Consider the following 72,089-nt stretch of genomic DNA (forward strand, 5'->3'; position numbering starts at 1 on the left):
ATTCCTCTGTGTTTTCCTCTCAAAAACATTCCCAGGATCATTAGGATGAAACATTCTCAGAATTTATATATATATATATATATACACACATATATAAAATCAGACTTTCATGCTGCCTGCATTTTCTTTTATTGTCAGATATTCCTTGAGTAAATACAAAATGGTCTGCTCACCATTTTTCGACTTACTCAACATGACTTGCTTAAAATCTTCCCCATTATATACTTATGTAACAATCATTTGTTTGTTTTTTCTGCTCCTTCGCCAGTTGTCAGTGTCATATTAAGCTGATAGAGTGGAAATTTCTGGATAATTAGCGTTGGACACCATCACTTTCACTGCTGAGTGATGATGGATATGTAAAGAGGCATTAAAAGCAGAAGCAACAAACACAGAGATCATTAGGTGCTTGTTGTGCAAAGGAAACACTTGGGCTGCTCTCCTTGAGGGAAGAGGCTGAGCTACAGACTGTGAAATTTTCTGATTTCAAAATGACAAAAAGGAGTTGGCAGGTTTGGCCTGCTTATATCCAGGTTTTCTCTCACAGAAAGGCATGGCTGCATTGGGTGGGACTGGGTTCTTCGTTAGCTTTAGTGTCTGGTCATTTAAACCTATGTTATGCAGGAAAGTGAACAGCCTTCCAAATAGGACTTTGTCAGCAATCTTCTTGTCCTCAGTACAGCATAATAGAAATTCTCATCTGAATAGGCACAAATGCATTCTGTGGATTAAACAGGCATTAGATTGGGACACAGTAAGTTTTGTATCTAGAGCCAAATATTTCAGAGGGTTTAATATGAGCATGTGTATTCTGCTTATGTGCAAATCTTGTGCTACTCTTTCACTCTATTAAACTCTACAAAAGGCTGCACTAGAAACTTTGTTATTGATATCCTATGAAATAATTATGAATAAAATTTTTTCAGTGCAAATTTCCTTGCCAATTTTAACATTAACCATAATTAGATTGAAATATTTGACATAGCTTTGGAGTCTCCCTATCAAAAAATTGAAAATATTTCATACACTTGTAAGTAAGAAGTGGTGACATGTTAGTAATTTTGCTATTGCTTGAAAGACCTCTTCACAATAAACAGAATATGTGAAATATATGTCATTTTGGGTAACTGCCTATTTTTATTCTTCTGCTATTTCTCTTCTTCTTTATTTGTAATACTGAAGTCAGTTTATAGCAGTACTATCTTTGTTTCTCAATTTCTGCATTCCTGCTGCTTAATTTTCGTCTGTAATCATGAAATCTCCCTCTGTAGCAAGAAAACACATTGTAAAAAATGTAGGGCTGTGGCTTAAAGAAAGGACAAAAAACTACTTCAGAGAAAGATGTGGTTTCAATAGAAAAAAAAAAGTTTTTAATGACTTCGCTGAAACATAAGAATCTCTGGAGAGTATTCAGACACAGTCCAAAACCTTCAAAAAGCAAATTATTCAGTTGCGACTCGGTGACTTCTCTTGATCCAGTCTGGGTGTACCTCGCAACGATGGAGATGGATACAGGTCTCAATTGTATTAAATAAGAATTGCTCTTCAATTTCTACATAAGGATTTTGAGCTAAAAGGAAAGAATCTTTTGTCTGTGTCCTAGAAAAGGAACAGACTTTCTAAGATTTTGATCTCCATTTTCTTCACTCTGTCTTTAATGATTTGCACTGTAACATTTTCAGCTTTTATCCCTTGTTCAGCCATGAACCACCCTGTGCTGCTGGGACTGACTTCATACCTTTCCAAATTCAGTTCTTTCACAGATTTTTGAAGACCAAAAGAGAAAGAAAACTGTGGAGCAGTGCAGGGTCAGAGGTAGCGCTTCAGAGGTCAGCAGTGTCTCTGACTTGCATCCATAGTCTGGTATCCCTGAAAGCCCAAAGGAGTGTTTTACCAGTAATGTGACTGTGAATTTACAGCTAGAAAGATCAGCTCTTTGACATCCTCTTTGTAAACTCAGGTGGAAGAGAAATTGCTGTGTCAACAGAGCTTCTGTGAAACCATAACAATACCTACAAAATCGTTTCATTACCACCATGAGGTCCATTCACATTTGTGCTTTGTAATCCATCTTTGAGAAGGGGCATAGTCAGCCTGGTTTGGGTTTCTTTAACACTTCTTTGAGGAAATCCCACTGTTTATGACATGGAAGCTCTTTCATCATGTCTCTGTAAGAGTTACTAAGTGCAAGTTTGAGAATATTGGAAGGGGAGGAAAAGAACAAAAGTAAACTTTAATAGGGCTTGTTAAATCTCTTTAATGTACAGGGGTAGCAGTTCTAGATAACTCATCATCCAATAGTCAGAATGCCTAAACTGATCTGCTTAAGACCCTCTTTTGGCTGAGTACATCATTGAATTGTGAGTACTGGTTCATACTGGCTCATAACAGCTTTTATGCCTCCCCCTCAATCCTTCCTGGGTTGAACATGAATGGACTCTCTCTTTTCCTCAACTAGGACTGGTCTTGGAGTGTAAAATGTACAGATGAACCCTACCTCGCAATTTCATTGTTTATCTTTGTTTCCGATCTGACACCTCCTCTCAGTAAGGACAAGGATGGCAGTGTTCACCGAGACTTGACCTATTGAAGAGCAGCTCACAAGAGTCACCCAGCTTTTACTCTTCCATCAGAAGTACAGCCAGTCACTTCAAGCATACCCAACAATCTGGTAAGACTTTTCTGTCCATTAAAATAAACTGTGAAGTATTTTTAAAGGAAATAAAAAAGCACTATGCTTTCACCTCTGTAATTGAGCAGCCCAAATATTGAAGTACCACATGGAATCATAGAGTGAGATCTTGAACATAGACAATAGCGGTAATTTTTGGGATCTGAATCTTAAGATTCAGTCTTTCTCTTCATTAATCAGACCAGAAAATAGGATACTCCTAGGCAGGCAGAAAATCAAATTAGTTTTGGAGCTGTTATGTCTGAGGGCTGACTCTGTGGATGTTTTCATATGATAACTTCTCAGAGAATAATCCTGAGAAGGCTTTATAGCATCTCTATATAAAAGCAAACAAACTGAAAGTTTAAAAAAAAAAAAAAAAGAGGAAAAAAAAGAAGAAAAAAACCAAAGAATTCCCTAACTTAACCTAGAGTTAGAGAATCAGATAAAGTAATGTATTGATAACTCGAATGAGAAAATAATATCTTCCTTTTCAATTCCAGGACCACTAATCTCCCTCTCTGTACAAAGCATATATTTGATTGTCAGAACCAAAATATTTTATGCAAAGGTTAAAAATGAATCTATTAAAAAATACCTAATAAACTTCACAGGTTTGCCTAACCTTTTCCCCCTCCTGTTTTTCATTATCAATCTTTCTCTTGGTTAACAGCTTGAATCACTTGCTTTCCACTGGCTTTCCAGGCTTTTCACTGTTCAAGTGCTTTTAAAAATTTTTCTCTAGAGTTGTCTTCTTCAACTACATTTTTAATATTGTCAGGATAATATGATTTTGTCCTTGTTTACCCTACCAAAAACATCTGTCTCTGTAAGTCCAGATACCTTATAGCTTTGAAGATTATGGTCTTGTCAGACAAAAGATAGTCTGAACTGCAGTACGGAATAAGTACTTGAGTGCTATCTATTAAAGGCTGTTCTATATGTGAGAAATGGATATACATAATTCTTCAGAGGACAAAATAGATTTTATTAAGTATTCTTGCAGAAGTAATTCATGTTCTTGCATCCCCAAAATAATATTGGTGTTACTTAGGTCTTTTAGATCTTTGGCTATAGTAAACTACTGTCTGCCCTTATGAACTTGTGGACCTTGATACTTTATCTGTGATAACTTTGGCTCACTATGCTACAGAACATAAGGCACATAGTTTTAATATTCTTACTGATCAAACAGAGACTGAGGAAATTCAGAATGACTAGTAACCTCTGACTTTTTAACTCTATAGCTTTTCTTTTTTGTACATCTGACAAGGGAAAATCTGAACACTGCTTCAAACAGTAAGCCACTTTTCAAAAGTGTTTACTGCAAGGAAAGTACAATATTACCCCGAAAAATTCAAATTAATCTCTTATAATCAGTTTCATAACAGTTACAAAAAAATTCATTTAATTGAATTTTTATTTTGCATTTGATACAGAGATTAAAAAAAACATTCACTCTTAGTATGTGGCTAATAATTTTCTTCTATTTCCTTTCCTTGATAGCATTCACCTTTTATTTTCAAGGTTCAAGGTTCTCTTGTTTGCCACATGGCTATTAAAAACACATGTCTAAGAAACTTTCCCATGAGAAAAATTGCTGCATAAAAAGCAAATAAACTTTAAACAAAAAAAAAAAAAAGAAAAAGAAAAATAAAAACCAATCCGAAATTTATAGGTACTTTTTCTTCCCAAGAAAAACTTGCTCTGCTTCACAACATATCTCATACTACTTGGCAAGAGTCTTTTTATTAAAATGCGTCTAATCCCATTCAGAGTATAACAGAGCACCAAGAGAAAAGTTGTGCAAGGAATTTACTTCGAGTGCATAATCATAAACTCTCTTCTTTAAACTTCATTCAGATGAGTTTAATTACTCCTTTGCAGTTTATTTGAAAACTTCTGCTCTTCATTCAGGCTGAAAGACTGACATATATTTGCACAGTTAAACATCTGTCTTCAGTCAAAACAATTACAATTGCAATCACAGTCACAATTAGGAGTTGGAGCACCTCGCTCAAACATCCACTGTGATGGTTAAATGGGGTTCAGTTTGTAACAACAATATAATTTATTGACTGATCTAGGCAATTGGCTCAGTTGTTATAGTTCTGTAAAAATATGTTTTGGTGGGTGTCACACGACAACTGAGCTTGTATCACAAACTTCTACACTAATCAGTAATATGTACTAACTAGGGTTAGTAACAATTAGTACAATAGTAGTATAAAATAAAACTATCAATGTGTTATTCTGTACCGAGTAAAAGTGTTGGTAGGGTAAAGTAGGCACAGAATATTTTGACTTAATCCTCATTTCTAGAGATAGCACATACAGACAAAGAGATTAAAAGCCTACTTGATGGCCCATTAGGTAACTTAATACAAGCTACTCTGTAACATAGGACATCCAGTTATATGCTTTGCCCTGAGCTGAACTCAGTCCCTTCAGAGTGGCTGTAATTCACCTTTTGCAGGGATAAGAACATGTTTGAAACAAAATTACTCTAATGCAAGAATAAAGATTTCCCAAATTCCAACCCAAGGACATTGGGAAGTACCAGTATGTTTTGCTAATATGTTCATTTAGTCAGTAAAAGTAACAGTGAAAGATTTAATGAATTCATAACTGCATAGCTAATTGCCCCCATGACTGCTGCACACTACCTTTGTTTGTTGGTGGTCAGCACAGGGTTGGGAAAGTACTCTCATACTTACAAATTTTCATCTTAACTTGCCAGGCAAACATTTCTTCCCTTTTCATTCCAGATAAATCTCCAAAATTTTCAATATGTTTTGCTATTCCATGCTTGCCTCATGGCTTGAAAACTAGAATCTATGAATGGCTTTGAAAAACAGGCTTCAGGGAGCTACTTTGACTTTTTCCATGTAGTGTGACAGGCTACTTAAATCATGCAGCATGAGCTAGTCTTCCTCACTACATGATTACAATTTTTTAATATCTATAAATATAGGATCTCTATAAAGAAGGAATCATAGACAGAGAGAGATGAATATCCAGGGAGTTTGTGAAAAGATAAGCCTGTTTCCACAGTTGGAAACAAAGGCCTATTTATTTGCATGGTTGCTCACAGTCAGGGTAAGGGTTGTTCTTTTGCTCTGTGAATGATTTAAAATAATGACCTCTTCTACTGCCACCTCATAGAGGTGGGTATTTCAACTTCCCTATGCTGCTAGCTTTGAGCCAATTGTCTGCACTTCCCTCTAAATTTTTATTGCTTTTTACATTAAGACAAAATATGTCCAACTCCACAACTCTTCCTATTTCAGAAGCTGCATGAATCTTGGAAATATGGACTCTAGGTCCAGTTATAGGCTTTACAGATGATTGATATCAAAAGAATATATCACTTGGTAAGATATAAACAAATTCTATTATTTTTTTAGAGTAGCAAGGTATGGTATTAAATGTATAGAAATTTCAGTTGTCTGAAAACAGGCTAAATGTCATACTTTTTTACAGTATACACCTAACAAAAATTCCAAAGAAAATTCACAGGGATCTCACAGTCTAAGGTCATACAAACCCATGCTTGAAAGAATTACTTTAACACACATGACTATTAGGTCATGTGTAATGTTTAATATTTATATAAATACTAAATTTCTATTATTTAATATCTTCTATTCCAACTATAATAATTGAGCATTAGTTGCAATTACTTATACCTGAACCATGCAGAAGGATTTTTTGCCAAGAAACCATTTCTATGAAGGAAAAAATTCTCTGTGGCAAATGGGATCATTTAGCCTGAGGAATGTTCATCAGAGTAGTCTTCTTACATCTGATTGCTGTTATTTCTTTTTGACCCATTTCTGAGTGGTAAACCATTTTACTCAATGCATCTTGCTTCTCTCACTACCAGGAATTCCTATTTCTTCCCTTCAATATGAGGTTACTGCTGCATTTGAGATGTCTGTTAACAGATGCAGCTTCAGGATAGTGTTCTGTGAATCTCAAAATCAGCAGTAAGTCCAGTTCCTTCCTTCTCAGGGGCTTGGAGAAACCTCAGAAATCCATGTTCCTTCCTTCTCAGGGGCTTGGAGAAACCTCAGAAATCCATGGTTGTACCTCCATTGAAAACCTTAGTCCTGAGACAAGCAAGTGTGACAGAGACTGAGATGGGTGCATTGAATCTTGATGCCACCATTCCCCATGAAGCCTGAACGATCCCTTGGCCAAGGCACTACTGCCCACAATCTCCCTGCCCAGCAACACCTACCCCATGGGACAAAATCTGCTGCACCACTGGAACCACCTGGCCCCTCAAATACACAGCAACACTGGAGTCCAGCTGGCAACAAATATCTCTGTGCCTTTTTGCTCACACAGTAACTTACTAATACACGTCTGGGGCAGATTATCACTGAAAGACCAACCAGTTTCCCATCTACTTGCTTGCAGCAAGGTTTTCCCCTCCTCATCAACTAAGGTGGATTTCTGTGAAAACAGTCCATTGAGCTCAATGTCACACAAGCAGCCCACCAACACAAAGAGTGGATCCCCCTGGACCCTCTGTTTGTGACTAGACCTCAGGAGAACCCCCAACCCCTGCCCTCAGTATCACCTTTCTGAAATACTTCCTCTCATCTGTGATTTCTGCTATTTCTTCCTGCCAACTGGAAGTTCTATCTAAAGGTGTACATGCTGAGATGTTATTCACAGAGCAAAATGACCTTTATAATGTGGATAAATTCATAAACTGTCAAAAATTACTCAGAAGAGTCCTACTACACTTCTTTAGGTGCCCGAGACCTAAGTACAAGCAGCTTCACTTACAGCAGGATAGGGCTTTATAGGGAACTGCAATGACTACTGGAAGAAAAAATAAATAATTTCTCTTGATGAGCTAACATTGAACACCCTGACAGTTATCAGGTGCAGTTTTAAAGAAATAATTTGATGGGCAAGAACCAAGGATGAAATCCCACCCTGCTTTCCTTTATCAGGGCCTTATTTCAGACTCCTTGCCATGCTGCAGGACATTCTGTGCCTGTTATGATCCACTCTTTTCACCTTTGAATAAGTAATTGATATTTTCTATGGAGTCATACATTTGGAAAATATACATATACATATATGTATATATATAGATAGATATATGCCAAATACACTCCTTTTGTTATATCTAAACCCAGCTTTTCATCATAATCTCTTAACACATTTTGTGTAAAAACCTAATAACAGCCAATCCATTGTTTTTTACTTAAAAAAGAGTAATCACCAACAATTCTAAACACAGAAGGGTATATGCACAGCACAAAAGACTAAGCATGCGGTTACATACTGTGCCAGTCAGTCCTTTTATGGAGCACAGACTATCACTCCAGGAATGCTGGAAAGCCTAAACAATATAACATCATGGTCTTTGTTCTTTTTTTCCTAAGTACATGAACAACTTATAGATCTTGCCTGTCTCCCACACCACAGTCTACGGTCATGTGGTGTGTTGAACAGAAGTCAGACTGCAGAGTAAGGATACCATAATGCATTATTGCCATCTAATCCAACTTGCTTTCACTGTGTTTGCTTTTACATAGCTTGATTAACGGCTGCATAAAAGAGAGAAGGGAAGGGAATCCAGCTTTTTGCACTCTAGTGTACAGATGGGTAAAGTCACTTGTTCTTCTCATTTTATTGCTCTCATCCCTTATTACATCAACCCCAGTTCTCACATCACATTGAATTGCACCTCACCCATGAGCCAGCAGTGTGCCCTTGTGGCCACAAAGGCCAGTGATATCCTGGACTGAACTAGGAAGAGCATTGCCAGCAGATTGAGGGAGGTGATCCTGCCTCTGCTCAGCCCTGGTAAGGCCACATCTGGAGTGCTGTGTCCAGTTTTGGGCTTCTCAGTACAAGAGAGACATGGAGCTCCTGGGACAGGTCCAGTGGAGAGCTGCAAAGCTGATCAAGGGACTGGAGCATTTCCCTTGTGAGGAAAGGCTGAGGGAGCTGGGCCCGTTCAACCTCAAGAAGAGACGACTAATGTCTATAAGTGTCTAAAGGTGGGGTGACAAAAAGATGGCTCTTTGTGGTGGTACCACCCAATGGGACAAGAAGCAATGGACAGAAACTGATGCACAGGAAGTTCCACCTGAATTTGAGGAACAACTTCTTTATGGTGCGAGTAACTGAGTACTGGAACAGATTGCCCAGGGAGGTTGTAGAGTCTCCCTCAATGGAGATATTCAAGAACTATCTGGACGCAATCCTGTGCAATGTGTTCAAAGATGACCCTGACTGAGCAGGGAGTTTGAACCAGATGACCTGCTGTGATCCCTTCCCATTCCATGATTCTGTGATTCTGTGATTCATTCTGCAACTATTTCCACTGTTCTCAATTAAACCATTTTAGAGAAACTTTAAAGTTAAAGGGAAAAAGAGAGAAAGAAAGAACTGCAGCTGATAGATGTTAATTTGTTATTTAATACGAGTAGAAGGAACTCCGATATTTTATTAATAAAGAGTGGGGTGCAAGAATCATATGCAAAAGAGCTGCATTTTCAATATCAGGAGACTGGTGATTTGCAAGATTTTATTTCTCTGCTAGGTGATTAACGAAATAAATAGAAGTTGTTCTCAAATAATCTTATGGGTCTATTATATGGTAGAACCAATTATGAAGACTTTTTTACTGAAAGCAATTAGCTACTAAACCTATGAATTTTTCTTCTTACGTTTCCTTAAATTATTTTTTCTATGAATGACAGATGCAATATTTGCAAAGCTATACCCTTCCACAAATAGATTTTTGGGGGCATCTTTTAGAGGGGAAAATGGATAATATTGTCAGAGAAGCTGCCAGCTATCATTGAAGCCACCCACATGCCATCGACATGCTACTAGCAATTTTTCCTTCTAGCTAATTAACACCTCAGTCAAGATGTGTTCAGTTTACTTTTGTCTTTTGACTCACCTGACTTTTTTTTTAAACTATTTAAGTTGGAAGCTTGAAGAAATACTGCACTGAAAGACTATATGTGCAGGATGATCATCACGAGGAGTGGGACCATTCTGTGTAAGAAAGGCACGAATTTTTCCTGAAGCTGATTTTAATGAGGAAACAGTGACTGTCACATGAATTCAAATGGTTTTCAGTTTCTCTGCTTCAGTGCTACCTTCTCACAATATTTTCAGATGAAACTGTTCACCCCTAAAAGATTGCAACAAGTTTCATCAGAGAGACTGTAAAGTTGAATTTTTTCTTTGTCTAAAATAGCACAGTTGCTGCAGACTATTCTTTCTACCATTGATCCTTTTCTGATGAAGATTATTCATAAACGATTTATGACTACTACTTAGTATAATATCTCTGGGGTAAAGCATTGCAAGTGTCCATGGCCTAGTGCCCCCTCACTGACTCTGGATGGATTTTCCACCTCCTCTTGGCTGCTTTTGAGGTCAAAAGACTTAAGCTTACAGAGGGAGGGTTTGGAAATTTAACTCTGATAGATAACAGAGATAACATTTTCCTGGGTCATCTCTTTTCAAATGTAGGGTATATGAGAGCTGTCAGGCCTGGATAATGTAGCAATTATGTTAAATCTTGTATTTGCAGATTTTAAAAAATACTGTCAATTACATATTGTTTGAATAATGGTACCGCAAGGAGGAAGAGAATAGTTTCCTTTTTTTTGTTGTTGTTTATTGAGCAAGCAACAGTTGCTGCATTCTGCAATGGAGAGGGAGAAGTCAGTAAAAAGCAGACAAACCTCTCAGCATGTCAGACAATTGCGTATATCAAATAGACTCAATAGTAAAATCAGACCATAACCTAGTTAGAGACAAGAGTAAGAAAACCAGAAAACTGAGTCTTCAAATGGATGTTCAGGCAGTTCCCTTTACTGCAGGTTCTCCCCAGCCTGTGCACTGTGTGAACTGGGAAAGCTGCAGCCATTCACCATCCTTGGGAAGAGAAAACAAAATGTATGTCCCCAAAAGAGCATGCTTCACAAGCTTCAGGGAGTATTGCTGAGGCTGTATTCCAAACCTGCTTGACTGCAATATGCTCTCCAAAACTCCGCCTTTCAAACATTAATGAATTGATCTCCACAAACCCTTTGCAAGGCAGGGAATCATTATCTCCCTTTTACAGATGGACAACTGAGGCACAGCAAGATGCAAGTGACTTGCCTAGAGGAAATCTGTAGCAGAGTCAGAAACTGAACCCAGACCTTTCAAATTGCACAGCATCATTCTCAGAGCATATAGTTCAAGTCTGATATGCTGGGAAATTTATCAGGCATTGCACCTATGGTAAGTTCGCAGTGTTCCTGCTCACCATCTCAAAGCCATGGCTGGATTCCGTATCACTGTAGTCATTTCATTCAGAGCAAATTCTGTTTTCATGATGTTTACATTCCTAATATAATGAATTACAATTCCTTCTCCAAAAAGATAACTTTGTAAACAGACTTCTCTTTGAACTGACTTGTTAGTCAAAGAACTATCACTTGGTACTGTGGAGGAGTACAGCTCATTTTCGGAGCTGTTTGTCACTGAGGTTGTATGAATGCGCAGTTACGTGTGTATTACAAGTTATGTGACTTCTAGATGTTACTACAAACTCTGTTTTTTAGATTTCTCAGTCTGCATAATAAATTTAATATTTTATGTAACTACACTGGTAAATTGCACTGAACTGCATTGGTTTGGTAACTAAAACTATTAATCCTATTCCCTTAATTCTCATGCGTGAGAGGCATCAGTCATACTTATGCACTTAAGCCTAGAGATTGTCTATCAAAGGAGAAAAAAAATATTTGGAGGAATGATGTGATGATGACCTAACTAATGATTCATTTTTAGTGTCAGTGAGCTTTTGTAATACCTCATATTTGAAGAAATTGTTCTTATTCAGGCAAATAAAAAATAAGCCTTTTCCCCTATGTTTTAGTAAATACTTTTATTACTAGAAAGGATAAAATGAGCATTTACCAAAGAAATCTTGATGTTTTAAAGACAGAGGAGAGGACAAAATTTCTGAAAACAATTCAGGAGTATCCACTTGGACAATGTTAAACAGTGCAAAGGGAAACGGTTGGTACTAAGGTTAATCCATCATAGAAGATTTTTAAACATTGATTGCAATAGGAATAATCAGGGCTCAAGTTTAGAGGTCAAGTACAGATGGAGTGACAACGGGCTCCAAAATAATATGAATAAGATGAAATGAAAAAGAATACAAAAAACATGTCAGCTCTTCTTGGTCCTTCCTTAAATAAATGACAATTCTCTGGTCCAGCAGTTTTGGGCTGCATATTGGCAAACTCAGGTTAAATTACTCCACGACTTTATTTAAAAATATTTTTGCTGACTTCACAAAACAGAAGAGTGACTCTTTGCAGTTTTAGAAGTGGTACTTTGTCAGAGCACCAAGACTGAGCATGGATGTTAGCTCCCACCTTGGCAAGGGGTTTGAATAACACTCCTGAGGCTCTAGCAATGCTGCACTGGGGAGAAGAATTCGATCAACCTTCCTGATCTGGCTTCACATAAGCAATCATGAAACATTATTTATCATACAATATATAAAAACTAAAAGTTTATGTGTATGCATAGGTGTATTTTTGTGTTTATACATGTAAGTTAGGGTGGGTTTTTTACATATTCCAATATGCATTTATAGGTATATTGTCTGCATATATATGTACATGCATATACATATAGACATGTATATACATATACATACATACACTTACATACAGACATCAGATAGGAATATTGAAGCCCAGACCAAAATTATGTTCATTATACTCCTACTCATTAAACTGAAATTTCCCCTTTTACATTACACATTTTGTGGTCTATTCAAAGTGGAGTAGTTTCAACAGAAAGAACCACATAGGTTATTTTAGAAGAGTCTTTAGGATATCGTTAAGATATTTAGGTCATGACACAACATTTTTGTACCTGAGTTTCCCAGAAATAATGTGATGGTTTAAATGGTTAGAACAAGGAGAATCATAACTGCCACTTCCTCTAGAAGTCTGGCAAATCAAAACCCATTTTCTTTGCTTTTATTTTTTGACACTTTTAAGAAAATATTCCTTTTCAAATTAAATAACACACTTCACATTTAATTAAGTGCCAGAATTCATGGCCTTCCTTCAAAAAGAAGAAATTAGCAAAATATCTTTTGACTGGATTGTTTTTCTGGGGGCTTTTAACAGTTGTTTTGGTATTAGAGTGGAAATGAAAAATTTGTATTTTCACAGCCCCCACTGATAATACCAGTAATGACAAGCTAAGACCACTCCATTCACTAATAAAAATAGGAAAACTCATCAGAAAGGATATAATCTATTACAGTGAACAAGGAGGACTCCTTAAGCAAAAGAGAGAGAGCAATCAATACACTAAAAGTAGAAGAAACACTGCCTGACATTTGCCTGTGATGTAAGTGAAAGAATTGACTAAATTAACTGAAAGCAGAAGACAATGAGTCAGACTGCGGCAGGACTGCAGATGGGGCATTGCTTGTGGGAGTAACATAAGCTGAAGTTCATTTGGCAAAAGTAATAACTCTGGTGTCCAGGGCTATAAGAAGTCACCTTTGCATAGGGTGCTAAGGGATAAAGCTACTACAGGTGAATCTAGGCCTTTTCCTTGAGTTTCTTTCAGTTTTCTTTGAGTTCCATCATGACCATCTGTCTGCATATTCTGAAAAACCTCTCTGTAAAAATGTCTACATTATTGGTGACCAAAAATCTTTTTTTACCACAACACTGTGACACTAAACATGACATTTAAACAGAAAAATAGCAAGTGTAGAGGCATATTTCCTTCTTCCAAATAAGAAAACCAGAGAGGGTTTGTTATTCATGAAAAGAGCTGCAGCTATGGCAAAGCTACCATAAGAAGATATCCTCAAGTTTTCTAACCTCGTTTTCATTTCAGTAGAAAGATTGCTAGAAAACTTATGAAGAAAACATCAAGACTTGGTACGGAGACTGAAAGAAAGAGAAGGTAATATGGGTGCATCAGCTTTGGACATCCCATTCCCAACAGAGGATAATCTAACTCCTAGGTTAGTATCCCACTCAGTGCAACGGCTGAGCCACCACATGATCCTCAAGGATCAGTTACTACATTCCTGCCTAGGGACCAACAGACACCAAGCAAGACAAAATCCTTCTGAGACCCCAGAACTGCTGGTGATGACTTGTGTACAGGAACTGAAAGTACTAAAATACTAAGCAAAGTTGATGAAGTTGGGGTAATGAGCTGCAAACATATTTCATTTGAGATTCTGGTTGTTGACTCTACATTGCAATAGGACTGCCTTGTTACATGTAGTGGGTATGTCCCAGTTTCTGGAACCAGGGTGCAGCAAGCATTGCTTCCCCACAGCCTGCAGGTCCCTCAGAATTCTTGGTCCTGATGGAAAAGTGAAGCCAGGGAAAAAGACTCTGCATGATCAAAAAGATAAGCAGCAACTGATTATCTTTCATACAACTCTGCCAGTTTCTTAGGAACTTATTTTTAATATCTTAAACTTCAATAAACTAAAGGCATATCTTCATTGGTATTTGTATTCAGGGCTTCACTTCTGCAACAAACCTCCTGGTCATTCCTTCAGAATATCGTATGGAAGTACTGTCATTATTGGCACAAAGACTGTTCCTAGAATGTTCTTATTTTATATAATATTCATAGAAGCATACGAACTTAAGGATTTTGTTTGAGCAGCCGTATTCAGACCTATGCTATCACTGACACCTTGTCAGGTAATGCCATTTGCAAAACTCTTTCTCAAAAATCCATTGAGGTTTTTGCTTCTCCCCTGTTAGAAAGATTTTTCCAGAATTTATTTTGATGATTAGAAATTCCACTTTTTTGTGATCATACCGATTTTTCCAATGTTATCCTTTAATTTATATGGTTCTTTAGACCAGCTTGGTCCTCCAGGGATGCAGCAGACACTTTTTCTTTCCTGAGATGTACACATATATTTATAAGCTATAGGATTGTTCCTCTTAGTTTTAATTTCACTATTATAAAGAAGCATTAAGCCTCCATGTTTCTATACCTATTTATATCTTGGTTATATCTGTATTTAATGACCTTCTTGCATGACAAGGTCTCCGCTCTGATGATCCATCTTTCTAGGCTTGTACAAGTTTGAAATAATGTTTCTGTGAGGTGAGAAGAACATAGTGTAAGAGCAACCATACTTGTTCAGACCATTTGATGTGTTATCCTGTCTTCTGTTGTGGTTTTTGGTGGCCAACAAGGGAAAAATAAGAAACATATTTTGATAGTTGATCCTTTCCGAAAGTTGTCAGGTAGGATGATTTCTTGACTAAGTCAGCTGCTTCCCACTTAACAACTCTGAATATATCTCATCCAAGGATATTGGATGAGATATACCCAGCCTGGTTGTCTCTTCCCTAAAATAGTGTTTGAGTTGTCTATATCTGTAGTACTACGTCATTATTTGAATTCTTATTTCAAAGAAAAGTATGTTTAAATGCAGTGCTTAACATCATTTCAAGCAAAGGTTATACACCACTTACATTTTTCATGAAATTTTTATATAATTTCAAAACAGTCTCATAGAACTGAGAGTGGATGATTCAAAATTTAGCCTGGGGTAACTCAAAAGAATGACAAAACTTTGTTGTCCTTTCACTATTCTCCTCCACCTTATGAGTATAAAAGGCAGCATATAAAGTGCTATTTCAAATAATTTCAAATGGGAAATAATCAGTGGAACATGAAATTTTTCAATAAATAAAAATCTTCCTAAATTTGCAAAACTTATTTCATATATTACAATTATTATTTCATATATTACTATTATTATCTCAATGACCATATCATTAACATAGAATGCCATAAAATGAAGATGTAAACAAATATAGAAAGAACAGTTTGCTTTGCACCACAGATTTCTAGCAACATTCCGACATGTCAAGATTTCCTTGTAGCAGTTTTTGGATTTGTCGCAGAAGATTTCTGTAGAATTATTTTTTCCCTTCTTTTTAACTGGAGCCTGCATGCACTAAAACACCCTTTTCCAGGGTCCCTGATGCTTCTTGATGTCTATATAAATGAAAAGGGCATAGCAGAGAAAAATATTTGGAACTTCAATTTTGCTTGCAACTTTTTAGCCCTGTCATCATTGTATGTTTGGAAACAGCTGTCATTAGCTATACCACAATATCTGAATGTGAATTAAGTTCTGTTTTGATAAAATCTCTGTATTTCTTTTTGAGTCCTGAAAACAAAAATGGTTGTAGTGTTGAGATCATATGATAACTGGAACCAGAATGCCTGATCAACTGGAGTAAACTTTGTTCTATAGGCTTTAGAGATGCAGCTAAAATAACTTCAAACCTATTTGTACTTTTGTGTGCCATATAATACTCAACCAAATAGCAAGCACAAATAACATTGCTATATTTTAGGGTCATGGTCAGTCAGACATTTAGAGGGCTCCTTGTCAGGGAGAGGAATCACAGTCCTTAAAAGCTGCCAGTGTCACCTTTCTATGAAACAGTCCTTCTGCTTCTCAATAGAGAGGACCCCAGCATCACACCCAATAAAGCAGATGCTCACATCCCCATGTCAGTAGTGGGATCTTTCTATCTTGAAGGAAGAATTCCCATCTTCATACTGTTACTATCAACTTATGTGAATAAAAATCCTGGTTGAACAAACCATGGAGACAGAGGGTCAGTGCAGCTTCTTGGAGATATTTGTGAACTGTGAAGAGGGAGGGAACACTGATTATTGCTTAGCATGGTAATTTTTTAAATCAGAAAGGAAGGTGGGTACACTGATATTATCTAAAATTTAAGGATTCCTTTCTGGAGTGGGTTTCTGTGGCTGGGTTTTGGTAGTGGGGTGGAGTTACAGGGGTGGCTTCTGTTAGAAACTGCTAGAAGCTTCCACTGTCTGGTGGAGCCAAGGCCAGCTGACTACAGGATGGACTTCCTGCTGCTGGCCAAAGCCAAACCAATTAGGAGTAATAGTAATGCCTCTGTGATAACATATTTAAGAACAGAAAGATACTGTGCAGGAAGAATTCCAGCCACGGATGAGCAGAGTGAGAACATGGGAACAACAAGGTAGACACTAAGGTCAGTGCAGAAGGAGGGGCAGGAGCTGCTCCAGGTGTAGCAACTGTGCCCCTGCAGCCCATGGAGGAGCCCATGCTGGAGCAGGCGGATGCATGAAGGAGGCTGCGATTCTGTGGGAAGCCCAAGATGGAGCAGGGTCCTGCCAGAGACCTTCAGCCTGTGGAGAGGGAAGCCCATGTTGGAGCAGGTTTTTCCTGTGTAGGACTTGTGGCCCCTGTGGGGGACCCACGTCGGTGCAGCTCATTCATGAAGGACTGCACCCCAGGACAGCAGTTTGGGAAGAACTGTTGCCTGAGGGATAGATTCACGTTGGAGAAGTGCATCAAGGACTGTCTCCTGCAGGAGGGACCCCATAGGAGCAGGGGGAGGACTCCTCTCTCTGAGCAGCGGCAGAAACAACAACTGACCACAACCCCCACTCCCCGTTGCCCTGCACTGCTGGGGGGGGAGGAGGAAGAACATGGAAGGAAGGAGGGGTGGGGGGAATGTGTTTTTAAGATTATTTCTCACTCTTTTGTGCTTATCCTGTTAGTAATAAATTTAAGTAATATCCCCACTTTGAGTCTGTTTTGCCTGTGAAGGTAATCAGTAACTGACCTCTCCCAGGTGTTATCTCTACTCGTGAATCCTTAGCTGGTTTTTATTCTGTCCTCTGTCCAGTTGCAGAGGGAGAGGGAGAGAGTGGCTTTAGTGGGTACCTGGCATTCAGCAAGGGTCAACCCAGGACACTTTCTTAAAATCAATGTTCAATGTGCTAGTTACCATCTATGGTAATAGAGAAATACCAATTTTTTATCTAAGTTTGTCACACAGGTGAAAGAAGTGTGTGGTTTATCAGCTTAGTGTTACCTTGGCATCAGTCTATGGTAAACTGGAATACTTGAAAAATAAAGCAAAATATGTAACGAAGTTCATAAAAATGTGCCTCTTGTAGTAGAAAAGGCAGTATGATTTCACATTTAACTTTGATATTTGGGATGAAACAGTAAAGACATTCCTATAATTCCAGGAGCACATACAAACCCCAAAGGGTATAATTCTGATTAATTCAAGCACTGTGTCTGTGCTTGCTGCTGCTGCTTCTGAGCTACCAATGCTAAGTTATGTGCATTTTAAATGAATATTTCATTTTCTGAACTGCTTGTTGGCACAATGTATGTAATAGCTATTAGCGATATTACTCAGTATGAGACAAATAAACAAAGTAGTTGCCTAAGCAAAACACATCTTGATAGAGGAAACAGAGAGAGAAACTTCAGAAAAGAATTGCTGTTCAATGCATGATATTTCTAGATTTAATTTTATTTGAAAGATTAAAGGAAGAATTCAATATGAAGCACTCATATGGATACCACCTGAAATTGTCTTAATATTATCTTGCAATCAATATTTCTCATGTGATTAAAGGTTGCAAAATCAGGCTAAAAATCAAAGGAAAGATAAAAAAGTAAAATCGAAATGATCTAGACATTCTGTCCTCCTACTCAGCTTCTGCTGATACCATTTTAGAAAAGAGAAAAAAATTTTCTTTACTTCCAGGAAGAAGGACAGAGAGGGAATGAGCCTATTTGCCAATTAAAAGTGTGAATAAATAGCTAGAATCAACACAGTTGTTAGTTTAGAATGGACATAGGTGGAACAATCAGTTCCCTAAAGTCTCTAGTGCTAAACATCTACTGGGCTTACAACAATTGGTAAAGTCGGTAATACAAAGGTATATTAAAATTCCTCAAATTATATATATATATACACATATATGTATATATATACATATATGAATATGTATGTATTTGATAGCTATAACTTATATACCACCTATAACCTTCAAAGATCCTGTTTTATTGATGTATATTTCATGCATTTTTGTAAGCCTTGATACTGATTGTAATATTTGATACGTATATATGTTTTTGATTCCCTTGAAGTCGCATGAAGCCACAGCTCTTGGGTTGGTATAAGACTGAGTTCAGCTCTGGGTTCACACAGGAATTTTTGTCATATCAATATTTTAATGAAAATCCAGTATACATAAGGGCAAATTTTAAACTACTCAAAATAATATATATTGTGCAACTGCTGTAGATGATAGGCTATAACATCTGCATATCCTTATCAGATTCAGCAGTCCAGGATGACTGGCAGACTAATTATAGTTATAATTTTTGAAAACTGAATGGACCCTGATCTTAACTATCCTATCAGCCACTGCTATTTTCTTTCAAGAATAATTTGAGTCTGTTGTTATTAACACCATCAACAATTATAAAGTTTCTCGCTTTAACTGATTATCAGCTTTTCAGAATTTACAGTTTTTGACTAATGAAAATCTGTCCTAACTTTTGTAAAATGTCTAGTTCAATGTTCACTTTGAAGTATATAACATGAAGACGTGTATCACATGCTAAGAAATCTCAGTCACATTTAAATGACATTGGATACAGTGAGCAATACAGGAACAAATGTTCCTTTTATTCTCAACACAGCGTTAAGAAGGACAGACAATCTGCTTTATTTACATATGGCATTTCCTTAATTTTTTATTCTCTTGATTGTCTGGCAGTGACCTGTGCTTGAGTTATGATATTTTGCATACATAAATGCTGGAAAAATAATTTGCGTAATGCTTCTCGCTGAATGTTTCTGTGTCAAAAATATGGGACTATTCAATGTGTTTTCAACAACATGCTCATTGTGGATGTCATTCAAAATTACAAAACTTCTTCTTTGTTTTTTTCTTGTGATTGTGTTTCCAGTATTTCCTCTTATAGAGCGCATTAAATTATTATATTCTGCAAGGAAACCAACTAAATGGAATTATCTGTCCTATGTGTATGCATTGCATTATCTAACAGAGGAATTAGCGTGCAAAAACAGGCAGTCAAAAGTTAAGAAAATCAGGATTAAGGATGTGTATTTAATTTCAAATTAGTTCCTTTTTTTCTTGTAGCAAAGATTAATTACAATAATAATTACAGTATCACACAATGTGCAAGCCTTGCTTTGCACTGCCACCCATGAGAGGGCAAGTGTAAAATCATTAATTTAGAAAATGAATGAAAGTTCAGGATAAATTTGGGAGTGAATTTAACCATAAATATAAACTATAACTAAAATTAGCAATCCAAAACCTCACTGAAGTATTCTAATTCTGTAAATCATGACAAAATGTGAATTTTTCTCCCAAAATTTAGTATTTGTCAAGTTTGTCAAGTCATTAGAAGTGCAGTCATAAACACAGTCAAATTGAGCATCTGGTCTGGAAACCACCAGCTCCTGCATCACACTTCTGTTTTCGCTTATGAAAGAGGTAGAATTAGAATACCCAAGGGAGAAAGGAGGTAGAACTGGACACTTTTTTATTTCATTAGTATTAGCTATCAAAATGGCCTGTCATGCCCTGATCTCTACTAAATGCAAGATTTACAATCTGGACATGCGGTAAAGTCTGAGACAAATGAGTCTGAAATGTGAAGCAATCAGGATGGTATTAGCCCTAAGTGAGCCTAAAAATTACAAAATACTAATCCATTGTTTTCCCAACTGTTGTTTAAATTGAAGCAGAAGTCTGAGGGCAGGGTTTGTGTTTGTTATTTATAGATGTGAAGACATTATTAAAGGATATTTCTGCTGTGTTGAGGTCCTGACATCCTGGGTCTTTAAAGCAAGTATTTGGCAAGCTATCCCAGTAACTAATTTAAACCAAAATATTATCTAAATTGAATCAAGCACAATAAAATGAGCCAAAAATCCTGGACTCTCTCTTTGATACCTGTTAGACATGGGATGTGTTAGCTTTTGTCTGAATGAAAATCAATGCTTTGATTTTTTTTTGCATTCACATTGGGCTTGTTCTAAGGAGAAAGTTACGCACATGAAAAAGCACGTGCAAGAAAGCAATTTGAAGTTATTGGGGCTGGTTTTGCATGTTTCCATGTTTGTTGCTCTGGCTTTGTTGATCTGCTGTCACTTTCACCAAGTCAGAAGATTTGTAAATGCAAAAGAGTCTGGGTGCAGAATTTTTATTTCTGGTACATTTCAAACAAATATTTTGACAAATTGAAGTACTTCGAAAAACAGTCTTTTCTCATGCATTCATGTTTTCTGAGCTGTCCTTGATAGGTTCATATAAGCAATTGATAGATCACTCTGGAATAATTCCAGAGTGTGGACTGAATTAATTTTAGAGATGACAATAAATAAAAAAAAAAAATTAGGCAAGTTACTGAAAGTAACAGAAAAACAGGAAAACAGTAAAGAATGAGGAATACTTTGCTTCAGAAGCTGCTCTCTTTTTTATGTAATATATTAAGCAAACAAATATTGCATTATCCATGCAATTGGAAACATTCAGGACAACAGGAAGGATGTGCCTGCAAAAGTTTCATACAGTAACCATACTTGTATCAACTAACACTTGAAACTGCCTAAACCTATATGTCCTTACTTTCCTGGACCTTGATTTATTTACATATGTATTCAGATTCAGATGTACTGCTTGTCAACATCCGTTCACCATAGGGAAGAGAAGGTTTTGAGGAGATCTCATTGCTACCTTCCAGTATCTTAAGGGGGCTTATAAAAAGGAGGTAGAGGGACTTTTTATACAGGCAGATGGTGTCAGGAAAAGGGGCAATGTTTTTAAACTGAATGAGGACAGGCTTAGATTAGACGTTAGAAAGAGGGTGGTGAAGCACTGGAAGAGGTTACTCAGAGAAGTTGTAGTTGCCTCACTCCTGGAAATGTTTCAGGCCAGGCTGGATGGAGCCCTGAGAAATGTGATCTAGTGAGTGGCATCCCTTTCCATGGCAGGGCGTTGGAACTAGATGTTCTTTAATGCCCCTTCCAACTGTAAGCCTTTTATGATTCTATGATTCTAGGGTAATGGGGATTTCAGCTGATGTTTGTGAACTATGGACTCCTGCACTTTGAAATCATAAAATCTTTGAGGTTTGAAAGAACTTTTAAGATCATCAAGTCCAAACATCAAAGTAACACCACCACCAAGTTCATCATTAAACCATGTCTTCAAGTGCCGTAATCACTTTTTTTTTTAAATACTTTCAGGGATGGTGACTCCATCACTTGCCTTGCAGTCTGTTTCAATGCTTTACAACCTTTCCTGTGAAAAAAAATTCCTAATATCTAATCAAAACTTCCCCTGATGCAACTTGAGGCCATATTTTCTCATCCTGTCACTTGTTATCTGGGAAAAGAGATTGAAACCCACCTCACTACATCCTCCTTTCAGGTGCTTGTAGAGAATGATAAGGTGCCCCCTAAGCCTTCTTTACTCTGGGCTATACAACCCCAGCTCCCTTAGCTGCTCCTCATAAGATTTGTGCTCCAGCCCCTTTGCACACATTCCAGCACCTGAATGTCTTTCTTGCAGTGAAGGGACCAAAACTGAACAGAGGACTTGAGATGTGGCCTTACCGTTTATTCCAGTTAAACACAGTGAGAAGTATTTTGTCCTAATTACATGCCTATGCTGGTTCTCTCTTGACCCTGTGGACACAGAATAAAAGGCCTGAACCTATCTCCACACATGGTTTAGTATTTTGATGATAAACTACCACATGGACAGAAGGTCAAGGAAGGGTTATTGCTAAACTTTTACTACATTTTCAATATGACCGTGTTTTACCTTTAATTTTAATTTCCTAAAGTTGGAATTGAGATTCACTGAACTTAATAATCTCTCAATGCTGTGTCTAATACTTCACAATAATAATAATGTATGCATATAAATATCTATATAAAATCTTAACACTTTAGAGTGTCAGAGGTTGAAAGCATGCACTGGAGTTTGCCTCCATCACAGACTCCATCACTCTCAATCCTGCTGACCATTGGATTGCACAACTCTCTCAGCCTGGCAGGGCAGCACGCAGCAGCTCCTGCACCTCTGCTGCCTTGGACTGACTCACCTTCTCTGACCTCACAGCTCCTTTTGTAAAGCACATCCCCAACATTAGGTAGGGTTTTTTTGTTTCCTCAGCTTGGCTTCCTTTTCTTTCCTCAACATTTTTTATATTTTTTTTCTCTTGTCACAGGCCTTGAAATGACCTCACTTTATTTTCTCACCTTCCTATTTGCCTCAGAGACCTGGTTGCCCTCCTGATCTACCCTGCATCCTCACTTATTTTCTCTCTTTCTCTTCTCAGTAACTTTTCTGTGTATGGATGCATTAACAGACATACTGGGCTCTAAATGCAAAACAGGAGAAAACTACACTGCCATAATCTCTTGCAGACAAACAGGCTACATATCAGAAAAAAGGAAGCCAACTCACACCTATATAGAAATCTGATACGTATTTCCCTCATTCATTGATGGGTAAGTTTTTCAGTCTGAAGGTCTTGCTCCAGGGACCATTTCATGATGGTCATAGATTTTATAACAATAACAGCTTGTCTTACCACAGGTTAACCCATTCCTGCATCCCTGCTCTGAATCCCTTCTGGTCTTTACCCCATCACAAGTTATTTTTCAAACTTTTTAATAACCCATATTAGCACAGCTCCAGTTTATCTATATTATAGTTGTCATCCCATCTTCTTTTCTCTCACCTGTAAATTTCTAGTTTCTTTCCCTGTAGACTTTATTTTCCAGTTCCATTTTAGGTGCTTTCCAATACAATTCATACTTATCAAAAGACTTTTTTTAAAATCTGCATGGATTCCTCTTCACTAAACTGCAGAACCTGTTCAGCTTCATCCATCTGGACCTGTCAGCTGTCTTAGTACTATCAGAAACAGTCTTTCTTAAAATAATATTCTCTGTTGGTGCCCATGACACTATCTTCTGATTTTCATTCCCTTCTTCTCTCTCCAACTGTTTCTTTGGCAGCCTTTAGAAGTCCTCCTGTCATTTTCATTTGCAGCTTCTGTTTTTTCATCTTTTCTGCTTCTATAGTTTAGTTCTTGATAATGTCCAGCCACAAAAGAAAAAAAAACACAAACAAAACCACAAACAAAAATAAAAAGACCCTACAAATCCACACTAATTCTATCTCTGATATATGAACTTGGATTTTTATCTATTACCTTAAACTCCTCATTACAAAAACAGATCTCTATGTTGGCCCCATCAAACTGTGTACAGAAGAAAGTTGTTGAATATGACAATCACCAAAATAAAACAGTGGGAAAACTAGGATGTGTGCAGAGTGGGAATATATTTTAACAGTTTAAACTGAAGAGTTTAAATTAAACAGTTTAGAAAATCAAACAATTTTTATCTTGTTGCAATACATATTGCTGACTGCCAGTAGAAGGAAGAGATGGAAAAATAATCAGCTGGACACACTGTGTAGAATATTTTGAATTTCTGAGTGACCTCGAGCCCTCTATACTATTAGTAATAACAGTCATGATGTGCTGTGAATTTAGACAGGGCAATTCAGGAAGTTGCTGTCACCCCACCTTCCTGCCAAACACCTCTGTCACAACAGTGACAGAAAAAGTGAAAATATATTAGCAGCTGACATCTTATCTTTAACCACAAGCAGGGCTGGGATCACAACTGTACAATAGGCTGAACTGTAGTGAGGAAGGCATGCAAACACATCTGCTTCTGCCTTACTTTCTAAAACATCCCTAACTGGTGGTGAAGAGGAAGGTGGATTGCTAGGGGAACAGGATTGTTTTAAGTCACAATGACTGTTTGCTTTCCTGAATTTGAGTCATAATATCACCATTTCTTACTTTCACACTCCTCTCCGCTACCCTCAAGACATCAGCATAGTTACCTGAATCAGTGCTGGGGTAAGCGCATGAAAAGGGCAGCCCACACGTGTGGTGTCACAGAATTTTTCACAGCCTGGTGTCCACCGAGGAGAGGAAAGAATTTGTGCTCAAATACCTCATATAGTGATATGCAGCACTTTCAGTCTATTCTGTGCTGTCTGACCCGAGACAACGCAGGCGAACCTGCGCCCTGGCTGGTGCAGCACGAGCAGGGTGCTCTGCTGCCAGCCCTCCCAGTGCCAATAGAGACATAATGCAGTCACCAGTAGATTATTAGTACAAAAACTAATTATTAAAGTTGTACATCTTTTACAGAGCTTAAAAATGGCAATGACTTGTAGACAGTGCTAATTAAACCTAATTTCTTTATGTGTTTGCACTCATTAGCGTTCATTGCTGAGGAATTCATTATTTATTTATTAAAGCAGTTCCCCTGTTCTTGGCACAGAGTAGCACCAGATGAAAGGTTAATTTTTGTGTGTTTAAAATTCAGTGAGGGGAATGTAAGCACAGAAACATATTTCACCAGTGAGGCAGCAAAACAATAGCAAATTCAGCTGCATAGCAGTATTCTTTACTTTTTTGACTAATAAGAATTCATCATCTTGTGGAACAAAATTAATGGTTTGAGTCATTCTTACAAGGTTATGTGATAAAAGCTCATCTGCATACTCAAAAAGAAGCACAGAGGCGTAGCTGTTAAAAAGTCCCTGGACTTCTGTTAAAGATTTTGGTACGAAGTGATCTCCTCCCTGCCCCCTCACACAGCAGTTCAGTTTGGTAGAAATACCAAACTGAGAGCTGCAGACTTCCCAGACAAGGATGCAAGAGTTTGAGATAGACCAGTGAGCCAGCAAGAGGGAAAGTAGGAGGTCCCTGCTTCAGGCCCTGCATCTTCTAGAAGAGACATGGTTAGATCCTTTAAAGGCCTTTAGGTTAGTGCTCTTCCAAGAAACTGTGAAGATTGATCACAAATGCAGAGAAAAAAAATCTGAGTGAAGGATGGCCATGTTTAGATATTTGTTAACCTAACTATTCCTTCACTCAAGGCAGTGGAATAAACCAATCACTCAGCATGTGAGAAGTGAAGTGTCGAGAGCAGCAAATGAAGGCAATTGATAAATGATGTCTTGGAAGAAGCAAGCCACTCCTGCAGAGAACTAGGCCAGAAGTGTGGTTGAAAAGGGAAGCTTAGGGCTGGTGCTGGTTTTGAACTAAATTTGCATTTGCTTTCTCCAAGCATCTGTCATTTTGAGAAATTGAAGTGCGCTGTTTATTCTCAGCACTACCCTTTGGTTCACTGTCATTGCATCACATGATATTAAGTTCATACTGCAGAGCTCCTCAAACAGATCACACAGTTCAAATTATGAATTTGAGAGCAGAAAGTTGACACTGAAGTTTGTTTGCTGCGCTTGCTGGAACTCAAAGAAATTTTAAGATTTTTTTTTGCTTTTTAATTTTTTTTTCTAGTTAGGAAAATGAAGTATTTACGTGACAATGGAAAAGAAAGTATTTTGAAGTTCAAGGGTTTTTTGATAAATGACAAAGAGAATACTTAAAGCTACTATTGCACTTTCTTTGCAGTCCAGTGCTATTTGTACTGAAGAGATTATTGTCACTGGGAATGCATAAAACTCACTGTGTCTGATTTTCAGTGAGAGAAATCTAACACGCTTGGAACACAACATTACAAAGAGCCCAACCAACTTTTGCATAACAAATACTTGGCAGCCATTTTACTTGCATATAGTCTAATGTGTGATGCCTTGAAAATGTTGAAAGGGATTTCTTATATGCTTGTTCTTGTAAAAGACAGCAATATAAAATACAAGAGCATTATAAAAGACACTGAGGAATCAAGTAATCAAATAGTCAAGCTGTCACGCTATGACTGTGTTTCTTGTTGGGAAATGCAAGACATGGCACGTGAGCTTTGACTTCTTTCAGGTATGAAATTTTCTTTTTTTAACAATCATTTTTTAAGCTTCTGTATTACCAAAGTAAAAATATTTGACACATTACAACTCTTTTTTTTTTCACAAAGCATCCTAAATGCTCCTGTCATCTTTGCCTAGAAACTGCTGAGTAACATCATATTATTTCTGTGGGACAGGGTTATTTAGGCATTTTCTTAGTACATAACAGAGACTTTGAATTGTGGATCAGAGTCTACTGATTTTAACCTAAATGAGAATTATTAAAGAAAAACTATAATCCTAGAGAAAAATAAAAAATTTTGTTTGGAGTCAGGAAGAAGTTATCTATTTTTCCCTTGGAACTGTTACTTATTCTTCATTTCTCCATGTCACGTTGTCCAAATAAAAGTAATAATGTATTTCAAAGAATGTTTTCTCCCAAACCTGTTATTCAACTATCTAGGAAGAAAAACCCCCCAAAAAACCCCACACACCAAAAAAATCCAACCAACCAAACAAAAAAATCCCAACCTGTAAAAACAAAACAAAACAAACAACCCACAAAAAAAGCCCAAAACAACACAAATCAACCAATCAAACAAAAAAAAAAATGCCATCACAGTGTGACAGATAGATGAAATTTAAAATTTTATAGTAAAATCTCAGTATTATGAGACATTGTGATAAAATATTACCAGCAATTTAGCATTAGCATAACCCATAATCACAATATGCATACCTGATATCAAAGAGCCTGTTCCTTGTTGGAAAATGACTATTTTAACATTGCCTAATGCACAATGTCAAACTTTCTAGGTTTGCTCTTGAGTTGCTGGGGATGACTAACACTTAGTTGTGTTTCTGAAACAGAGTATCATCATTACAGCTATTACTTTAAAGAAGCCACTACTGCTCAGCAGTTACAGTTTATTTCCATCATATGAATGTGTAAATTAGAAACCTACAAACCGTGACAGCAGATGACTGAATGTCTCCACAGGCAAATGTCTTCAGAAAATGTCAGGTATTAAATGGAAAGTATTATGGCTAATCCCTGTGTCTTTGGAGTTCACCAAATTATTATTTCTACATCTATGTAGAAAAGGCTGCAAGTATGGGGAACATTTGTGAAGACTTAAATCTTCACATCAGGAGTGACACTGAAAAGTTGAGCTGGAGAAAGATGCAAATAGAGTCAACCAAGGAAATAGTTCCGTTTAAGAGTGGCTTGGGATGCCTGGGCAGGTGGAGCCTCTGCTCATAAGTGAGGAAGAAAAGACAGAGCTTTAGTCTGCCACGAAAGAACAACCCACCATAATCAGCTTCCTTCTGATCTCTGAAAGGAGGACACTCTGCAGACACTGTGCTCTGTGAAGTACAAAGCAAATGGCTTTCAAACTTTTATTCAGACATGAATATGAATGAGATTCACTCCCCAACTTATTTTTTATCTTCTGTATTTGGATAGTCAACAGCCATATAAAAGGAGAAAAGGTATCATTTTATGAGGTGGCATAGGTATGCTTTAGGCATTTATGGGAAATAGAACTCCTTTAAATAAAGATTTCAAGGTTATACAGGTTATACAATGAAATTAACACTGAAACTATTAACTGTTCATAACTGCTCATAACTGGTTACAATTGTTGGTTTTCTGTGAAGTGTTGTGTGAGCATCTTTTTGCACAAGCTTATACAGAGAGGAAAGAATATAAGTAAAATGCTTTGTAAATCAAGTAGAAAAGAGCTATAGTGTTTCCCTCTCTCTGCTTCCCACCCCCACAGACCTTTTGAACAGTTCTGCAGAAAGAACACACACTTTAAGAAAGGAAGATGTCGGCAAGCTCTTCCCCAAGCCTTTCAGCAATTGTAATGATGATTAGCAAACACATCGAAGGTGAATGATTCACATGAAAGCATCAGGCACCTCTCTACTAGTAGTGCTGGAAGATTGGGCAAACACACGCATTTACTCATATGAATGGCATTTTTATGCCCATTTTTAAAGTTAGGAAGCAAGAAACAAATCAATATTTTTTTCTCCATGATAAACATTAATGTATTACTTAAAGAAATAAAATTAATATTGTTGATTGAGATATGGTTCAGACAAGAAGATTGCTTTTTAGTCAGTCTCTGCATAAAGTTACATGTATTATGGCAAGAGGAATTTTCTAGAGAATTAGCTTCTAAATTAGCTTTTAGCTCTTCCTTTTGAAAATACCTTTCTGAGCTCTTTTTAAATGAAATGAAAACTAATGAAGATATGGAGAGGAGTTTAATTCTAAATATACTAAGATAGTTTAGTAGCTAAATCCTGCTAAAATCAAGAGGAATTACACGCATCATGTTATTCTTCTTATATTCATTGACATTAACAGTCAAACTTTCTGGATAACTTAGTGCTTATAAAATCAAATAAGTTAATGCAAAAGCCTATACAGCAACTTTATGATCTCTCATACAGATAGCCTGATATAATGTGAGAAACTGACATTAAAACTGTAATAAATGTTATACTGTCGTGTATTAGGTTGGACAAAAATGAAACAAACACCCTTAGGGAATGAAGCATTGACAAGGTTTAAGGGTATATTAAAGGGTTATGAAACTTTCTTCTTTCCTGTTTTATTTGCAGCAATAATTCAGATTAAGATGCTATGCCTCAATGCAGGCTTAGCACTATATCTAAATGCTGTCTTTATTTGTAATAACTTATTTCCATATTTGGCAGAAACTCTCAGTAGTGTTTTTGTCTGCAATTAATTCAGATTTCAGCACAGTAGTGCCACGAGATTTAAGCTGAAGAATTTATACTTCCCCCTTTCTACATAGATCTCGAATAAGAATTTACTTCATCTTTAAAATGTCAGAATTAAGACTGTTGTATGTATTCAAAAAGGATTTACTAGATGGTTGTCTAAACCAGAAGAGGTTAGTATATCCTAGGAGCTGATATAGCCTGACAAGTTTCCAGAACTGTTCCCACGTCTGAGATTTACTGCAGGCACATAAGTCTGAGTAAGGGATTTATGAAGAGTTAGAGGAGTCCTCTAATTACAGAAAATGAGGAACAGTGGAAAGTGACTATAGGAGTGAAGGAGGTCTTGTACTTGAGGAATGTGTAAGAGAAGAAACAATTTGTAAGTGGAAAACAATATTTCCTGCTGCAGCTTCTAAACCTTGCCAATCTCTTTTTAAAATTTTATAGGAAACACAAAAAACAGTGTGGCCAGTAAACTATTGACTCATATCACCTACCCTTTACAACCCCTCTAGCTACCTGTTTTGTTCCCATTTAAATCTCTCATCTGTCCTGTCTCATTGTTTTATGGATAGAAAACTGAGAGGAGGCCAAGACAGGAAAATGAAATATGGTCTGCATTTCTGCAGAACTTTGAAATAGCTGTGACTGCTGACCAAACAGTTTTGTATGAGCAACAGGAAAATACAACAAGCTAGTGGGGTTTTTTTCCTATAATCCTTGTGAAATAAAGAAAATTATCTTTGAATTTCAAGGGAAAAAAAAGATGGATTGCTTTCATAGTCACTCTAGGAGGGCAAGGACATAAAAAAGTATCCACATGGATTGAAGGCATAAAGCTTTACAGAAACTTGCTCTCAAATGAAGACAAATCGCCACTTTTGGCAGAAGCTAAAAAATTTCCAACAAAAAGAAAATTCATGGCAAAAATTTAGGAGACAGAAATGCCAATAGTTCTTTGGATATTTTTGTCTGGCTTTATTTCACTTGTTTTACTTGCTTAAATCAAAGTTTGTTTAAAGCAACTGAATAATCACCTTATTTGCTTTGTATTGTTGAGGTGAGGAGTTAAAACATGTGAGTTTGTCCCTCCTCAGCTGGCATATTCCCAAGCTTTCTGAACCCTCATATGTTCATCTAATAGAAAAAAAAAAATCAGCATCTGCAAAGAATGAGCTTCTTATATGGCTGCAGACAAAAATAGACTTGAAAATTTTGCTGACAGAGCAAGAGTTAAGAATTTTTGACCTCCAAGATGCATGGAGTGATAAGTCTAACCTTTTAAGGATCAGATATGCCCCATCAGAAATGTCATTTGTTCTGTTATTGAGAGATATTCCTATTAGTCCCTTAAATTGATTCCAAATATTGCTTTGACTGAAAAGTAATTTTTTCATGCAAAATTTTAATTACTTTAAGTTTCATACTGTCCTTCATGTTCTTGACAGAGCATTGTAGTATTACGGGACTAATTCTTGTTTCCTTTTAGCTGAGTAGAACATGAATTTAAAGTACCCTCTAGCTACATAAATGAGTGTTTTACTGCTCAAGTATATATTTATAAAAATAACAGTTCATTTAATGTCAAAAAGACTGTTTTCTTCCTTGCCTATTCTGCATAAACTCTCTCCATGAGATATGCATATGCTCTAAACAGGTCCATACTAGTAGAACCGTTTATGCATTTTTATTTTTTCAAGCAGTATAAAAGAGACACTCTTAAAAACTTTAATATCAAAATTGTTTCAATACGTTCTAAATGTTTTTAGGTTTCTTTTATTCTTTGGATAAATTTTATCAATGAAGAGTCTAGCATGGTCCCTGTAAAACCATATACGTATTGGTAAAACATCTTTCCTTTCCAAAATGGAACAGCAAATTACTAACATAAAGGTACCAACATAAAACAGACATTTGACTTAAGAATTCAACTGTGTATAAAGAAAAACACAAATTATTATGAATAGAACAGCAGAGATCCCAGATCTTTGATGCCTTAAACTTATATGTATTTGCAGAAAAGCTATGGGTCTGCTTATCAAACAGAAACAGATTTCACTTCTGAAAAGCTAAATTCTAGTCTAACTTTTCTTTTAAACAGCATTCCACATCCTCTCTGAATTTATCTCGAAGAAAACAATTTTTTTATTTTGGAACCATAAATTCAGTTCATACTTATGGTCCCAGATGCTTGTCACAAGTGGAAATATATTATAAAATTATTTTGAAATAGCGTACGTGAGTGATATAATATAGCCTTATTGCATTTTAAATGTTTGAGCTTTGTCCACTTGACTACTATACCATAGTATGACTGCAAACTAAAGCATCATAATTTCATTAAATTTGATTGTTGTCTATAATTTCTTCCATTTCTTCTTGGGTTATCTATTAATAAATGCCCCAATATCTGCCTTCTTCAGGGATAATGTAGTCATTGAACTGCTACAGCTGAGGTGGAAACATAGAATCAAATTTAGGCCTTTAGCTGACAAAAGTGTGTTCCAGGTCAGGTCTGAATTAGATCTAAACCTTTTATTGCAACTCATAGTGAGAACACTTATCTTTAAAAATAGCAGACCTTTTAACTGAATGTGTTTTAAATAAACCATATTTTAGACACAAGACAGTGAGAAAGTATTCCTTTTCTTCTTTTTAAAGACTTCCCACATTTCAAGTGGAAAGTCTAACTTTTCTTTAGCAAGTATGATAAAAAATGACGGGGAAAAAAAAAAAGAAAAAAAAGGAATATATGATTAAATAAATAATAAAACTGGTTTTTCTCACTTTCCTATGTCCCTCTTGCAGTTATTTCATCAGACATATGAGATACTCAGTCATCTTTCCACTTTGGTCATACCTTCCAAGTTCATCCTTGAGAGCATTGGGGAAGACTTCAAAAGTTTTATGAAGGTTAAGAAATATGCCTACTTCTGTGATTCACAAAACCACAGGTTCAGTGGTCACAGATGGAAACTAGATCAGCTCTACAGAACTTTTTTCTTGTTTTATCCATGTTGGCTTTTTTCCCCTCTAGGAACTTCTCATATATAGGATATACATCAAACGTCTCTAACTGGAAAAGAACTTATTCAGACTCATAGACTCATTCAGCTTGCCACATAAAAGCTGGAGAGTGAGCCTATTAGAGGCATGTTTGCAAAGACACAGCTTGCTGCTGGATAACAAATTCCAAATGTTTCATGGACCATGTTCTAAAGCAAGCATAACTGTCCACAAATTCAGTGAAGTCATTGTTTAGTCAAACAAAACCACAATCAATCTGTTTTAACTATATGCAAGAATATGACATGCTTTTTGTTTGTAATTTCATGCTGAGAAATCCAGTAAACAACATGCTGTCTTCCAACCAGCAAAGCATTTCTACTTAGCTTAAAATTCCGACTTGAAAGAAGGATATTAGATAAGCTCACATAATGAGATGGTGTTTCTTTGAATAAATGAATTTCTAAAAGTGTCAGTAGTATCTATCAGTCAGACAGGTTGGTTGGTTAAATATTAATAGGAACTTTGTAGTAATCCTTAAACTCTCTAATCCTTTTGAATTTTCAATAGGTCAGCTACTGCATTCAGATTTGCTTGTAGCGCTCACTGACTTCTGGCTAGAAGGGAATACAAGAAATGCTGAAGAAATCATGCCATTGGTAAGGTTTTATTATTCATCTTAAACATTGTAAATTGTCACTTTCCCCTAAAATATGTAATGAATTAATTTCTAAGTCTGGTTTTCAATCCAAGGAACTAGCTTGCGCAGAGCATATTGGCCATACTTTGACTTCTACATTAAGTTAGCTGGGTATTCTCAGATAAGTGTATTTCAGACCATAAAATAGTAGTAATTGAGGTTATTATGAATAAAATTACAATATGCCTTAGAGTCGTAAAATTAGTAGAAAATAACTAATTTTAATATTAATATTTTACACTAAACATTATAACTGAAAAGAAAGCTATATGCCATCCTGCTGGAACTCAGATGATTTTATTATAAATTATCTATTCCAATAGGTGACCATTAGAATAGAAAATACAAAGACCTCAGACCAGAACAGTTTATTTCTAAAAGTGGACCTGAAAGACCTTGATAAAGATAGACTTTCACTGGGAAACTCTGTCTTGTTAAATATGTGTAATATTACACATATTACAAAATCTGTTTATAATTTGTTTATAATTTCTCCATGATTAATCATGGGTTTGACTTTCATGTGATGGAGTCTGAATTTGTCGGAAAAAAAGTCACACAGAAAATAGTACCATGGAAAATGTTGTGGTTTATGCTATCTTAAAAACCGAAACAAATAAAAGTTCTGATATTACAAAATCACAGAATAGGCTGAGTTGGAAGGGACACACAAGGATTACAGGACCATCCCCCAGAGTCACATCAGTACAGAGCAGAGCAGGACAATCACCTCCCTCGACCGTTTGGCAATGCTTTGCCTGATGCCCCAGGACACGGTTGACCTTCCTGGCTGCCAGGGCACAGCACACTGCTGACAATTTAAAGCAAACTTGTCAGGAAAGGCACTTGGCACTGCAGGTATATGTGCCTTTTTTCCCCTGTTCCAATAGGCTTTTCAAATTAAGGAAAGGTACAGATCCCTAAGGATGTTGGTTACTGTACAGTTAGGAGATGGGTTCCGTGTCCACACCTAACACAGCTTCTCTGTGGTCTCAGCAGCCATGACTGGTAAATGAAACATGCTCATAACTGTTCCCTGCAAATGAATGTCTGACACAGAAGTGCAGAACAGATGAAAACCTGGTGAGCAAAAACTAATTCTGATGGTCAGACACTGTCCTTGAATTAATAGAAAGGACTGATACTTGATGACTTCCTTGGCCATGATGGAGTCTCCTCCAGACTCACAGTTTTCATTCTGTGTATTATGATAAATAGACTTAAAGGAGGTCTAGTTGCCAATAGGAAGAATATGGGGTGTACAAGACTAAACATCCTCAAAACACTTTTCCCCACCGGTAGGGAAGTTCATGGCAGCAGAAGCCTATGTGCTTAGAGAATTACATAAGGAAAACTCATTGGTTTGAGTAACTGAGAGACCTGTTTTCATATACCAAAAAGATTTGCCAAATACATTTATTCTATTAGTTTACAGTAGTATCAAAATAATCCAAGACATTCATACCTGCACCTCCTTAAAAGCACCCACAACTTCAGAGACCAGATACTTTGCATTAACAAGCCTAGTCTTTCATTTGGATGGGTCTTCCTCTGAAAGAGGAAGCACACTGGATTTGTAAATTCTCTCCTTTAGCAGTGATTGTTTTAAGCTACCCCTTTCTGCCCAGAAACGGTCATTAAAAACAAAAAAAAAAGGGTGGGTGAGGGGAAAAAGCATTTTTATTGATTATCTGGTAGAAATAGAGAAATGTTAGCACTGTGTCTGAAAGTAGTTATGCTGCAAAAGACATTATTTTGTTTATTTAAATGCTTAGCTCAAGCAGCTTCATCCCAGGTTAAAATAACATAGCTATTGTTGCCTTAGAGTTTTTGATTTTTTAATTTTTATAGACTTTAGAAGTAGTTATGTAGTGAATGTAGATTTTAAAGCAGCTGTATTATATCCCTCACCCTTTAGCACAGTAGTTTACACATTTTCCCAACACCGTTACCCCCTTCCCATATCAAAACTCCTTTAAGTCCGTTAGCTGTTTAGTCTTCTTTTCAGCGTAGATTTGCAGAAAGCACCTTAACACCTGCCCCAAGGAATGTAAACATGGCCTTCAGGCCCAGAACTTTGGAAGGATTCTGAGGACTGTCCGTGATGAAGAGGAAGATGATGAAAGAGGGGTCCCAAACTCCCCCAGACTCAATTCCTGAAGGTGTGTGCCGAGGGGCGAAATGGGGCAGAACAGGGGGGTGGATGAACGGGGACTGGGGAGGGACCGAGAGGCCTAGAGGTGATTGGGTCCCAAGAGAGGGACAGAAACCTCAACTTAGAGTAATAGGCAAACACATGGCTAAAATATGGGGGACATCCTGTGGGAAAATAACAACATTTCTTGCTTTGCAAAGCCCTTAGTATGAGCCTATATTTCCACACAAAAAAAACCCCAAAATAAACAAACAAACAAAAACAAAAACAACAACAACAAAAAAATGGATTTAAGCACATTCTCAAAGCTAAGCACTTGCTTGAGTGCTTCCCTGAATTGAAGCCAAATTGAGGGATATAAAAGAACTAATAAAGAGGAAAACAGAATGATTTGAAATCCATCTAGCATGCACTCCTGGAGATTTTGTGAAGCCTCAATTTAATATCTATGTATTTCTGACACCAATATAGTAATACCACAAAATGAATCTGCGAAAGCTCAGAAAATTAAAGTCCAAGGCAAAGATCTAGCATATGAACAATAGCTTACTTCATACATCAGAAAGCCAAATCTGACTTAGCTGGGCTAGAAAAATCATAATTGAAAGAGGAAAAGTTTAATAGGAGATTTCACAAAAGGCATTTGAAAGAGAGTTTATGTATTAGTGATGTTATAATCCATAAAATGGAACATTTGTCTTTGTTTTATGGAGTAAGACACCTAATGAACATGTATGTGTTGTAAGTGATGGCTGATTTAAAGAACTGTGTGATTTCATGTTCACAGAATCACAGAATATGTTGAGTTGAAAGGGACACACAAGGATTATTGAGTCCAACCCTTAGCCCTGCACAGGACCATCCCCAAAAGTCATACCATGTGCCTGAGAGTGTCATCGAAACCATTCTTGAACTCTGTCAGGCTTGGTGTTGTGACCACAAAATAAACTTACATAAACTGTTAGTTTATGTAATCCTGGTTATGTGACATAATTCATGATTTAAAATATTACCATTTTAAATAATCTTTTGTCAGCTAGAACACGTGTTGCCATTTAAAATTATGCCTATCCAATCTGAAAAGTTTGAAGCAGATGGAAATAGCATCCATCTTCAGCTTAAACAGAAGAATTTTTTTCTCTCAAAGGAATGTGCTGTCATTATGCTGCCTCACAGCAGGTCAGACACCATAGGCAGTAGTCAAACTGAATCCAATGGCTAAACCTGTGAAGCTCATGCATATGATTTATTATCAATATTTTACTTGTCAGTTGCTGAAGGAGCTATAACTATATAATGGAAACTTTCATTTCCATTCCCATCAAGTTACTTATTCGTTTCCTAATGCCTCATCTCACATGGCAGATTTTCACAAATTTTATTTCTTCTGAAAGACTGGAGCACATCCGAAAAGGTACAACAGTTGCTAACAGCAAGGAAAGTTGGGGCAGGTTGTTTGAGTTGAAAAGAATACAAATATATTTCTTCAAAAACTGAGTTCAGCTTACAATCTGAGGCTGAAGGTAGAATTTGCAAAGCCCAGTAGGGTCTTTAAATGCTTCCTAAGAAACCAACATGGAGCATCTGTGTTTCTTGGTGTATACCATAAAGCTAGTTCAATGAATTATTCTGCATTCCACTAGGAGTTAGAAACACTCCAGTACAGATAGCTGGTTTCAAGTTACAAACCCCCCCATGAACATAGCACCTTCCTTTCAAAATGATGGTAGACATGATAGTGGGATAGTGGGACCAAAAAAATGTAAGAGGAAACAGGCCAGCAAGTTGAGAAAATTAATATATCAACAAACAATAGAAGTGGCATGATATTTTCCCCTTTCTAGTAGGATAACAAGACATTTTGGAAGACTCACCATTTTTGCAAGTTCAGATCTAGCAACTCTGGTTGTACCTCTGCTGCACTGTTGCCTGTCACACAGGCTTACCCTTACCATAATCCCCCTTGAGTCAGGAAAAACACTCCTCATTTGAGCAGAAGAGATGGTATTTTTCATGTAGATGCAAAAATTTTCATCTGAAACTGTTAGCTATGCTTGCACATTTTGCTGCTACATGAGGAACCCATTGGAGCCACCAGGCAGAGGTACTGCTGGCACAGCAGAATTGTCATCAGCACCCATGGCCACATTCTCTTGACAGAGATAGAGCTCAAAATACTCCACAAGTAGAAAAACAGTTACATCAAAACCGAAAAACCACACTCCACAGCTGTACCACTACAGAGAATTGTGGACTGTGTGGGTAAACAAGCTTCAACTGAGACTGAGACTCTAAGAGTCTACCATGACATAGGGCTGAAGGCACAGACACTAAATTAGTTTGTCTAATCTTGGTAAGTTACCTCTGTATGCAAAATTCAGCATTATAATTGTTCCCAGCAGCAATGCTTTTGCCCACCTGAGAAAAGTTCATTTTACTCCAGGAAACTACTACTAAACATGACGTGAATCCCCAAGCATAAAGGAACATATCACACTTTGATTTTAATAAATATTAACCCATGTTAAGAGGAAGAAACAGCAGGTTTGACTACAGTATAGTTATACTACTAATAAAAGACCATTATATACTGATAGCAATTTATATTAGATGATAATAATAATTTCTCGCTGTGTCTTCAAATGTACTGATACTGTACAACGTATTTTTAGAAGTCTATGAACATAAACGTTCTCAAGAGATTTATAGGAAAGACTAACAGCTTATAATTTTTAAAACAGCATAAGAAATACCTTCCTTGTCACACAGTTTCACCAAAATATTTACAAAAATTTTTCTTGCCACAAACCTAATCTTTTACCCACATTGCCTGTAATCCAAATGCCACTCTCTGCAAATAAATTAGCCAGCTCCTCATGCAAGTCAGAGAACTGATTAGCATGAAATAAATACTATGCTGTTCTCTTGATTCTAGGGAAATCTGACTGAATTAATTTGAAAAATCTCCTTCTGGGATACAGCAGGGAGCTCAGCAGAAAAAACATGTTGAGCATCAGTAGAAAAGGACTTTTCTTGTGTTTCCTCTGAATATATATCATATCTCAAAAATAGGACAGGTTTCTCTATCCCTTTTAGTAAACCATTAAGAACATATTACAATAGTTGTAAAATATTAATAATAAATGAGCATAAAATGGGGAAAAAAGAACAGAGAGTCTGAAATAAAAGACTGACTTCTTTTGTCCTTCCTTTTCTCTTGCATATTTTGACTAACCTAGTTTACGAATTATAGTTTCTGAGCTTGTGTCTAAAAATAGAAATGAAGATGGGTTGGAAAAGCTTTGCCTGTCCAAGGTGAATCACACTGTAACAGTCCAGATTTATTCCCCCGCAGACTTAGCATCACCTAAATCTCTCCATGAGAAGCAGTACCATATTTCATCACAAAATTACCCAGAAGCAGATCTGGGGCATATGTGGTGTTCCAGATGTGTTTCAGCCCATTCAAATGGTCTTGCTGAGCATATGCAATAGCTGGGACAGTAGAGTAGTGTCAACTCGAATGCCTTCCCAGCTCTTGATGTGCTCAGGAACTTGGACCTGGATAGACTAAGCAGCAGTGCCTGCTACAAGAACTTGGCTTTTTTATAGTTTCTCATTCTGTAAGAGAATTTGCAAGAAAGACATAAAGTCCTCTTCAGTTTTCTTTCCTGCCTTTTTTTTTGTTTTATGCTAACTCCCTTTCCTGGTCTTCCTTTGTTGCAAGAGAGGAGTGACCGTGTTAAGATCTACCCAGATCTCTGCACCCCTGCTCCTGGACTGTGTAGCCCTTCCTTCTCACTCTGCTCCTGCAGGTAAAGCCATTCAACTTGTAGAAGTGGAGTGGGTGTCTTCAAGAGGTTTTACAGACCCTATGACTGAAAGAAGCTTTGCTCTACCAGGATTGCCTTCCTTGTCGTAAAAAGCAAAGGCACTGTTTAGATGCAGCTTGGGCCTTGAAGAAAGGCTCATGTAAGGACAAAAGTTGCAGGTTGCAGCCCATGTTTTGTTACGTGTTTTGGTATCAGAGTCTGTATACAAGTGAGCATTTTGTATACTAGCAATATTTCTGACTGCACATCCTGAGTGATCCATAGTGGTTGTGATATAAAAATGTTTTAAAGTGTGCATATTCATGATTTCTTTCCCTTACTGCCACCTCTCTGTTTTTGAGATAAAGCAAGTTGAGCAGAGCCTTCGCTCATCATGCTAAGAACTGCAATATTTCTTTTCCTCACCATCTGTTACCACAATCCAAGGATAGAAATTATAAAGTTAAAGAAATTTCCTCAAAAAAAAAAAAGTCGTATATTGCCTTACAAACAACAACTTGCACAGATCTTTCATTCTCTGCCTGAGGAAAAGAGTACAAAATCATGGCAGCTAGTAAAAATGATTCCACATGTCCTGTCCCCCTCCTTAAACTTGTGTTTCAGTTCTGTAGCTGAACCTGGTACCCTTGTAGCATCCCCAGCACATGTCGACTGTACCAAGAGTGATGACAGGATTGAAAAAGACAGGAAGAATTTACTAAAGACTCTCTAAATATTATTCTTCTTTGTGAACATTTGTAAAATGCCATGGACAGGATTTTCAGACACCAGAGGGAGGAGGTAGATAGAGGAGAGACTTGAAAATAGAAATGAGAACACAGTAGAGTTTTTCTTGACCATGCTGTAGAACAGGAGCCAAAAAGTAAGATTAGTTTCACTGAATTATTTGGAGAACAAAAATACAACCATGCTTTAATATTTCCACATTTCATTTTTTACTCAGTAGGAGTTGAAGAGTAGTGTTGACAGGGTGCAGAGGAGGGTATTCTATTTTACTGGTTATTAAAACTACTACATAGTAATTGGATTGTAAGGCAGAAAATGAGATAGATACGGATATGGTAATGAAGAGTACAGCTATAGCAAAACAACTTCAGCATCATTTTGATATAAAACAATAACAATGTCCCATTAGTTTTGAGGTCAACAATGAATTATCCCTTGGTACACTTGTTACAAAAGAAAACAATATTTTTTACTTCAGTTTTGATTACTTACCCAATACATAATTATTTGCTATGATTGTCAAGTATTTCATAAAGACTAAGAGTAATTAATAAAGGCATCCAGATTAAAAAAAGATTTAAAGCATTGAGCTAAATAATTCAGTGTACTTGATTTTCAGGTGACTGATGTTGATTTCTTTAAAAGAAGAAAAAATATTTAAAAAAAAGGTAATTAATCTAAATGTTACAGATATTGGATAGTATCAGAATGGGTTTGCATCCTCATACACAACTGTGACTATGTGACTATACATTATCCTACATTCTGTGATCTGAAATCTTAATGTTTTCTGGCTCCTGGACATGCACCAACACTTATGCAATCAGGTGAAATAGATGTAGTAAAGAAAGATAACAAATATGAATTTTTCAGGGATTTTATTTTTAATGATGCAAAGCTTTGCTGTAAGGTATTCTAAAATGATTATTTCCACCATAAAATTACCAATTGCTTGTTGCCAGTGTACATCTAGAATACATCAGAAGGTGTGCTCACATGATTAATAGAGATGGCCCAGGTTGTTCGGGGTAAGTGCCTCTGCTTGCCAGCAGGCAACTCACATGAGATTTAAGGGTGACCTGAAGTCAAAGAACTTTCTTTTCCTATCCTCACTGCAACCATTAGCCTGGTGTGCTTTTCTGGTGCAGTCAAACCCTCTTTTTTTTCAATCCACTTCCACCTGGGCTGTATGTGAAATTCGCTCCAGGTCTGACAAACTTTTGTAATGGGAATTATCAATTTCACCTTTGACAGAAAAATTTCTCCCTAAAGAACTCGTGGATCAGGATATCCCTAGGCTGTCTCAAAAGGACTCAGATATTTAGTGGCTGGCCAGCCACTTCTGAAAGAACAAGTGACACCATTTGAGCTAGTGAAAGAATTGCTAGGCTTTCTTCCTCTTAAAATATTATATATATCATGGTCAGTCTTTGCGAACAAAGATTTGGGAAAGGTCTTTACCCTTCGAGCCTGCGCAGTGGATTTTTTAGGTGAGACACAGTGTGTGCTGAACTGAGCCCACCCTTTAATCCTGAGGTTCATCTGCCAGGGCCAAGCGAGCTTGGATGGTGGCAGCGAGGTCCTCAGGACGTAGGTTTGTTTAGAGTGACCTTCTCTTAGATGGGTGGCCTTACAGGGCTAAGCGAGCTCCATCTGCCCAGGGAAGTCCCCTGACCGGGAATCGAACCGAGGCCGCAGTGGTGAGAGCACCACATCCTAACCACTATACCACCAGGGGGCCCCTATATATATATATAATAAATATATAAATAGTATAACGTGCTTTCAATCATTGTCTCTGAATGAAGTAAAAACTACTTCAGCAGGGTCACTTTAGAGGAAAGTGACAAAGACCTATGAGGAGAAGATAGAAGCATATTTAAATTTAAGTATAAACATCTAATCAAGGGTTTACAGACAATGTATGTCTAATCAGAACTTGGTGGTACTAAAAGAAATAAAAACTTTAAATCCTACCATTTATCCATTTAAATTAAACATAGAAACACTTTTGGGGTTTATAGAAATTAAATCTCTGACCCTGAATTCATGTTCCTCTGACAGGTATTGATTTTCAAGGAAATGGGATTGACCATAGTTGCTTTTAAGCATCAGCTCTGTTTGTCAAAGTACAGATGAAAAACAGAGAATAAATAAAAATATATAAGTATCTCTAACACAATTTTTTTATTTGGTAGTTTTGAATTTTTTTAGACTTCTGAATTTTTTAGAGTTATTTCCATATTCAAAAATATTGAAATATGTTTGCAAGCAGAGATAACAGACAGAATCCCTGCAAGTAAAACAATAGGTGAGCTTTAATGTATCATTAATGCATGGACAAACTGCTTGGTTTAGCTCCTGCCTCTACTCACAATGTGACAACATCAAAATTATTTTCATACGGTTATCTTTTAGATCTTTACAATATGAATTGATCACGGCATCCTGAACTTCACCCAGCTGCACGGGTTTAGAGATGGTAAAGTCACTGTTGTACAATTACACCCTTCTGTCTTTGCTTTGCATACTAGACAGACCTATCGCATTTCTTTCCCACTGTAAATGGGCATTGTATTACAATGACCGGCTGATTATCCAGTCTGGCTCCTGGGTCTCTTTTCTACTTGTGGCCTTCTCTTCCTCTCAGACAGGGTTGCCCTGAACAAGGTGTGCAGGTGCCATGCTGTCTTGCTACCCAAGGACAAGAGTGCACAAGAACTTTCAAAAAAAGTATGGAAAAGTGTTTCGAAATTCATTATCTGAAAATATTTTCTCTAGAAACTTCAGAAGCTGAAAGTTTGTGAGAAACAAACCTGAAGTTAATGTGAAGGTGGATGAACAGAATTCATTGTAATCAAGTAACTGTGCAACTATTTTGGCTACATTCACTCCATCTATCAATCATCATGTCACTCAAATAAAAACAAGCCAAGAATGTAACCTCCAAAGAAGGAAAACATATTTAACAATCTGCACTAGCTTCAGAGACCAATGTTATAAAGTATTTCCACTCATTGTGTGATACTCAATTCATATTCATAAACTACCTTAACCTCTGACGTATATAATTCAGTAGGATGAATTTGGGGTATTCGAATCTACACATATGATAATTTTGCCCTCTCAGGAAGCTGTTGCTTTAGGCAACCACCGGCTTTCCAGGTGCCTATAGCATAAGGTGCACATGGTTACCAGTAGTTGGCTGTGCTACAGAGTTTGTTTTTATTACTTTGCAGTTTCACAGAAAGGAAGAATCTATCTCAGATACCTACTTAAATGATTTTTTGCTTGCAGATAAAGTTTGTACATTAATTATAAAATATTTTAGGGAGGTATTAGTGCTATTCAGTGAAATAGGATGATAAGGTCATGATGAGTGTGACTCAAGAAAACTGATTTTACTGACTCCCTAGCCTAGGGTCTGTGTCTGCCCTCCCCTCTCTGAACTGTTATGGAATATGGGGTCTAGAAAGAAAATATTACTAGGAGTTGAATAATGAAGGTCGTAGTTTAGTTCCTATAGCTTCTAAAACTCCTGTGCAAAAAGACTTCTTTCATATTCCTTATATCATTACACCCTGATGTAATGCTGCAGGAGAACTAATACGTTTGAAAGTCACTGTAATTATGGTGGAGATCTGGTGGTGGTGTCAGGAAGGCTTGAAGATTTCTGATTGTTAAGGAAATAGGGACTGCATAATGTAGAGATTTGCTTCTCCTATTAAGAAACAAGTTATAAAGAGACTCTGGACAAACTGTAACACTTTAAAGAAGGTAGTATAAGTGAATGAGAAGGGGGAAGACTAAAGAAATACATTTTATTTTTCCTGGTCCCAGAAGAAAGTTATTTCCAGAGAAATAAAAATGTAAGTTGAACAATGAGACTCAGTCTCACTGTTACATAGCAACAGAGAGGCAGATAGCATGTGTATTGAGAGTTGCTGTCACAGCCCTTTCCTGGGTAACATCTGTCAGGAGACAAAGAAGCAGAAGAGTTCAGCTTGCTACAGCACCCCGTGCTCCACAGACAGGCAGGAGGCTGTACCTGATGGTGTGGAAGTCAGGTGACCACCAGCCAGATGGCCAGCTTTGCCATTGGAGGTTACTAGTCCTCTGTTGGGTCAATACAAATTAATTCCTAGGTCTCCTAGTTCGATAGAACCTATCAAAAGTTGGTGGGTATTTTTACTACGTGAACTACTAAGGGAACTAAGGAAAAACCTGCAGCAGGAAAGAGGCAGAAACATCTCAGCAACTTTAGCTGCTGCAGTGTATCAAGTGCCCTCTATTTCTGAAACAGATTAATGCCCACTGTTTATTTGGCTCTCTTGAGAACTGCAATACTTTTGCTTTGCAGGAGTTCTGATAAGCTGCTCTTCCCAAGTAAAATGCTCCTGTTGATGTTTCTGTGAAATGTGATGAAGAGCAAACACACTACCAACTCATTTTCACCAGGGTTTGGTGTGAAGCTCTCCATCAGCTTAACTACAGAAAGGCAAAAGAAAACAGAAGGCAAAAGCCAAAACAAATGGACCCCTCTTAGGCATGACATTTTGCATACACTGGTATTAGAAGAATGAATCACAAAATATCAACAAAATCACTCACAAATTGTATACAGCAAAAGGTAATGTTTGTTCATTTGCATACATTATGTAGTAATACCAGCAGTAACTCCATTCTGCTTAGTAAAAAATAAGCACCAAATTTTAATTTTACAAGTCCAATTAATAAGTCACTGATCATTGCACAGCTGGAAGCAAGATCAGTTGCCCTTTGCTGCCTGTTTGCTGCAGTCAAGACATTAATTCGAATTTAAATGTTTATAAAACTGGCAGTTGCACAATGAATGTTACAGCAGAACTTCTGAAAGCAATTTTTGAAGTTTTTGCTTATTTTCCAAAACACTGTTTTATTCCAGCTCCCTTACAGAGAGTAATTTTCAGCCTTTAATGGTTTCTAAACACTAGGTAGTCCTTTCATATCTAGAATTTGTTTCAATTACTGATCTGATCTGAACCCTCACTAGGTCATATATCTCATCCTCCATTTTCACTAATCAGTGAGAACAAAACAAAAAATAAAATGAGAAATTTAATAGTCTTGTCTCCATGCCTATAAAAATATCAACCCGTATCAGTACCTTTGTTATCCTAATGTCAGCTACAAGAGAGAAACAGATTTTCTCTATTTGCTAGTTTTACAGGGCCTGATTAACAGTATGATCACTTTCTAATTGTCCATGGTAGGAGTCATCTAAACAGGATGGTACTGAGTACATTATAAAACTGGGTTTATGAACTTAATGGGTGTAGAGAAAGTGGGGCTCTCAAATATGTACTTCTCCTCATAAATCTAAGAACTAAACAAAAGAATCCAACTTACTGGGAAAAAAATAAATCATGAAATCTCTTATATTACTGAGGTATTTGATACAGAAGATGACAGTACTACTCTGAGTAACAGGGTCATCTAAAGTTCTTGTTCTGGGGGTTTGCTTTGCAGCAGTTCCAGGCTTTCCTGCTCTCCGGGTCCTAATACAGTTACTGACCACTGCATTTTTTCTGCATGACTTGACAGTGTTGTCTTTGTTGGCTCTTCCCTGTGTGGAGGTAAGTTAATATCAAAGGGACAACAATTAAAGAAATAATCACGGGTAGATTTTTGCCTGATGATTGAAACCACATTATTTGCCTTAATTTCTGCTGGAGCAAGGCTTTGAATCTCAAGCAGAGGCCAGCAGCTGGCACAGGGTTGATGACCAGAAGAAGGCTTGCTGAGCCAGTGTACAGACAGTGTCTTCAGGCCTGTATGCCAGTTAAAGATGCAAAACTTCTTGACTGACCTCAGTTAGAAGACACTTTTCAGTCACATCTGCTGACTCTCTGAGGCAATTAGTCTGTAGTTTGCTTTCATCAAAATGAGTTAGGTTACTTTAATCAGTCAAAACACAGTATGTCTGCAAGTGAAGTAATTTGAATTGAAGCAAGCACACAAACATCTCTACTGCAGGTGAGGCAATAGTGATTTCCGAGAGAAAACATAAGGCAGTAACATAAATGATAATATTGTCACAGGTTTTAATTTATATAATCAGTTGTAAAAAAAAAAAAATAATCACAAATTGCCTTTAGAGCATGCATGTAGGGTGCAGGAGACTGAAGCTGTGACCAATGTGTCACCTTTGTCTCAACCTGTCACAGAGGTAAGTACTTTCAAAGCAGTCAACCCTTTCCCAGCCACGTTTTCAGTAATGATTAAATCAGCATTTCAAGGACTGGCACTGATATGTGAATAGCCCCATGACAGTGGAACTCCCTCACACAGCACAGAGAAGGCAGGATAATAGCAGGGATTGTGGTCCAAAACTACCTTATCAAATCCAGGATGAATCTGCTCTTCTCCTGGCTGTACATCAGACTTCTCTTGTCTCTCTCTGGTTGCTTGCAGAGAAATGGTGACTGAGAGTTCTGTGCATTGCCAGTGGGTGGATGCTTGCTACAGCAATTATGCTCAAGAGTAGTTTGGGTTTAAGTAACTGCAGTCAGTCTGCCATGTCACAAAGCAGGTATCGGTGTTGTGATGCTCAACAATATTTTTTTGTTGTTTTATTTCACCTTAAAAAATAATAATCATAAATAAAGCACATGTTGGCCCCATTTCTCTTGTAAATCTTGGCTGCTTTCTATTGCTCTGACAACATAAACCAGCTGTACTCTCTGATGGAGCACCGAGCAGCCAGAGCATACCAATGAATTTGATCTCAGTAGCTGGTCTGCTCCCAGCAAGGTATTATGTTCTATTTTCCAAGACTAATTCTTCCATAAATACAGAATGTAATCATTTTGCATGCACTGTGGTATTTTTTAATCTTTGAACGCATCTGCACCAGGAAAAATATTCTCTTTTCTTCACAAGAATCATTGAACCTTATATGTCTGATTTCCCTCATCTACCACGTAGTTGTGTGATTACTGAAGACACATTTGACATTAATATAATGATCAAAGACTCAAAAATCATAGCTGAAGCATTTTCCAATTAGTGGGGTCAAGGATATGGAGGTTTCAATAGCTTGACTGTATTTTTGAAGCATAAACATCTGACAAACAGCCATATACATTGTTTGACTCTTTGCAATTATATATATATTTAAAGTATTTTAAGTGCACAAAATAAAATTAGCATTAATGTCTTGTCAGCCAGTGGTCTTCAGACCTTTCTCGGTAATGACTAACACTGCTCAAACAGAGTAAACATCTAATGTTTTCTTCAGCCCAGAAAGCATCCAACTTAATTATATGTGCTTCATTTGGTCACCATTCATTTTGGAGAGCTTTGCCATTCCCTTCTTCCCCTTTCCTACATTTTCAGTTACCATTCCAGCTTGCCATCATCTCTGCCCTTTCTTTGCAGCTGTTTCTGGGCTCCTCCTCTTCCTGGAGTCTCAGGACACCATATTCCCTTTTCCCAAAATAGCAACCTTCTTCTAGGGGACAGGATTTCATCTGTGGTGGTGCTGGCCATCTTCTTCCTCCTTTCTTCCAATAGCCCCTGACTGTTCTTGCATTTCCCACAGGAGAGAAATACCTCACTTTCCTGCTGGGTGATACTAAGTTTTCTAAAACACTGCAGAAAGGTAGATGTTTAAAAGGGCTGCTAATATTTAATGGATCTAAGAGTGCAAGTCCTCAGAGCGACTTTGAAAATCCTACCATGTGATGGCCTTGTACCTTCAACAACAACAACTGGTTCTTTGACCTGAGTTATGGTTCAGCCTTACGGTGATGTCTTGCTCGTCCCTCTCTGTAAAGACTGTGCTTCGTAATTTAAGGAAAGGTAAACTCACGAGCTGAAAAGATCCTGGCAAATACTAGAAACAAACTGTCTCACCATTTTCTAATAGGAAAGCAAAAAGCTAAGTAAATATTTAAAGATCTTAAACTTATTCAAACAGAAACACACAGCCTGCTGGGAGAAACAGGGAGAAACAGAGAGAAGCTGGGGTGATTTGTGCTGCCAGCCATACAGTGGTTTGTTCATGGAGCAGCTGGATCCAACCCTGGCTTTGCATAGAAAAGATGTAAATTGTGAAGGAGCCCAAGCACAACTCAAAACAATGAGATCCACTTGCACCGTTTCAGCATTAAATAAACTGTGCTTTTAAACCCAGGAGATAGATTGGGGGACACTCACCATTTGATCATAACCAGCTGGGAAGAAACATAGCCAGTTTCCAGTAGGCAAGAGGTCTCTCTTAGCTCAGGTGTCTCTTGGTATTGCAGACATACCTCCACGGAGTTTCTGTAAATCACTGTTCAAACTAATTCTTTTCCATTTTGTGCTTAGATTATGAAAGCACATCAGTGCTCAGACACAGCTCTTCCTCTACCTGACCCTGGCACACAGAGAAGAGATAGGGTCACAGATCCTTTCTCCCAACATAAACAAGGCACTTGAATTCTACCCAGAGCACATCACTAACTCAAATTAACTGTCCACAGCAAACAGTGGCTGAGACATCTGGCCATCTGGCTATTATGAGCAGCAAGTGGAATTAGCTCCTTTTTTTCTCATTTATCCTCTCTGGAGACCACCAACATATTCATAGAGGAGGAAAGTGGCACTTCCTGCAATCCAAGAGTCTTTCTAGATCCCACCTCTCTTATACCAACTGCCAATCTATAGAGGAAGGAATTATTTTCCCAATTAATATTACCGTGAAAATCAAACGCAAGTAAAAGAAGAAATCTAAAACATGAATTACAGCAATTGCTAATACAAGACTAAGGAAATAAATCTGCTTTCTCTGAAAGCTTTACTTTACTTTAAAGCTGTGCCTGATACACATCTTCTCTCATATAAGACACATTCTTTGACAAAACAAGGGAATTTTTCTTATTGCTGTCAACTTTAATCCTGGACTTAGAATCACTTACATTTGAGAAAATATATCTTGATGTATTAAATACATTCTTTATCACTTAATAACACAAAATCCTTTTAAGTTTCTACCCTTTTATAATATGTATCCAGTGCTTTCTTCCAATCATCTATTCAAGTCTCAATAACTGACTTAATAAATTTCACGTCCCAGTCTTTATGCATCTTAGAAAGATTTTTTTCTTATTCTGTCTCTATTTCTCTTCCACCATTTTTAAAACCTCTGTCTATCTTTGTAAAAATGCTCTTTTAAAGGGAACTTTTGCTACAATTTTTGCCATGGTAGAACTGTGAACTGTCTTGGTACCTTCTCTGGGAATTAGTTATTGTCTAGTGATAACATTTGTGCAGCTTTCACAATTCACAGAGTTTACTGCATTAGGCTATTTCTCTACATAACTATCACAAAAGAATTATTCAGCCAAAGGAAATGAAAGTAACTTCTAATACAAAAGATGCCTTCTAGTTTAAATGTTCTCTTTTGATGCGATTTTGTTTTTAACTTGCTTTGCCCAAGGCTGTATTATAGTAAATAATGTCATTGTGGTGAAGCTCTGAAGCTTATACAGGCCAAACTATTTTCACGAAGAAATGGTTCTGCAGAACAGCTCATCTATTAAAGAAATGCCATGAAACCTTTTGTTTACTGTAGATTTAACAATATAATTTTTGGCTTAGAGGGAATTATTTGACCAGTCCAAATGATACTAAATGCAATTCAGTTTTTATACCAGGATAAAAGTTCTGTAAAGGCCTTCAAGTGCAGCCCAGCTCACAAAGAGGGGTAGGTAAAACTACAGCATACAGTATGGTAAGCTGCCACAGTAACAAATATAGGGCAAAAACCTGTAAAAAACTGATTTTGAGTCCTTGAATATCTAAGATCCCATTACAAAAAAAGGTAAGTACATTTTCAGTACCTCATATTTTCAAATTCAGTTATATGTCTTATTTCCATTTTAGTCTGAAGATTGGAATTGGAATCAAATATTTAAACTTGTAATAATGATAGTTATGATCCAAATAATTGGGATAAAGCTTGGAGAAGATCCATATAAGTTGAATATCTGGCTAAATCTACCTGACAGGAAACTCTTTGGATCTGTGGAAACTATCTGAATCTATGGAATAATTTTCCCATATGAAATGAATCCAGGTCTGCCTTCTGGCATATTTTAAGCTAAATATGATAACGTCAACTCTATTCTGAAACTTTCCAAATACTGAATGACTGAATATATAGCTCATGAAAACAGTGCCTTGCAGAGATATATGGTGTTCAATCTTTTTTAATTACAGTCTTTTTTTTACAGGGACCAGATCATAAAAAATTTCTTCAGCCTGTAGGCTAGATTCGACTTCTAGCTACAGCATTTTGATATTCACAGAAGGGAAAAAGAAAGTATTTATCCCTAATAAATAATAAATATTGCATTTGAAGTTTGTATTTACCAAAACAGGATTATTCCTTCTGCTCATTTTGGGCAGCTCTGTAAGTGATAACAAGTTCCAATAACTTTCCTGGTGAACAATGTACCTGGTTGCCCATGTCTTCCAGTGGAGAATTTGGGGGTTTAGGGCCCATGTATTACAACAAAGTGCTCCCAAATCCATTTGTTCATGTGTGTGAAAAAACAGGAAAATTTACAGATAATTATGCATCTGGTAGACTTATATTGAAAAAAACAACAGAATGTTTCCTTAAAGCGATCTCTGAAATGTAGATGTAAAGGTAATACATTACAACAGAGTAATTTTAATCTCATTAAGACTGGTTTATGATTCAATTGCACAAAAATTCAGCAAAGAGCAATGGAGGAGATGTGAAAGAAAATAATTCCACCAATCTATATTCTTTTTTTATGATTACGGAATATATGGGACCAAATTACTAAGATGATTCAAATTATCATAATTTCATTGAAATCAATGGTCTTACATTCATTGCATCATTTGAGACTGGAGTAGCTGGCATTTAACAATGCATTGGAACCAGCTAAGTTTGCAGAAAAAACATAATTTTATTAATACAATTTGTTTTCAGCACATATATATCAGAACATTCCTTCGTTGTTGTATGGATCAAAAAATAAAAAACATTAAAAATTACTGAAACATATAGTGGTGCTACGGAGAACAATTTGAACAAAGGTAATTTTCTTGACAGTTTATACATAATTTTTCCAGTTTATAAAGGCAAGAAAATGCTTGCCATAATCTCAGCCACAGTGGTGCCTTTGACTATAATAATTCTTAGCATTCATTGGGGTAGCTCTGCTAGTTTCAACATTTAGTGACTTGGACTGAGTTCATGTCTATTGCATTACACAGTTACACAAAACATATTGAAATTCACTTCCTATAGTCTTCTAACAAGGCAAGTGCACATTTTAGTGGTGATCATACCCAATAGGAATCTGATATCCAAGGGGTGAGTTCTTAATTCAGCTGCGGCTCAGTTTTTACATTTCTGAAATGACTGTCCTCTCAGGGTTGCTGCAGAGGAGAGGTATGAAGAAAGTGCTGCATATTGCAGACAATATTCATTACCGGTCTAATTGTTGATACTGAAAACTTGACTTTTGCCCTTCCACATAAGGGCTTAAAGAAGTTCTGCAGTTAGCCCCATCAATAGCCCAGAGCCAGCAATGCCTTTTTCAGAGGAACAGAGTCTCATTAGCATTGAAAAGTATTTCCCTCCTTTGCCCTTTATGACAGTGAGAAGCATGCATATAGAAATATTACAGCAGGCATTTTACTCCCCTTTTAGGATCATTATAGCTTGGACTGCATGCCAATAAGAATTTCCTTGCAATGTGATATCAACCAAATTTCAAATTTCCAGCCCACATCATGTGTCTTTCAGTACTTGCTCTTTGCATAGGCAAAATTTATAATATCAAATATTTTCACACAATAAAAAATTCCAATAATTTTGGTTCAAAAATGCTGAAAGTTTTAATTTCAAAAGTGCTGAGCAAAAAAAAAGCTTCCAGTTCAGACCAGGGGTGATGCACAACATTTAATTTCAAGTATGTTAAGTTGCAATGCTTTTCAGGAGTTGAAGTGTAAGCCACCTCATCAGGTTGTCTCTTCATTATTATGTTCATCTCAGAGTATATAACACAAAATTGTTCAGAGGGGAATTCTTCATTATGTTCTGGGCTGTGTAATCCTCTGAGGAGTTCAGCTCATGGGGAAGAGTGCACTCCTGAACACCTTGGGAATTGCTAGGAAATACCATTTGATGTTAGGCTCATCCAATTAACCAACCAATTCAGTCTTTGAAACTAGGTTGAAGCAAAACAGTCCTCCTTTTTATTTTCTCGGTGTAAAAGTCTAGACTAGCAAAAGTGCTGTTGCATTTTCTGCCTTTTTAAGAGATAGAGTAACAATTTTTACTTTCTTCCTGCGTACATTTGGACTTTCAGTTACACTGTGGGGAATAGAACTCTGCAAAACATTTAAAGGTTAACAGATTTCAAAATTGCCCGTTGTCTTTTCCATTTGACTTCTTAAAGAAGTGCAGTGAAAGAGCAATGCAAGTCAGGTATTCAGCTTCATAAAGAAGAGTCTGTACAAACGGCATACTAGAAAAAAACTGGCCTCTGAGCTAAAGAGTTCATTCACTTCCTATAACCATCTTTTTTTTTGAGAGTACAATTCTGGGGTTTTTTTACCATTTGAACAACTTGTGTTATTTCCTGTATTGTGAGCAAAAACGAACGGAAAGCTTAAATCTGAGGACACGTACTTCCTTACAATGTGTGTAATCTCATTGCAAGACTACTGCTTAGCTTTAGACTCATGGAATCACAGAGTAGTTCATTAGGGTTGGAAGGGACCTCTGGAGATCACCTAGTTCAACCTCCAAAACTTTATCAACTTTGCAGATGGAGGTGATTCTGTCAAGTTTTCAGTCAGCACAGCCTCATCACTGCAGGGGCTGATACAGATCTTAACACTAATAAGATGTATAACATTCCCTGTCAGCAAGAGATCTACAAAACAATTAGTCAGCCCCCAAACTCCAAGTTTCACTTGGAAGCTTTGATTGCTCTAGGTAGGCCTTGACTTCTTAAAAAATAATTGGACTTCTTTATTCCATTTTAATTTCTGTTATATTGTCCATTACCATCTCTTAATCTTTGGTGCATGTATATGTACTACCTCACCTCTGCTTTGATACGCAGATCTTGGTCATATTAGTTCATTGTCACAACATTGCTGTTGTGGTTTCTGGGTCTTGCTTTTCACCAGGTTCAGGAAAACCTGGACACTGGGGAAAACTGTGAAATTACAGGAAGTTTCTGACACTCCCCATAGAAAATTATTGAGCTTGAAGAGGAAAAGGTATTTTCCACTCCATTCTGACAGGTAGAAGTGCTATAGATGATACTTTCATTATTAAATGCATTTAAATTAATATGAAGCAACCAGCTCTATCTCAAGAAACATTCACAGTTCTAACAAATAATCACTTCCTCCTGAATCAGGTGATTCACCTTCCAAATTTAGCTTTCTATGAGAATGAAAAATAACAGGAGTTTTCCCCAAATTACCCAAATTGTGAATTCTACAAAATTCCATTAATTTTATTTCTCAAGTATGCTTCTAGGCAATGAGTCATTTTTACCTCATTTTTCTGCCCCTACACCCTTTCTAGCTATTTTACACCAAGTAAGAAACAAATAACCTTATCTGCAGCTGTTACAAGTCACCTTAATGTATATTAACATTTAACCAATTCCACTGAGTTAGTCCAAAGTTCTTTAATGTGCTGAATTATTATCTAAAGAACACTGGGAGAACTTTGCAACAGCAGGTACAAAGCAGACATAGGCTGGCAGAGCTCCCCAGCATGATGCATGTCAGCTGAACCTCTGTTAATGCTTGAATGCTTTCTTAAAATGTGACTCCACTTTTGATCCCATTGAAGTAGAAGAAGCTTATCTGACCCTTCTCGATCTGCATAACAAGTTTTCTCATGAGGCTTCCCAGCTCTGCAAACGTCATCAGTGTTATTAGGAGAACAGTCTTTCTCACAGTACTTAGGAACTTGCTTTGCTAAAATCAGGAAGGGAGGTCCTATGAAAATGGAAAATAATACAACATAGGGAAAGTGACTCACAATATATTGAGTTCTTAAAAGGTCCTAGATGAAATGATAATAATAATAACCTTCACTTTCCAATAGCTGAACCAAACCTTTTCTTTAGGCTCAGACTGAATTTATTTCATGTCAAACTGGCTTCTGAATCACTCAGAAATGCTTCATCTGCTCTAATATGTTCCCTCATATGATGCAATTGACATCCCATTTGGACTTCAGCAGTGTGAGTTCAAGACTACTACTTGGTTGTCTTGTTTTTGTGTACAGCTGTGTTATGAGGATCAGTCAATAGGGTCTCCAGTGTCTTTTGACAGACAGATTGAAGACGCGAAGAGAACAGATAGCTAGATGTCACAAAAATGTAGTTAAATATAGAAGCTTCAAATATGTCATTCCATACCAGTTTTGTTTTGTTTTGTTTTGTTTCTTAACTAGTCACTTGCAGTATTTTGTTACAGTGTTACAAGATTTGCTATGGTGTTTATTCTAACTGAAATTGTGCTCTCTCACATGAATACTTATGGGCAAATCTCGAGAAAAATCTGGATCAATCTATAATGGGAAATTGCCAGTGTACTGAAGCCAGCACCTGGGGTGAATGCTCTGTCTTCTGTCATTGCTGCAACAACTTGTATCTGATGTCTTCACAAGCAGGCAAGATCCAGGCAGCCAGTCTTGGATTAATGGTTTCCAAGGCTTCTTTTCTCAGATCTCTTCCATGGGAAGAGACCTGTCTCCTTATCTACCATGTTATTTGTTCTTTCAAACACCATAATGCCCAAAATTTCACAAATTGTTAAGTAGTTCAATACAATTCAGAGGTTCTTTGAAATATATTTGTTCTGAGTAATTAATTACAACTTGCTACTCTTATGGAATTTAAACAGATGGCAGATCATTTAAGCACATGTATAACTTTAAGCACAAAACATTCCCTGAGTCTAAAGAAACTACTGGAAGATGTAAATACCTATGTGAGTGCCCCAAGGGTTTAGGTCTTGTGACTTCCTGCTTGGAAGTACATAGACATTGCCTTTTCACCTGGCAAGGATGTGTAGGGACACATTCATGAGCATTTGCAATCTATCCATTGAATTCAGTGAAATAGCTAATACTCTAAATTAGGTACCAACTTGACTCCTCTGTTGAAATTAGTCCAAAGAAATAAATAAAGATCCTTAGAGTATTTAATTGGACACTTCCAGTTCTGTCTGTGTAACTCTGAGCTATCCTGAGAGCCGGAGGCCTTTTCCACACTATCTACAGAAAGAAGGAGTGCACAGTTTGAGATGTAAACAAAAAGGCATGCACGCCAAATACACAGCTGCTTAGACACAATGAGGAGGAAACAGGAAAAAGGATACATGTTTTAACTCTTGTCTTTCTCTCTTGGAAGCAGTCCTGACTCAAATCTAGATATCATATACACAGGAAATACAGCCATGAAGCCTCGAGGCTCTGCTGGTCTATCTGTAGACCTGATACCAAACAAGCTTTGCCCACTTACACACTCAGCCTGCCATAGGAAAGGAAAGAAAAGATTTTGTACAGCAATCAGAGAAGGGCCAGGTGACAAGAGCTGTGTCTGTGCAACCCCTATCACAGCAGCACCTGGGCCGGTAACAGGGCTCCCAGGCACCACCATACACCAAAATCTGCTCTGCAGCAACTTGCATCTTGGTGTGGCATTATAGCCCACCTTGGTAAGACCTAAAATCCAGTCAGAGAATGCATACAATGCAAGGCATTATGCAAGCTGTCATGCAAGTCCAACTGCTGGCGCCAGGGTGCTGTCTTGGTATTGATTATGCTAAAACCATATTGGTTCACCAGACTTCGAATCAGATAAGCTGGCAGCTGGCCTGCAAATGTATGACTAGCAGTCAATCACTTTATACTATAAAAGTTCTCTTTCAAAGAACTCTCATGCAGTCAGGTTCTTCTGACATAACCCTTCTTGGTGTGTATGTGTGGAGATTCCTCCCTTGGGTGGCAATGCCCTCCAAGGATACTCCTCAAGGCTGAGAGAAAGATATCTCCCCATGAGCATTGGTATGAGTGAGTTACATCAATCTTTAATTAATAATTATTTCTTTTTGCTAGCTTTAATATAATTGCTTCAATATAGTGTACTGTCCTATCTTATACTATACTACTAGTAGTTTTAACACTTGTGCTGTGTAGTAAGCAATTCTGATTAAGATCTTTGTCTGATCATTTTTAATAATAAATGGATCATTTTATATAAATACTCTCATTTTGCCAATCATTAAAAGCTGCAGGACAAAAGTCATTCCATCACACTTCTATAATTCCTTAAATTTAAACCATTGACATAATCCAAGGCTAAGATTGGGTTCAGCTGCACCTAGACTTCTCTCTGAGAAGGAGTTTAGAAAGCAAGGGAGTCCTTTCTACAGGGTTTCGTTTGTTTTTTTTTAATAAATTTTGCCTAAGCCTCCCACTCCCACCTGTGACACTTGTCACACAAACCCCAAATGTGGCTGTGCATTTTCCCATGGCAAACTCAGCTGTATCTGTCAGAGCAGTGCAGAACTTACATTAATTTGGAAAACAGCAAAATGTAGGAAACACAGAAGTGCCTGCACTTCTCATGTCTCTGAAAAATTTCATCAATCGTTCCAGTGCCTAAGCCTTAAGGATTTCTACCAGTTAAGAAAGAAAAAAATCTAGGGTGAGGAGATGACAAAAAAATAGAAAGATCCTAAGTGGGGGGGGGGAAAAAAGAATTTATAAATAAAAAACAACTTTCAACTTCTTCCTTTAGATGACAGACATTCCCCTTCTGAGCTCCAAATACTTAATAGGTTAGAGACAGGACATGAAAAGCATATTCTGTCTCCTCTCTTCCTGTCGCTGTTATGTTGAGATGGCCAAAGCGACATAGAATCTTCTTCCAAAGCAGGGACAGGATAGCAAGAAGGTTGGAAGAGATCTTTATTGTAACAGGTTGTAGACATTTATACTTTTCACACAACACACATGTCAACTTACTATCGGTGCCTTCCATGTAAACATACACATGTCAGTTTACTATTGGTGTCTTCATGTATAAATACATCAGGATTGGCTGCAATAGTAAACTCATGCTGACACAGCTTTTGCCGAGTCATAATGATTTGCAGAAAGTTCAGGAAGTCCATTTTTGTACTTCCTGTCTTCCATCTTCTTACTTCCTTCTTACAGACTTGTTGTCTCCAACATCTTTCAGTTCCCATCTGTCAGTCATCACAAGAGAGATGCAGATCAATTCTGCTTACAGAGATGCTATTTGGTTTTTGGGACAGATCCTCTGGAGGATCCAGACCTAAAGGGTTTTGCAACGAATGACTATAAACTCTTTAGAAGGGATAGGCAAAGAAGGAGAGGTGGTGGGGTAGCCACGTATATTAGGAAGTGTTTCAGTTGTCTAGAGTTTTATGATGAGGATGATAGAGTTGAATGTTTATGGATAAGACTGAGGATGAAGGCCAGCAAGTCAGATGCCATGGTGAGAGAGTCTGTTGCAGACCACCCAAACAGGTGAAGAGGCAGAGGAAATAGCAGCTGGGAGGAGTCTCGTAATTGCCAGTCCTTATTCTCATGGGGAAACTACCAGATATGTGCTGGAAATACCATACAGCAGAGATGAAACAGTATAGGAGGTTCCTGTAGTGTGTGAAAGAAATCTTCCTAACCCAGTGGATGAGTAAAACAAGTAGAGAAAGTGCCCCACTGGACCTGTTGCTTGTGAAGAGAGAAGGATTGGTAGGTTATGTGACAGTTGGGCACAATGACCATGAAATGGTAGGAGATTCTTGAAGAAGTAAGAAGACGGGTCAGCAGAACTGTTCACTTGGGCTTCTGTAGGGCAGACTTCGGCCTGTGTATGAAAGTAGTTGTCAGAGTCCCTTACCCTCAAGTTACACCAGAGGAGGTTTAGGTTGGACATTAGAAAATTTTCTTCACAGACACAGTTGTCAAGTATTGGAACACACTGCCCAGGGAAGTGGTTGAAGCATCATCCCTAGAGGTATTTAAAAGACATGTAGGAGACATAGTTTAGTGCTGGACTTGTCATTGCCGGGCAAACAGTTGGAAATGATAATCTTAAGGGTCTTTTCAGAGCTAAACGATTCTATGATTCTGTGAGGGGATGAGGAGGTGCTGATAACTGCCACATTGCTTGCACAGCTCACTTCAGCAGCCACACTCCAGAGCTAATAGTTTATCTTCCACTTCTGCAGCCTCAGAAGGAAGAGGAAGATGGAGCATACAGAGTCCAGACTGCAAGAGACTTCACAGCTTCATCTCATCCTTTCTATCCATAAATATTTTTTAGCAATCAATAACTTTCTAACATCACTTCTGTGACTTAATTTGTGCTATAAGAAGTATAAGTACAATTTCTTTTTAAAAAGTACAGCAAGTAGTCTTTAGATATAAGTACTATTTCTAGCAGTAGAAGACTAAAGGGAGTGGAAAAATACAAGTAGCTGAAATCAGTAATAAAAGAGTAATTGTTACAAGTTTTCATGCATAAACTTACCTAGACTTTCCACATGCTTGTTTTGAAAGTCACATGCTTTGTTTAAAGCAGAAGAAGCAATAGAAGAAAATTGGCTTCTCATTATGGCATCATATTTTCTTTGTGAAAAAGACGCAAAATTCTTTATGTATCTAAAAAAATGAAAGAATAAAAGGATTACATAAAGTTTTCTGAGTAATAATAAAAATGGCCATCTCTTACACTTTGCTTTTCATCCATAGGTATCAGGGTCATTTTTCCATTTGCCAGAAGAGACAACAAGCCACAAAAGACAGAGTGACTGCCCAAGGTCATCCCTCAGGCTGACACAGCTTTGGAAATAAATATGAGTTTCCTGAATCCCAGCCCAGTGTTCTGTCCTCAACAATAAATGAATGGCCATCTTAACCACCAGAGGACAACATTACCCAATCACTCACATGTCTCTGAAACTGAAGGCCCTCTGGAAAACAGAAGGTATTTGCATTTCGGTGGTCTCTGCAGTGTCTGACACTTCCAGTGTTTGTAAAGTCATTTTTTAATGCAATGTAGTGATGACCTAGAGAGAAATGGATTACCTCCATAATCAATTGTAACAAAATTTGCCACTCAGGTGCTTTCCTACATATTAATATGGTTTTGAAACTTTCACTCTGGAGACCTATTCTTGATAGGCTTTGGTATCTAGCCAATATTTTATAGGCAACATTTTAATTCAATAATACTTTAAGTGCAACAACAAATTTGACAAATGAAGCATCTGTGTGAAATATACAAATTAAATTCTACATGGGGAAGGCAAATCTGAGGCTGTCTGAGCAGAGATTATAACAGCAGTATGATTTTAAATATAACACTGATGAAATTTTTGGAAAATATCCTTCCTTTCTTCATGAGAAAGTAACTCGTAGGCAGATGTCTACACATCTTTAAAGTCTGGAGACTCAATTTCTTTACAGAGTAATTACTAGATAACAAAATTTTAATCACTGTCTGGACCATTAAACTTTGGTAAAGGTGACTGAAATGATCTCAGGGGAACCAAGAGCTTGTTTAGAACAGGGATATTAAGCAACAGTAACTAAGTAACACAGCGGGAGTGTGAGTCCCAAGAGAAAATATGCTACAATGACAATGTTTATTACACATCTCAATTACTTTGTACTATGCACTTCAGCTTTCTGCAACAGAAATCTACCACTGCTTCAGATCCCCGGAAGCCTGAAGCGCTACACAGGTGTCCTGAGTGCCTTCTCTGGTCTTGAGACCAGGTAGCACAGTCTAGTCATATCCATCCTGAAACTATATCCAAACTGCCCAAAGTTAATAGCTTATCCTATATTAATTCTCAAATTGTCCCAGGAATTACCTAGAAGATTGATAATACACTGCAGCACTGTTTGAACAGTTTAACAGCGCAGGCAGCCTACTTCTGCCCCTCTACCTGTTCATTTACTAGTCAAAACAGAGCCAATGATGATCTCCTAGCAAAAACAATATGCTTCTCAGGTGTGATGGACAAAAAAAGAGCTGAAAAAGGATGGACAAAGAAGAATGAGGAATGGAGAGGGAAGACAGGACCAAAGTTCTTAACTGGGAAAGCTCCGAGTTAGCAGTGTTGTAGATAAACGTGAGAAATGCAGGACGGAAGAAGAGAGGATGCTGCAATAGTCAAATTACGAAAGGTTGAGGGATGGAACTAGTTAAGGGTTTGGAGCAGCATCTGCATTTTAGAGCTACTAGGCAAGAGGAATCTTCGAAGTTCAGAGTCAGCCATGGGCAGAGGCTCAGCTGAAGACAAATCTGAGGTCCAGGGAAGGTGGTGCTATTCTTGGTGAGCAGAAAGGAAGTAGCAGGGAGGGCTAAGGAGACAATGTACTGTTGATTAGGGTTATCCCCCACTAAGCTTGATCCCCACAAAGCAGAGGCAAGCACATGGCCTGAAATTCATCTGAATAGACTTAGATACCTGAACACCTGACAGTCTCTCAGAGGTTCCCAGCTGTGAAGGAAGCCTGCAGTTCATCTTCAATATTATCCAGAATTATTAAAAGAGACACAGAGGTCAAAAGAGAAGCAAAAGTGTCTAAAGAAGCTGCCCAGATTGAGAATATTACCCCAACAATACATATTAAAGTGATCATCCCTGTCCTACTGATGTGCTGGTGAGGCAGACCTTCAATGCATCCAAGCTCAGGAGGCAAAAGTGGGTGTTAAAATTATTCAAGCTGCCCACTTGGCCAAGTATTTGTGGTTAGAGATGCTGAAGTCTTGCAAGTCAAAGGTCACAGAAGCTACTGAGAAACCCAAAGAGCGCCTGAGAAATGGGTTCAGCATCCCTGTACCCAACCCAGCTTTACTGCTGACATCTAAACTAATAAGTAAGTTTAATAGTGCCAGCTATTGTAGCCTCTTTACTGCATAACTGTCGGAAGGAGATTAACATGGTTTTGGAACAGGGGCAAATAACACTCTCTTAGGCAATTCTCAGGGACAATGTTGGTTTCTGATGAGTCAGGGACCATTTCCAGTAGGCCATCTGGATACAGACCCTCTGTTTTGAATTTAAAAATAGAGGCACAGTAAAAAAATTTTGGTTGGGTTTGTTGCCTAAAACTGGGAGAAAAAAACTCACCAGACCATATTAGAATAAGTAAGACAGAGAGAAGGTCTTTAATGAAGGCCTTTTGGCACAAGGAGTACAAAGACACACACCCATGTCCAGGGGTTTCACAATTTATGGTCCAATCCAAGAACTATCTGCTCCCAGATCCTCCCCAAATCTGTCCCCTTGGTACACTTTCCTGGAATTGAGTCAAAGGTCACAAGATCCCTTTCTTCCTCATCTTCCTCTTCTTCATGGCATGTACTGTATCTGGAGCTTCTCCAAGGTTCCAGGCTTGAAGGTTGCTTTGACTATGATGGTATCTTCTCGTTCCGGCCTGGGGTGCATATGTTCTTTAACAAGGTGTATTTACTATAGTCCTGCATTGGAAGGAGGGTAAACAAGCCTAAAGAAATTAGAAAATTTGACATGAAGTGGGGAATAGGGTTTGGTAAGTATTAACTACTGTACTAAAGTGTGAGAGACTATACAATTATACTAAAAATCTATGTTTACTACAAAGCTACTTTAAAATCTATGAAAAGCTAAAATATCCTAAAGATCTTATGGCATCAGGTTCAAGGACAAAGAACAGGTTCTGCTACTGTTCAGTGTATTATTCCAGGTGTATCCAGACTCACTATTCTGGGATAAATAATAGTTTTGCTGCTAGCAATTTTGCTGTTTCTTAACAGGAGTTTAACCTAGATGAACTTCATATTGGTAGCTAAAGGTATCATCTAGGAGTGTGATACGGAGTGTAATACAGGTAGTAGTTGGCCAACAGCTGATGTTTTGTGGTTCTGTGAATACTGCAATACATACATAAACATTTGTGGGAAAAAAATACCTTATAGTAATAAACTTTGCCTGGTAAATTATGGTGCAATTTAGTGTGTGTTTTAGTCCCTTTCTTCATACTGCCGGATAATCACATGGACAGGCAGCATGCTGTGGATTTCGTTTGTCAAGATTGTTGCTAAGGAAAAAGATATTAAGGACTGAGAAACTCCTGGAAGCTCTTCATGTGCTGAGATGCCAAAAGACAGGAGATTTAACAGCTGAATCCTGAAAGGCTTTGTGTTGGCAGCCAGCATATGACTCAAAGTTTGCTATTATCTTTTCTCTCAACATGAAGATACAGCCCTGTAAGGACTTAAAGAGAACAGTTGCCTGTCTCAGACAGTTAAGGCCACAGAAGGACTTTCTCATGAGATAAGCACAGAATGGAGTGACAGGATGTTGCTAACTCCAGGCCTGGCAGAGGCAAGAGTAGTGTTGGAGGTGCCCCAATGGAGGCTTACAAGTGGTGGAGGGAAATTAGTGAAAAGAAATCAGAAGAAGAAGAAGAAGAAATAACATCAGAATGCACTTATGTCATGGTGCTCTGATTGTGCCTGCCGGGACTGCAAGAGTGTTTGTTTCAAAGTGCCTTTACTCCATGGTGCATTGGTTTTATTATTAGTATAATATATTTTATTATAAAAATGTGTTATTCCCGGTATTGTACCCCTGTTACCCTTTTTTCCTATTGGTTCAACATAAGCCCTCTCCTTATTTGTCCTACCTGCTTCACCTGTTCTCCCCAGAGACAGTTTCTCATTTGCCCAGGTTCATACAGTTCCACCCCTTTTTGCTGTGATTTGCCACTGTTGAAATACTCCTCCCACTCTCTACCCTTTGTTCCAGAAAAGTCCCTGCTCTCCCTATAAAAACTGGCATCCATGTTCAATAAACATTCATTCTGTGTCACAGCATGACCCTGTGCAGAGTGATCCTTTCAGAGTCTTACATAAGGGGGGTTACAGCTCTCCCCCCATCATAGTACCTCCTGAATAATCCATCCAGACAAAAACTCCCACTGGGGCGAACTGTGTAAAGAAGCAACAGGTTGTATGCATATCACTGGTCAAACAAATATCACCCCAAGTTATGGGACAGGTGGTATCTGCAATGACCACTGAAGTCCCTGCCAAATAGGACATGAAACTTGGACTGCAAGTTAAGCTACCACAGCAGGAACTCGAGACAAGATAAAGGTGGTACTATTGTCCAGGTGTTATTTCAGACTTAAGGGGAGGTTAACAAAGCTGAGGGAGAAGAATGTATTACTGATTATGGACACAAAGAATGCAAAGTTTATGGACTACAAGGAAAGCCAACTCAGTAACTGTGATGAAATCAGCTCTGACTGGGTAAAAGGTAATTCTGGCAGGGAGAGATCACAAGCACTGACTCACAACCCACTGACTCAGGAAACCCCCAGATTCAAAAGAAGAGAAAGACTGAGCATGCAGACTAATTCGCATTAGAAGCTAGGGAATCATTTAACTGGTAGAGAACTGTGTAACAAATGCGCATTTATTCCTTTGTTTGCTAAAATATATAAATAGTGAAAAGTTTTGGATGACCTTGAGACCCCCCCACCAAGAAGCCCAGGGTGAAAAAGGACCAACAGGACACCGCTGGATCCATAGGTGGTGACTACCTTCTACCTGATCTCTCTCTCCACTCCACTCTTTTCTATTTCTTTCTATCTACCTCACCCTCATTTTTAACTAAAACCCATATTATTGACTTTGGCATATGGTCTTGTTTGCACCTTCATTTGGGCAGAGGCTTCTCTCACTAATCGGATCACAACAAGCCCTCGTGCTCTACTAAACTAGAAGTAACTCTGTGTCTCTGCAATACTTGCTTCTAACACATGCACCCTTTTATACAGCTGTTTAATGGCTACAACCACCCATAATGCTAGGAGTAGCTGTGACCTGATGCTGCCACATCTAAATAAATATATCTAGAGGTATTTATCAATGGTGATAATGTTTCTGAGCCTGGAAGATGCTGCAGTGTATATGCAAATATAGTTACAATTTTGCCCCTGCTTGTCACAGCTTTAAACCTTGAAGGGTTCTGCACTCTGGCAGCTGTTTTCCACACTGTTCAGTATCAATCATTCTGCTGTAAACGAACAACAGACACCATGTCCTTTCATGGGCAACTCTATGCTGCTCTGAAGTGTTTCACAGTCTCTGCTTACCTTCTGAAAGAGAAAAAATCTGATTCAAAAAATCTGAAAGACATTCTAATGCCAGCGATGGCACCAGTGTTTCTTTGTGCTCATAAACATCTGCAGTTAAAAAAATGGAGATTGACCTAAGCTTCTCTTCAGAAACTGAGCAAAATTAGGATTAACCTGAATTTTACAATAAATAACATATCACTCACTGCCATTTAGGAAAATAAGGTAACTTGGTCTAAAAACTTCGCGTGTATTATATGCTTTGATCTAAGAAAAATACTATTATTTATAGTGAAATAATGAAATAATGGTAATACAGAAGCTTTCAGGGGGCCAAGGAGGGATTTTTATGGCTCCAAGGCTTATTTATCATAACTATTATTTATTGCCCCTTTAAAAAGCTTTTAGACCATTACCATGCCTGCTTTTTCTCAAGGATCAACAAAACATAAATATTTTCTGCCCTTTAATGTACATTCGGGATGAAGTTCCTCCAAATGGAGATACTACATTACTCTCAGGATTGTTATCCTCCTTGACCCCATCCCTTCCCATCCCTAGGTTCCCTCTTGTACATGCACAGGACTTTGTCCGTGGAACAATTTCCTCACTGTACAGTGCTTTGGTGACACAGAAATGTACGAGTATATTAGGGGGAGGAGGGAGGTAAGTCAGTAAATGGGCTGCAGTGTTTTGACCTGGATACAATAAGCACCCACACATGAAATGATACAGCACTCCTGAGAAAGTACTTTATTCTGATTTCAAGTTTGGTTGGGTTTCAACCTCCTCCTTCCCAGGAGGTTACATGTCAAAAGATTGTCCCAACTTTACACAGGGAAGGCTAGTTAAGCCTCTTTGTATTTAAAGGAATAAACCAAAGTCATATTTACTGCCATTTCATGGTTTAATAAGTAGTTAAATACTTACCTATGTTTCTAAAGACATCATTCCCTGCTTCAATGGTATATCTTTGTCTGGAGTGGGAGGACAGTCCAGTCTTCCCTCCTTTACTATACCTCTTATGACCAGCCTGCAGACTGATGGGAATGTACAGAGTTAAAATATGCTGGTCAAAATCTGTTTCTCAACAGCCCCACTGGCAGAGCACAAATAAGGTAAGTTACTGCTCACTAGTTGGCAGATTTTTTTCTTACTATCTGTATTCAAAATATAACCTCGAATAAGGATACTTATGCCTACCAATTGCATGACCATTCACAGCTCAAGAGCAGCTCTGCAACTAGCCATAACATAACAGTCAGAGCTTTCTATACATTAAACAAATATTCTGCTCGAAGCAAAAACCAAATCGAAATAGCAGTGTCACAACAGACCAATGACTCCATATCAAGACAACAAAAAGACACAGTGACTAAAGTGACTAATAACAGCGATAGAATAAGCCTCTCTACATTCAAAAGCTATGTAATCTCTTATGTGACTCACTGCTATCTTGGTTTCAGGTTATTTATTTGTATTTGTGGCCAGAAATTAGAAAATCATGAGAATTATCTGGGAAAACAGGCCTGCAAAGGACCAGGTTAGTCACCATGCTTTGCCCTCCATAATCAAAACATATTATGTCATAGGTTTTAAGTCCATATAATTCCAATCTCATTCACGCAACCCACAAAATGCTATTCATTATCCACAGTATGCAAGTCAAGCCCTCAGTGACTGCAGTGCACTATGGGAAGAGAGATTCAGAGGCTGGAATAGGGGGCTGCTGCTGGCTATGTGTTCACAAGTAGGCAAATCTTGAGGCTGCAAAGTACAATGAGGCATCACTTCATCTCCAGCATCATGCCTCTCCCAGACAGGAAGAAGACAAAAAGAAAACTGATAGAAGAAATGTTATGTGTTCCTGTGGACAGAAAATTAGTTCTCCTACTGCTAGAAAGTAGTGACCAATACTGGTCTTAAATTGGTGCAGCACCTCTGTCTGGGCTGGATTTAGCATGAACTGTAGTCATTACCACATAATCACACCAAGCTCCAGAGAAAATTAAAAAAAAATAACAAACAAACAACCACAAAAGTAGAAAACCCTCACCAAAATAACTGCAAAATTCTGCACAGGCATTCTGGCATTCCTCAGTGCTGGAGAATTCGTTTTCTCTCTTCCTTTTTGCTATAGCCTATATGGCACCTTGTTCTGCAGAAATCTGAGATAATGATGAGAAGTCAAACATCTTTCTGGACTGGGAAGAGATTGGAACCTATAAATGATTACAAGAGGCAAACAGAAATTTAAAGAATATATTTAGACCTGAAGATGAGCCCTTGGGGATGCAGTACAAGATGGAAGAACAAAGAAAAGCCATGATCCTCTCACTACCTGGCTGATGTCTCCTGGGTTTTCCTACAGTTGCTGAAGAGACTCAGGTAACTCCAGGACAACATTGAAAGTATTCAGAGTTCCTACTTTGAATTTCTTCTCAGTATCCTGGGTACTTGGAGAGAACAATCATGCCAGAGAGAGCACATTTTCTCCTTAACAAAAAACGAGAAGTAAAACACTCAAGCCTGAATTTCTCTGCCTATACCCCAGCCCCACATGGCTGGAGTGCCTCACCTTAGTGGTGGGGAGCTTCCTGAACTCAAAAATTACTCCAGGGGTAATCCTGCAGTATTAGATCTACACTTACAGCACATGCTCCACAAAACATTAAGAATTAATTTTTTTTCATTTCTATGTCTCATGGTTTCCTGCATTAAGTTTTTGAGGAGGGAAGTAGTTTGATTTTGAATGAGTGGAATAAACCAAGGCCACAAACCCATAACCCCACCCTCTCCTAATGACTTGTTAAGTCCAGTTCTTATTCATTCTGCAGTCACAGGCTAAACTAAGAAGGATTACAGATAGGTGGCACCTGTTTGCTGAGTTCATACTGAAGAGTACAATAACACTATCCACTGGTGTCCTAATGAATTCCCATTTATACAGTCTTCTCATTCCCAGAACTTCCGAAACAGCAACACACACGTAGCTCACCTTTATTTTGTGCAAAAGCCCCTGAAAAGTATGCAACAAAGATATGCAAATATGGCAGACAATGCAATGTCATTACTTCCTGAAAATGAATAAATTTTCATAGTCTTTGGCAAATCCTCTTAGGCAAATCCTATTTTTCAGACAAAGAAAATGTCTCCTGGTTTTCTTTTTGAACAAAGAACTATCTCTGAGCAGAAAATGCCTCTGCAGGCATAAGCACAGCATTTCTTTTTAGTAATCATAGCTAAATTTATTAGAGTCTTTTTTCTTCCACCACATGTGACAATATACCCCATGGCTGTTGTGACAGCACCTGAGGGCTGGAGAGAAACACACTTTCAAGCACGTAAATTGCTTTTCTTTCAATTCAACTTGGTTATGATTTGCTTGAACAGAAAATTACCCAGTTCAGAAAAGAGGAAAGAAAAGTTAAAGAGACCCTTAGCAGATTCAGAGGAGGGAGAAGAGACAACAAAGAAAAGGTCCTTTCTAATAATACAGCTCTGGGTGAAAAAATAAAACAAAACAAACAAACAGAGTTGTTTTCATCAGCTAAGATTGCAGCACATTCTTTCTGTCCTGAGGCAGAGCCGAGTGGATCTGTTTTAACCAGGTTTTCCTAAGGGCCTGAAACTGGGGATGCTTCAGGGACAGACACAACACAAGGTAAAGCAGAGGGCGCACACAGCCAGGGGACAGCTCTTTTACTTGGACTAAGTGATGAGCTGTATCCATGCTCCCATTTTAGTGTGATCTGCTGAGTAGAAATATCAGCATGTACTGGAAAATAGTGGTAGTGAATGCTGGGTTCCCAGACAGCACTGGACTCTGCCTGCACCAGCCCAGTTAAGCCTGTGTCTGCATTGACAGTTCAACTGTTCTCAGTAGCGATTTGACAACACTGCTGGCATCAGTACCTAATCAAACAGGTAAAAAGAGCTACATCTTTCCCAAATAATCAACTTCCCCTTCTTCCTGCCAGGCAGCAATCCAGGCAAAACCAGGATAAGGGTGGCAGGAAGTACTAGCAACGAGGCTAAGCTTTAAGTTTTACTTAATTGTCATTATCTTTCCCAGTTTCTGAAATATCCACATGCAAAGCCTGTAACTCAGTAGAAATCTTTCAACAATGGATTTTATTATACACTTCCCAAGGACTTTTAGCACTAAATTAATTTAGTGTTAAAGACACACACACTGAAAAGAAACGCATCTAAACTCTGTGGAAGTTATTAGAGGCTTTTTCTACTTCTGGACTTATTCTACTTATATTTAGACTTACTTGATCACTCAGTCTTTGCAAATGTCTAACTTTGAAAAGGCATACCGTAATACCACCACCATGATATAGCCTTGCACTTTCTGCAGACTTTGCTATGACCTTGAACGTCCAAAAACTTAAGCACCATGTTTAACAATGAACACTTGTCTTGTGAAGAATTGTATAATGAAGCAGTTTGTATACTTTGGACTTGTCTGAGGATGTTTATTTCAGATCCATGAGCTCACTTTGAACTAGGAGAGACTTTAGCACTGGTCCATGTGCCATCTGCTTGTGTCAATGACAGGTAAGAAGCTGCATCACCATACAGATCTTTCTCCGTTACAAACTACTTTCATTAAAATCCTTTGGTTTGATACAAATAACATTGCTTCTAACTTGTTATAAAAAACCCGTATGACAACAGACAAAACAGGAAGTTGGAAGATTACAGAGTAGGTTTTTTTCCCAAAACCCTATTCTGGATGCTGGGTTTTTTAAAGAAATATCTGAATTAAGACCTGAAATAAAAAAAAAAAACAAAACAAACCTCCCACACATCCAACGTATGAAACTTGATTTAGAAGAAATGAGAACAAGCTATGACAGTTCTGCCATATCTATTGGCACTATAGATCTGAAGTCAAAACCAACTACCTTTCTTGCATTGTTATGGCAAAATGTTACACTAAGAATTCACCAACCAAGTTGACGCAGGTATATCACAAGAACTAAGAGAGTAAGACGTAGCTCAGGTCCCAAGTGATCTAAGGTGCTGGGCCAGACATCAGACTCATACTTTATAGCCTTTAAATTTGTAAAAGTGAAACTATAAAAATAAATAAATATATATATATATATATATATGTAATGTCCATTTTTATGGAAGATATAAAAAGATCTAAAGCAACAGTATTTATAAAAGAAAATAAAAATAAATACTGCTATAAAGGGAAACTAAGTGGTTTGTGTGTGGAAGATCATCATAGGTGGAAAGGTGTTATAGCAAAAGATAGGAGATTAGAAGGGAGTTATATGGACAGATTCATGCAAAATATATCATACTATTTGCATTGCATGTTCAACATATCTTGGTGAATCAGACCATAACAAGCCCAGACGCGTTCAAGTAGTGATAAAGGTCTGCAGAGACTGGAAGCAGGGGATGAGAGAGGGACAGAGACCTGGCACGGCAGAAGCTGGCACACAGTGAAGGAGTGCTGCTGGTAGAAAAGAAATTTACAGGCAAGGCAGGTGATTGGCATTAGGTGAACACTGAGGAACAGTGTTCCGTTGTTTTGGATGCCTTCTTTGCAATATTTGCTTTTTCTTTACCAAGCTTTTGGGACTTGATGATTTCTTCTTAGTGGTAATGGGTTAGTTTTTTCTCCCTTGACCCCTGTATTTCTACACTTGGTTAATTAGATTTTTTCCTGGTTTGCATGGTGCACACTGAAGATGAAAAATGACAGAAGAGATACTGCTTTCTACTGAGATAGAAAGAAGAGAGAAAAGAAAGATGGTGCAAGAAGAAAAGAGAGACGGTGTCATTATCAACACTGAAAATTAATGACATCTAGAAAATCTATTTATATCTGTTGCATAAGGGTCTAAATTACCTGCAGTATTTTCAAACCAAGAGAACTCAAGTTTTGGTGAGAAATTATTAGTTAAAAAGTTATTTCATCTTACATTGTAGAAAATGCCCAGAAGGAAGCATAAATTTTAGGAAACTTGTGAATGTGCCTTTCACTTTTTAAGTCAAAGAGAACAGTGCTCAGAATCTCACAGCGGTGAGATCAGTGTAGCTTTAGCTATTCAGTACAGTCAAAATTTGACAACAGGATAAGAATGCATTAGACATTAATGCAAGTAAATCTAGGTAGAAATCCATGAAAAGAATATAAATATTCAGGGTTTTTTATATTCTTGACCACTGCACTCAAACCTCACATTGTTTACAAATATTCTCATTTATTATGTTAAATTTTCGGTTTTATTTTTGCTTTCTTGGAAATAACATCTTATTTTTTCTGGTTTAGGAAAAAGAGTCAAGACAGAGAAAGAAAGAATTTTAACTTTGATGCTACTTTTCACAGTTCCATTCTTTTTGTGTCATATATCATGTGCTCTTTTCTTCACGTCCTCTGAAGATTTCCTGAAGTTCAGAGATCTCTTGCTTTTAGTTAATATTTTTATTCCCACATGTAGTAAAACTCTAAATTGAACTGAACCAGATTTTTTGACAAAGACTTAATTCACAGATCATGTGGTAGCATTTTTGCTTAAGTTAATCTTCTTGTTCACATGACTATTATTTTTCTTAGTATTCTACAGTCAATTCAAAACTAAAGTAGCTAATTTAAATGAACACAGAAAAAATAAAATATTTGCATATTTTTTCAGGTTAACAGATTCATGTTTACCTGAAAAATATCTTACAAATACCTAGAAAACTTAAACATTATACAGCTGGACTGCATCTACTTTAAAGTAGTGTTATTTTTCTAAGAAAACCTAATTACAAGAAAATGTCTTTGTATGAGAGAGTTTAATGCAACACAAGGAGTATTATTATAAGTGAAGATAGAAAATTAACAAATGTAAAATATATAGTACATAAAGAAAAATCTTTCTGCTAACAACTACTAGTAACTTTCCCACAGTTTACTTTACCATTTCACATCAAATACAGCAAACACTAGTGAGTAAAGAAGGAATTCAGGCCTGCATACAAAAGGAATGCTTTCTGACTTTCAGTGAAAAATAAAGTTGTATGATGTATCTGGTTAATCATGCATTTCCCAGATAACCTATTCTTTCTTCTCATTCAGTCCTCTGTCATGCTGATGAAAGTTTTGAACAGCATTTACTACCTGCTCTTTTTTCATTGGATATCCCAATCACTAAAGCCACAATTAAACCATATAGTTAACAACATCTATGCAATAAGTATACAGTATTGCACACCTCCTTAAGTTATGCTCTAAGTAACAGAGGCAGTCTTCCCTGATGAGTTTTTTCCTTAATTAAAGAAATCCTTATTATGTATTTAAAAAGTCTCATTCCTCAGGCAAACTATCTACTGCCTTTGCCAAGTAAGTCTGTGGCATTTGACCTCAATGTGTACCCTTATTTTATTAACATGCCAAATGATACTATGTCCATAACATCTTCTTTCTCTTCCTTCAGGAAACATGTTGAATATGGAAAAAAAAAAAAAAAAAAAGAAAAATTAAAAAAGACATATCATCAAAAACCTAAGGAAAATGATCAAAATTCAAAGAAGAAATGAAAAATTAGAGCTTCCAGTAGGGAAAAAAAAAAATAAAAAAAAAAAGAAAATAAAAACGAAGCATTCTATCTATCAGCAATTTAAAGAGATACCAAATTACCAGCATTCTTTACCCAACAATACTCCGTTTGAGCAGAGATCCATACAGTAATAGAAATTGTATTTCCAGATGTTTCTAAAGGAAATTCTAATTGTATTTTAATATAAAGAAAGCTATTTGGGCAACAGAAACCAAACCTGTAATATTTTAGGAATACTTAACTTTGTAACAATGCCAAAACAGTGTTTGCACTTTTCTATTTGAGGTCTTTAAGGAAATACAGGACATCTAACATTCACCCCAAGGATTCCCTAGAATCTAACATCTACCAGACTTCACAACTGACAGGAAATTTCCTGCTGGAGTATGTTTTGTATTTGCAATGTCACTGCTACTTGACATGCCTGGCCAATGTCAAAGATGCCTTTTTCTGACATCCCTTGAAATTGCATCTGTGATGCAATATGTAAAGTATCTATAAAAGGACCAAAATTCATTAAACCAGAATGGTAAAGAACTTTGAGATGTATGCACACATTTAACATTAGAGGGTACAGGACACACGCCAGCTTCTTTGAGGGAGATGGACAAAAGTACAGGGGAAAAGAAAAGCAAAGGAAGTAAAGAGAATATCTCTATAACTTTT

General features: G+C 37.5%; 1 long non-coding RNA gene across 1 annotated transcript; it reads left to right on the plus strand.

Annotated features, from left to right (window-relative positions):
• Positions 1 to 32,807: 32,807 nt before the first annotated feature.
• On the plus strand, positions 32,808 to 58,551 carry LOC108641781. Its single transcript, XR_001922256.2, has 5 exons — positions 32,808 to 32,877; positions 34,927 to 35,080; positions 38,801 to 38,888; positions 45,141 to 45,247; positions 58,462 to 58,551. It is a non-coding gene; the product is annotated as an uncharacterized LOC108641781 (long non-coding RNA).
• The last annotated feature ends 13,538 nt before the right edge of the window (positions 58,552 to 72,089 follow it).

This window comes from Manacus vitellinus, unplaced genomic scaffold (genome assembly GCF_001715985.3).
Source record: "Manacus vitellinus isolate BGI_N305 unplaced genomic scaffold, ASM171598v3 scaffold_8_pilon, whole genome shotgun sequence".
NCBI lineage: Eukaryota > Metazoa > Chordata > Aves > Passeriformes > Pipridae > Manacus > Manacus vitellinus.